The 72,089-nt window shown below is 40.6% G+C and overlaps 1 protein-coding gene across 1 annotated transcript; it reads right to left on the bottom strand.

Annotated features, from left to right (window-relative positions):
* Positions 1-16,519: 16,519 nt before the first annotated feature.
* On the bottom strand, positions 16,520-53,542 carry mpdz (multiple PDZ domain crumbs cell polarity complex component; the record flags this gene model as incomplete). Its single annotated transcript, XM_083680325.1, has 47 exons — positions 16,520-17,676; positions 17,839-17,962; positions 18,096-18,205; positions 18,414-18,518; positions 19,119-19,241; positions 19,413-19,453; positions 19,566-19,662; positions 19,788-19,874; positions 20,156-20,303; positions 21,181-21,374; positions 22,092-22,175; positions 23,022-23,167; positions 23,433-23,583; positions 23,882-23,956; positions 24,064-24,153; positions 24,760-24,840; positions 25,111-25,186; positions 25,878-25,969; positions 26,180-26,376; positions 26,725-26,881; positions 27,696-27,767; positions 28,389-28,451; positions 29,240-29,338; positions 30,837-30,947; positions 31,262-31,439; positions 31,937-32,032; positions 32,403-32,501; positions 33,808-33,849; positions 34,889-35,087; positions 36,128-36,239; positions 36,719-37,060; positions 37,917-38,078; positions 39,475-39,684; positions 40,090-40,263; positions 43,170-43,340; positions 43,690-43,836; positions 44,015-44,094; positions 44,917-44,994; positions 45,628-45,835; positions 46,089-46,177; positions 46,490-46,592; positions 47,052-47,240; positions 49,769-49,897; positions 50,107-50,320; positions 50,569-50,708; positions 51,108-51,245; positions 53,360-53,542. The coding sequence occupies 47 exons, from the start codon at positions 53,540-53,542 to the stop codon at positions 17,530-17,532; spliced, it is 6,153 nt and encodes a 2,050-aa protein (XP_083536451.1). The 3' UTR covers positions 16,520-17,529.
* Positions 53,543-72,089: the final 18,547 nt, after the last annotated feature.

Raw genomic sequence — 72,089 nt, forward strand, 5'->3', positions numbered from 1 at the left:
CCTCTCTTAGCCATCTTTGCATGACAGGATTAGTTACATGATAAGATACTCTCCAATAATAACTGATATTGTTAATGTGTTTTGATTTTCCATCATCATTTTCCAAAATAATTTATAATGGTCTGTATAAAGTGACCTATAATCTTTGCTGTGTTTTCGTCTGTGTTTTTAGTCATATCACATGAAAACAGATGTTATTTGTTTGTGATATAGTTGTTTTTACGTGCCACAAGAGATTTCTCTTTAATCCTCTTACATCTTATAAAAATACCTGTCCTGTGATAGTCCCTCAGATAGGTCTGTTTCTCTTTCTTTCACAGACCTCCAGTTGTTAATGTGTGTTTCAACAGCCTAAACTTGATGACTTGACACCACCAAATAGACAAAGCTCTAGTTGTCTGTCCTCTTGGCCCTGGCATAGTGTAGAGTGCCAAAAATAGGGATTCACTCATCAAATCTGTTGCTGTACTGCATTGAAATACCCATTTAACGCCAGACAGTACTGACGGATGTAAAAGAAAAAAAAACAATCCTCCGCTCCCAAAAGCCTCTAAACAGTGTAACAGACCCTGAAAGATCTCCTCTCAAGTGCTTTGGTTCAAGAGGTACGAGACCTCTAATATCCAGGGAGATTAGTTTCCTTGGCACAGTCTAAAGCCTCTTCATTCAAATCAGGACCTTAATAAGAAACAATAAGATAATTTCTAGATTTAAAGAGTGTCCACCTCCGAAATATAATTTCAGCAGTTTCAAATTACCGCTGTGCTCTGTGGTGTGAGCCTGTGTCTTGGGACTTTTGAGTTGGAGAGTTTCACATTATGTGGCTTGTGTTTTCCCTGAATAACCTCTCAGTCTATTGAGCTACATCCCATATTAATAATTAATATAAGATATATATCATGACACTAGAACCTGATTGATAACTAAGACAATAAATTGACATGAAGGAGGTGATATATGTAAATCTTTAATTTTTAAGTGGTCATTTGTTATTTCCTAGCTGTGTGTAAATCTCTGTTTCCATGCAACTGGCCCCCTTGGAAGGAGGTGTTGGCTTCCTTAACACTCCATCTTGTCGGTAGATATTTTGAACTAGCATGTGTTTATTACTTCTCCTTCCACACTAACCAAAGCCACAGTCCCTTACTACAGTATCTATTGTGGGGTGTTCTTGTGACCCATCCTCGGCAAGCCTTCTGTTAAACAGTTGTTAACCCACACCACCCCGACAACACCATGCTTTTGTCTCAGGATGGTCTCTGATTACCCTAGCAGTCAACCCCCCCAGCCCCCATACACTCCCTGTGGGGATAGCCACCTGTCCCAGTTGACTCTTGGGATCCCCCCTAGCCTAACAGACAGTTCTTTGTGCAGCAGGAGAAAAGCCTCTTAGCAGCCTCTTACTGATGGGACTCGAGGGGCTTCTTCTGGTGAAGAGGAAGAGCAACACTGTATGATAGCTGTGTGATCTGCTGTCTTGTGTGTTTATACCGTTTTGTTGTTTTATTCATGAATAGATGTGGTTGGAGTTTTCTGCTACTATGTTCCACTTAGAGCCAAAGAGCCAAGGGTGAAAACTGCCTTCATTTCTCTCCTGTTAATCCACTTTAATCACCTTGCTACTGTACACTATTCTACCCATAAAGTAGCAGCTTATTGCGAGCTCCACTCTGTGGTTGGCATGGTGGTCCCAATGTCGTACTGTATTTGAAACCTGCATTTTTAATGTATTTTAACAATACATTGTAAAGGTATTTGATTTATTGTTAATCTGCACGTGCTAATGTGTAATTACTTGAGCAATCTGATGAGGCACTACATTCCGTATAGAATGACTTGGGCTCCAAGGCATTCCAGATAGTCATGGAGAATCATTATTGCTTGACCCGGCTGTACAATGCAGTGTCTAACAGGTGAGGTAATTGCAGTCTGGCAATCAGTAGTGACTGTTAATGATTACCTCTATACTAGATAATTATGAGCATCACACTGGTGGGCTTCTTGCTGACAGCTTTTCTGTTTATTGAGATGAATGTTCAACCTTTTCCACGACCTTCTGTTACTATTGTCATTGGATAGATGAACACATTGTACAGATGCTAAGACTAATAAAGACAAACAAGTTGTCAGATATGCAGATGGTCAGTGTGTGAGTTCTATGGGTAGGGCCATGAGTTTTTCCTGACCATGTAACCTGAACAGGAATAACTCCATGGCCCTAGCACTAAACACTGTTCTGCACTCCTCTGAATTCCTAAATTCTTCTCAGACAGAAAGTGATTAAAGTTTACTCTCATGTTAAAATCAATTTCTGGAGAGGAAAATCTGTGACTACACCATTTAACCTTGTAAAAGAGTAAACTGTTTGTAAGAGACCTTTGAAAGACATTTCACGCTGCTTTTTTTATCTCTCAAATCTCCTAGCACATTTGGGGACTGAAGAATAAAGAGAACTGGATGTCACGAAACACAAAAAAATATGCCCTTTGTGTGGGATTGAAAAATAAAAGCATTATTTCACTGTCTAATGAAACAGTGGAGAAATGTATATTATTCTCTCAGGATGTGAAGGTTATTGAAAAAAACACAGTTCAATTTAAAGTAGAGCAGAGCAAGAAATGTGAAATTGAGTGCTTGTATAAAGAAAAGTCACTTTAGCATAAGCACAGAGATAAGTAGCTGGCAGTAACCATTAGCTGATGTTGTGTTATGGAGTGACTGAATACAAAAAGGCATGGGAAATCTCTGAATCTTGGCTAGTGTTGTCACATAGCAGACATTCCACTGCAGCCCACTCGTGAAAACAGTAGGAGGCTAGAATGAAACAGCTTGGACCTGTTTGGTTTTAGAGAATGGCTTTCTTTAAGAAGAAGAAGAAGAAGAAGAAGAAGAAGAAGAAGAAGAAGAAGAAGAAGAAGAAGAAGAAGACTGTTTATTTGGCTAAAATGGTAGCTTTATTGAAAGACATACTATTTGATTTGGAGTGTGTGGAATACAAAGCTATATTTTTAATAATCTAAATGTTTATATTTTGTCATTGATATTTGTCACTTTGAGGAATATCTATTCTGCTCTAATTTGCACAATACAGGGCTATTTGCATAACTCTAACAACAGTGGACATTCAAGTAAATTGTGGTGACTGAAAGCAAAATTGAGACTAAGCTAATTTGAAGTGTTGTTGAGGTATCATAAGCAGACTGAAAAAGATAAATTTTCTCCCATTGTATCGGGCTGTTTCATCCAAATGGATTCAAATTACATCTGAATTACATGCAAAGTGACTTGTTCTCCAAACCTGAATACATTTACATGAGAAAATACAATACAAAAATAACGATCTAAGGGGTTCCATTCATACAAAAACAGCACATTGAAGGATATCCATTTAGTCGATTGTAACCCAGACAAATAGAGCCTATTAATAATGCACTTATTGAGTATTATGAAATGAGTTAAATGAATAGAATGATCCTTAAAATAAGTGAATTAGTACTAAATATTAGACACTAAAAGGAAGAATGATTAAGAGAAGCTAAAATCTATAAAAGATAAGATGATATGGGATATATTAATGGTTAAAAACTGGGAATGGTATTTCATGTAAAAACTTGGAAAGGTGATTTGTGGATGACATCATTATTATTAAGCAGTATTTCATTAGTTTTTGTATAATTGAGAAACTATTCAATCAACCAATTAGAACCCTAGTCTCGTTGTGAGTTAAGTAATAAGTCTACAGAAGTGTAGATCCGCCCGTTGGATCATAGAAAAATTCTATCGCTCTGTCTTTTTCCGTGTGTGAAGAAATGAAGACCTTAGCAAGATCTGCTTAGAACTACTTACTTCCATATTTGAGAATATAAAACACTAGTGTTACTTTGACAAGCGTCGAGTGAACTAGAGTGTGGAGTAGCACAGCTCCGCTAGCAGATAGCCTCATAGCTAACAAAGTTATCTATAGAGTTGTTCAGTTTTCAAAGACATACGAGCCTTCCACGAACCCACAATCTCCGAATCACCCAGCCACAGTTCCAGTTTTAAACTGCTGTAACCTTGGAAAGATTTCTCTTGGTGAGTCAGTATTTTCATTATTTTAGCAGCGCTAGTCACAAACTAACATGACGATAGCTATAGCATTCAATGGTTAGCACCACCAACATATATGCCTTGCTAATGTGAAGTTAAATTAGCTAACTCCAGCGAATAAATTTAAACTAAACTAAGCTAAAGCATTGGAACTAAATGTATATTCGGTTGAGTGAATACTAGTATTCAGTGGAAAGACAATTGACACTTGAATTGATATGGAATTGAAATATCTTTATTGAATAAATTATAAAGGAGATTACAATGAAACAAACATGTTGAAGGTTGAAATTAAGAGGTAAATTAATGTAATTCAGAGAAAGGATATTAATTATTTCTTGTGGCTTTGTTCTGCAAGGCCGGGTTTTTTGGTTGAGTTGAGTTCATTCCCTTTGGATCCTGGATTTCGTCCTCGTCCTGCTACGCTTCTGTTGGAGGAGCTGTGCGGAGCGTGGACTGGCGAGCCATTCCCAACGTCCCTTTTGTTGATTTGATCTGAGCGAAAAAAGGAGAGACACTGTGCAATGTGCCTTCTGGATTTCGCTAGGACAGATCCTTTGCATCCACACACACTTGAACCACTGGCCGGACCCTGGTCCATGGACTGAGACTAAGTAATCACAAATCTCCTCATCCACTCATCGGAGTGTGATACTGTTTTTGTAATGTTACTTATTGAAGTTTATTGATGTTTGAATCCAGAGTATACATGTATTGACACTGATATTTGATTTTGGGATGTGAATGATTTTGGTACTTGTACAATGTTGTGGTTGAATCCATTTCAGAATAAGTTCTGGTTAAAATATGTTCTAGGTTTAATAACTACTAAGAGGTAATTCTAACTAAAAGACCAAAAGACTTACTGGGTAATACCAAAATAGATTAAAGTTTTATTTAAAAAAAATTTAAAGGAAAAAAAAATAAACAATTACTCTCTTAAACTAAAATACTTAGTATTAATACAAAAGCAAGGTGTTAAATAACATAGTAAATCCCTGTTTAGAACCAGGGATCAGGTTCTAAAAGTAACTAACCATATGGGTAAATGAATAATTAGTCATACTTAACTCACAAGACCTGAAAAGCCTTGGGTTGTACTGTTAAAGAAAAATGTGTTGATTATTGGCATTTAAGAGTCACTGATATTCTCATTGAATCATTTTACATTCAAAATGTTATTGTTATGTGTTGGTTTTCTACTATCTATTTTTTTTTAATAATAATTACATTTGAAGGATGTCAGCCCACCACCTCAAGCTCAACCTTAACAAAACGGAGCTGCTCTTCCTCCCAGGGAAAGCCTGCCCTCTCTAAGACTTCTCCATCACAGTAGAGAACTCCCATACAGCCAAGAACCTTATCCTGTGTGGTGAACATTACAGCGACAGCACGCTCCTGTAGATTCTTCCTCTACAACATCAGAAGGATACGTCCATTGCTCACCAGAGAAGCAGTATAACTTTTGGTCCAAACACTTGTGATCTCTCGCCTTGACTACTGCAACGCACTCGTGGCTGGTCTCCCCACCTCCACCATCAGGCCTCTGCAGCTCATCCAGAACGCTGCTGCCCATCTGGTGTTCAATCTCCCTAAATTCTCCCATGTCACTCTTCTGCACCCTTCACTGGCTCCCAGTAGCAGCTTGCATCAGATTCAAGACCCTGGTGCTCGCCTACCGGTCGGCAAAGGGAACAGCACCTCCCTACTTGCAAGCAATGGTCAGCCCCCAAACCCCTGCCCGATCACTCCACTCTTCCACCTCCGCTGGCCGCCTGGCACCGCCGCCTCTACGTGGATGCAGGAGCCGCACTGCTCGGTCACGGCTTTTCACTGTCCTGGCGCCCTGCTGGTGGAATTAGCTTCCCACTGCTGTCATGACTGCAGAGTCACTATCAATCTTCCGCCGTAGATTGAAGACCCATCTCTTCAGGCTACATCTTAACGGTCCCTCCTAAAGACCTCTTCACCCCCACTACCCTCCTTTACAAGTTTCTCTCCTGTTAATATTTTTTTTTTTTACAAAAATTCCTTCTTCAAGCATTGTGACTGCCTATGGCCCCTGGTCTGAGCATTGATTACTTTATCTTATGATGACTGATGGATAGATGATTCACTTACTTAAACAAATGTATTTGTTTTAAGTCGCTTTGGATAAAGGCGTCTGCTAAATGCCATAAATGTAATGTAAATGAAATGAAGAGAAAAGAAAAGAAAACAAGAAGAAAGGAACAAAACATTCTCTTACCTTTTAAATATAACATACGTCTTTGTGTGATTCATTCTTGCTTGTGCATCCCACCTTCTCTCCTGAACGAGTCTTTATCTTCTGATATCTGGTCCATACCCGAATTCAATATACATATTCTAGTCACCAGTGTTCATACCGAAACACGGGTTACACGATCACATCGCAATGAGTAAACAATTACATTACATCATGATTTGAGACTACAGTATATCTGTGTAGTTGGTCTGAACCCTACTCTATCCCACTCAGATCTATGTTGAAGTAGAGCGAAGGTCATGAGAAACTGTTTTACCAACGCCTTGTGTTAGCATAACCCTGCAGCTATGTCTGTTGGACAGTTCATTGTGCATGCCTGTCGACAAACAGAAATGTGTTGACTTTATGACTTTCACAATAACAGGGAAACCTGGCCTATGAAGTCTATACTCGAGAGTACTCAGCCATTTATAAATCATCCACTTATCAACTGTCTAACTGAGTTACACATCTAAAATGGCTATGAAATAGATTTCACCAATGTAATTTTATGGTTGTAAATTATGTTTGCTCTTCCCTTGACATACTGTATATCTGCAGGAAGATAAGCTAGCGTTAGTTCAGATAGGGCACTCTAAGTCAATGGCACAGCTGTGTGTCAGGTGACGGATCAGCTGGTTTACAGGGATGCCCAAATACAGTCAGTTTTCAAGGACAGAGGCTTATAAGCAGCCATGGTATCGCTTCTCCATAGCATCAACGAGGCTATGTGGTTGTACTGACTGTGAGAGCTAGTTTGGTCTAGTCAGCCCACCCACCACCCCCAGCCTCCACCCGATAGGTCGCTCTGTATGTGGCTACCTACAGGACTATGGGCTCCCTGCCATGTTATGTACCTGCAAGTTGCGGTCGTTTAACTCCAGGCAGGGAGTAGCCATCCAAATATGCCAAGATAACTTAATGGCAATCAATGGTTAAACTGATGTGAGTGTCCTGACTGAAACTAGATTAATGTGGTATGAGCACATGTTTGTCAAATCTGTTGTTCCAAGGAGCAGGTTCATACAAGTCTCCTGGAAAAATGCAGTTTCTAGGAATACATTTGTTCAGCAATGTCTGTGCTTGAGTATGAGAGTACTGTCGAAGTGCAATGACTGCTGCAGCTGCAGCATTTTAGACCTGAGTCACTGCAATGAGCAGAAATGGGAGAAAATTCTTTGAAACAGAAGTACTACATGAACCTAAGATCCAATAAGAATGCCCATTTTACGTAAACAACGTTTCAAAACCAGTTTATGCACACTGTGATCTAGAGAATCTTGCACAATTTGAGGCTTGGCCTTACAACCTAAATTATCATTGTGTGCGTGTGTACGTGTGCATGTGCGTGTGTGTGTGTGCGTTGTTCAGGATTCAAGTCATGTCTCATCCATGGCTTTGACATGCAAAACAGGGCATCATGTGGGGTTTATCTCAAGAGCTCGCTCAAACCATTTAGCTCCAGGTACCATGGCATGGTACAAACCAGACTCAAGAATCGACAGGGTGAATATATCTATGCAGTAATTATCACACCAGGACACGCAACCGACCACGCCCAGTGCCATTCCTCTCTCCTCAGTGAAAGCCAGACAGACAGAAATCTGCATCAGCAAGGGGCAGCCATGGATAGTAGTCCAAGGGTGCATCTCAATAGTCTAAAGTGGCTTCCTCTCCTCCTCTTTCTCTCTTTCATCTGTTCATATTACTTTAATATGTCCGTTGTCAGATCAATGCAGAGGGAGAGGAGATGAGGAAAGGAAGCATCTTCAGACTATTGAGATGTGGGCTATTTTTAAACATAACAGCATTATGTACACCTTAAATACTTTTTAATGCACTCAAGGTGAGTGTATTGCCTGTCATGGTCTGTTTTAGGGGCAGGTGGTAGGCCTCATGACTATCCCTGCAGGGTTTACTCGTAAATCATGTGGGAAAACTGGATTTAAAGCACAGCTACCACTATCACACTGGTAGTAAATGTTTTACTAAGACAGAGTACAGAATACTAGACTTGCTAACAAAAGGGTCCTTGTGGTTTGCTATTTCTTAAAACATATCATGTATGGTTTAAGTCACTACTTATTGTGTGGTACTGTATGGTTTAGAATATTAAATATACCTTACAAATGTCTCATGAGCTTAGTTCAACTGCCATGGCCCATCAGAACCCAAAATATAAGTTTGTTTTACTCCATTGTTTGTAAACACTGCAATTGTAAAGAAACCCTGTATGCAACAAAGCATGCTTAAAACTATCATTTTGATCTGATGGATGGTTAGTCCTTGCATCCATAGCTCCGTCTATTAATTTGAGAGTGGTTACATTTCTCCAGCCCCATCCCTCAACTGGCAGGATGACCACTTTGTTGTGGTTTGAATCCCAGATTTTCCCTTTAAATAATTAAATATATTACAGAAATCACTTAAGTTGTTCATGAAATAAATTATGTAATACTGTTAATGTGACCTCTCTATTTGAGCAACAGGTGGTGAATACCCTTCTGAGTGTGGGAACTCAATGTCTGTTGTAGGTGGCTGTTACCTTATTATAGGTCCGAGTACCTAATCTTAAGAATGTCCTGGAATTCCAATGTTCTTGCACATCTTAAAACCATCACTGGAACACTGCTGCTCTGATAAGATAATAATAGCACAGTGCAAACCCTGCAAAAATGCACAAGAGGGCTTTAAGTGGTGGGTCAGGGCATTTTATGACTCTCCATCAAGCCTTTGTTATAAAGGACAGATAAAGGCTGTAGCACATTAAAGGCTATCATCTGGATGTAATTATGGTATGATCCCCATAATCATATACACCTTAAGTGATATACTTGATGAAAGACAATCTTTTTTTTTACAAAAAATAATAACAAAAGCTATATGTTATTATGCCCTTGACATAACTTTGAACAACCACGAGATGTCATTTTCCAGCTTACAGTGCTAGCAAAGTACTCAATGTCTCATTGTTTCTTCTTACCGTTTGTTTCCTCAAAACCCTTTGAGACATAACATTATAATTATTGTCAAATATGTGTTAGTAAAACCTCTTTAAGTTGGATTTGGGGGTCAACATATCGACAATATACCTCAATGTGTGTAGACAGATTGACATTGAAGCAAAGCTTGAGATATCTTTGACATTATGACAAGTAGATGTCTACCCCTGCTCTATTGTATCTTGGGATCCAGTGTGGGTAGGTATCACCTATTGGACCCAATTTTGTTGAAATGCTAGCCAGTCAATGAATGAAGATGAGGGATAATGACCCGCAATAGCGACCCAAGGGCTTTTGATGCATTCAGCAGTGGGAAACTCAGACCAGTGTGATGATACCCAAGTTTACGAGTTGTGATGTATCCACTGTAACCTTTCACCTTCTCGTCGGAAAACAGGTGCTGATTTAGACAGTAAATGATGAAAATGTCAACTGTAATTCATCTTTCTGCACAATTTTCACATAATTAATTGTTAGCAATCACACATGCATGTGTAATGTATGTTTGTAGTTTGTAATCAAGACGTTTGTTTTAGTGTAAGAGTTGTCCCAACTTCAAAGGCACTTGAGCGCATTCATGTTGTTGTTATAACTCCACCAACAGGGAGCTACAAGTTCCCGAGAACCAATCGAACATACCATTAATTCTAGTGCATCATGGGATGTTTTTCCATCACTCCCCACACCCAATCAATGGGCCTGCTTTATTTTTACATCTGTGCTACAGACCAATGTCAGTCAATAATGCTGTCCATTTGCCAGTCAGAACATAATCGCCTCTGAGAATAGAATAGTTGCACTTAACTGGGTCTATGGTGTTGAACAGCTTCTCAAGCAAGTTGGGGATATGTAGGCCCTGTTCATTTTTGTTTTGCATAGTGAGCTTTGACTTCTTTTTTATTGTACAGGCTGGACATTTCCACAATCTTTATGAAAAGTATTGCCTAAACATTATGCTTTAATTACATAATATGAAGTTTAAAGCACTCACACATCAAATGTAATTTGCAGTTGCATTGGATAGAAAATAACCATGAGGAAATTGGGTAGGTCTGATATAATTTGGCAGGACTAATCCAACTAATCAACTAACCCAGGTTGTCCTTCAGGTTAAATATGTTTCCTGAGCCTGTTCAGCCTGGTGGTTTCTCCACTGTCAGCTTGGCAAACATTCCAACTGGCTGTGTCATTGCATCACTTACACAGGGGCCATAAAACGTTGACTAAACGTTGACTTATCAGGTCCCGCTGCTGTGATGTAATGGGTTGGAAGGCTTAGTTACAAAGCAAACATACCAAAAGCAGCACACAATGTGTGTATTTAAAGACGACAACTCCCTTTCAGAGAATAGCTACCTGACAACTACATATCAGCTGGGCAATTAGAGGTACTGTACTGTACATAGGGAGTGGGACACTGAGCTTTACAAACGTTTATCATGATCCGAGCTAACCAAAGCTATGAATTAGTAACTTATGTATGTACATTAGTGGTGCATTCAGAAGTTTGTTGTAGGGTGGAATTGTCTCAAATGTTTTTGTTTTCGTCATGTATTGTTCATTGATCCTCTCTTACAGGGAGAGGAGGGAGAGAGGAGCGCTGCTTTGGTCGTTCTGGTGGTTGGAGGTGTTCTTTGGAAAGAGTGCAATACTTGTAAGGACAAAAAAGGAAGATGATGTGGCCTGTAAACTATGTAGAATAATAGAGAAACAACTTCACTTGGCATGGCAATGAAACCAAACTTTGAGTAGGTTTGAATATGTTTTGACTTGCTTGACTTGCTTTGTCAAATGTTAAGAGATAAATGTTTGGTTACTTGGGCCTGTGGTTACTGTTTAGGCATGTTATCAATATCAACCCACTCTTTGAAAAAACACACCTGCTAAAGTCAGCTGCACATAGAAATCTTACCCATCCATTCCCATTTGTGTATGCTATTTTACTCAGACATCATGCTAAGACTGAACCATCACTGACTGCATGGTTGATTAACTCAGAGACAAGAAGTCTGTGAAATTCCTGTCTGTCCAGATGGATCACTATTGTTGAATGGTGTAAGAAACTTGAAAAGGGAGACTGTATCTTGGGAGTTGGCAAACACACATATGGTCAAAGTTAATATATAAATTATGCATCCTTTGATTATAAAGAACAACAATATATGATGAGTTCCTCTTGTATACTTAACAGGTCTATTAGTTAATTGAGAGCACCTGTATGAATGCTATTTGATGAGGTGGAATAGGTAGTTGAGAAGGCCTGGTTTATGTAATGTCAAACATCTTATCTGTTTGGTGTTCAACTATAATGGATGGGCTTTGTTGTCATACTAAACACATTTTCTCAGACTCCACTTTGTGTAAACACACAGTAGGTAAGGGGCAACCTGATAGTGGATTTGCTTTGTTGACTCCCATCTCCATTTGACAGAAGAACATGAGCCGTACAGAGCTTAAACCGCAACCCAAGGAAGAAGCCTCATTGTAAATCATCTTCCTCCTCCTTGTCAAGTAGGCTAACATAATTCAGAGTTATGGCTAGTGGAAACATCTTGTTTGTTTGTTATGATGCCTTGCTCAGACAAACAAATGTCATGGCTATATACAAAAATGGGGATATAGCTGTATTCTTACTCCAGTCTCTTTCTTTTGCTCTGTCTGGGTTGAAACATGACACCAGAGAGGGCAAACAAGGGAGGATCCTGTGTTACATGGATTGCAACAAGTGCAATCTGCAGTGCATTGGGCTGTATTGTGTTATCTGTCTTCTATTCATTGCTGTGTATGTCAGTGAATGTAAAACTCCCCACCGTGCTGTCGGAAAACGGTTGTGTGACAATAAAAGGAACTTTTGTGTCTTCACATGCAAAATATAAATCACTATCTTGTGAGAAAACACACTCTGAGAGTAGGAATTAGGCTGTTTGAGAGAAGCTTTGAATCCTAAGCAACCTGCCTTGTGGTAAGAACATGTTCTTTGAATTACAGTCAACGTACAATATACAGCACTATAGCAGGTATCAAAGCTGTGTGCTAGAAGACCTTGTTAATGCATTGGTGAAGTTATCAGTGGTGAATTTCCAGTCTTTTGACAAGCCTCTCACTTAAAATGTAGCTTTCGGTCATTAATAAAGAATTGTTCCAAAGGTGTCAGAGAGCCTTGTCATGAAACTAATATTTTGCTTGCAGCAGGAAATCTTCATTGAATATGCAAGTTGTTGGAAACTGCAAATGTGTGCTGTAGGAGACAAAAAAAAGATATGCCTCGAGTACACTTATCTACGCATGTGTACATGATATACAGTCACATGACATTCATGTGTGTACATGATATACAGTCACATGACATTCACATTGTCTAAATAGTGATTAGATTAGATTACATTCATTAATAACACATTTTGAAAAAATAAGGTATGATAACATGCACATCATCAATGGCAGACTGTAGTTTGTCAACTGTCAACCAAAGTGACCAGATTCTTGCATCAGTGTCAACACTCACCACCCAAATTGTTCACAGTAACTCCATTGTGTTGAGTGAGTAAGACCTTTAAGGGTGGCAAATGAATGCTGACTTCAACAATAGAGAGGATTGTGCAAACACGTGCACCCACTAATCTGTCTGACAGTTCTTCATAAAAGCCAGCAAGTAATAAACCCACAGGCAATGCAGTCACTGCTGCGTACTGTAGGAAGGACAAACGGTTGCTTCAACCTTTTTTTCCCTTTTTAATAAAATGTTTTTCCCACCAATAGTAAACTTCCTTCATTTCAAGAGAGACATCTGTTGAAGACATTGTTGTAGGAATTCTCAACTACCTCCTTGGAGGAAATTAAATAATGTTCGCTAATTTATGTGTGCATATATTCGAATGAACCATAGCTTAGTATAATGACCTTTGACCCTTTGCTCTCTAAACCAGGAAGGGGAAACCCGATCAACCAGTTGGAAGACAGTCTCCCTCAGTGTACATAGTAAGGCCTTTCATGTAAAGTAGAAGTCTGATCTATGCAAAAGATAGCAGCCTCCTTTTGCATGAGTGCATCCATTTTGAAATTCCACAAGGGGATTGTATACTTCCTAGACATGATGTTGAGGCATTTGTTCAATCATCCATGCCCACTGTTAGCCCCTGTGTGCAAACATGCACACGTTCCATTTGACAGTCTTGACAAGTTAGGGCAAGTTTGAGATCGAGCATACTGAAATTAGCCACCATAGGCATGGAAATCAATAGAATAGGGAATGATTGTTGGGTCCCACTTTAATCAAATTATTACTTTAAATGCTAAAGGTGATAGGAAAGGGTTTGCGTTTTCCAAGTTTCTTTACGCCTTAGAGACTTTTAAAGGCTTCATACAGTACATAAATGCTTCACAAATAATTTACAAGCAAATGTCTTTCTAATGGGTGACAAAAGGATTATGCCACATTTGACAAAGCACCACGTGTACAGACCTGTTCTAACAATAATAAGTGGCTTATAAAGGCTTCTTTAAGCATTTATGAGTTGTATTTGGTTTAGAGGGATTGATCATTGCAACAAAATAGACAACATAAACTAGCCTACAAGTGAGGAATGCTCACAAAGGGCCAAAGGCATGTCAGAAATAATTATGTTTTATTGTGTTGTTATAGAGCGAAATCTAATTGCAGTTTTGAATCGTTGTGGCAGAACTGGCTTCTTCACTAACTACAGTAGATACTATCAATTAAAACATTGGCTACATCTCAGCAAAGACTGTGCTGAAAGTTGATGTTTGCCTGTGCCTGTTCCAATTCTGCTTGGTTAACCAGACCAAATGTTATGCTGTTATATTGCAGAATGATACATTTTGTACTCAAACCGAGCAAAACAAACATAAATCCTACAGGGAGTTTTGTTGACATTCTACTGATCATGAATGAATATAGTCTCAGCTCACAGCTTGTTTAGTCTCACTAATTCAGAAGACTGTATTGAGACTTGGTAAAGTTTGTCATAACAAATGTAAAAAATGAAAAGTATGATTGAACAATTGTGTTGTGTTATACACCTTCAATATGTGCCGAGCCCCTATATTATAAGACACCAGACAGTATGAAGTCGATGCTCATCATTAGGATGCAGTTACAACTCATGGACAAATTATGGCACACATGACTCAAAGACTTGACTCCCATCCCATCCCATATGGACGGTTATAACAAGGGAAGAGCCTGTTTTCTGTGCTCTGTATTCAAATCCCTCCTTTTGTATGCCTCGCTATTTGCACACTGGTATTTCAGCTATGCAACAAAATAGTCATTAAGAGTATGACAATGGGTATGTCAATGGGCTCAAGTGTCATACCAAGGTGCTGTGACATATCCCATCAGGCATGTAGCTGAGTCATCATGGCCAACTCATTGACTGCGGGTTTCTGTTTGCTTAACCTTCTAATGGCCAACGCTCAGCCACACCATATCGTGATCATGGGATGTTTGAACAACTGTATATAACTTGCTTCAGAGCCAAACATATAAGCCAGGGGTTGAAACATTTGTCATGGAGGCACAATTGTAAGCAGGGAGAGAGAAGTGTATAATAATTAGGGCCAGGAGTTTTTCCCAGTTCATGCCACATGATCAAGAAAAACTCCTGGCCCAAGTCATATCTGGACAACATATCTCTCCAAGTAGTAAGGTCAAAACTAAATCCAATTGCCCTCTCCATTGTAACTGAAATTATATCCTTCTAAGCATGGCCCGGCTGCCACATCCGATCTCACATCTAAAGAACTAGCCCAGACCAGCCTTCTGTAGTCTGTCAGTTGGTGTCTCCGGAGCCTGGAGAGCAGTTAGATAACCCACAACCCCACAGGGCAATTAAAGCAACAGGTGCTTGGGATAGCTTAGCTGTCTCGCATGTGTTGGGTTCCTAGCATGTGGCGCTGGGTTAGCAGCTGTCTGCTAACAAGGCTAGCTCCAAACCACAGTAACGCAGCAAAGAGAGGTTATAATCATGTAGCACTCCCATGTTGTAAATTCACACATTGGCACTGTTGTGTCCGTTGTAAATGCAGTGTTATTCGCACCTTGTATGGTGATGAGAGGTTGTGTGGCCTATTGTTTTTCTGTGGTATCAGCTTTTTTTTTTATGATTCTAAGAAGTAAATGTCAGCAACACATTGAGCAACACGTTAAGTTGAAGAGAGAATAGTCTTATTTGTCTGCACATACACATATACCCTACATCTAACGACTGTTTGAAATATTATTGCTATTTTCAAGGCCAGAATTTTTCCGTGCAATTGATTGCACTTCGCCTGCTTATTGTCATGAATAGACCTCTATTACCACGATTTCACCCACCTAATTCCACCTGTTACCTCCAACACAAATTGCCAATACGCCTGCGTATGGACCTGTGTTAGTTTTGCACTGGCTGAAAATAGAGCCCCAAATGTGTGGTTTGGACCCACTGCCTTTCATCTAAATGTGCCCCCCAGCTCCAGTATATCAGGTGCATAAGCCACAGTCATTCCTCATTTGCTCATAAATTATGCATCCAGATAATGTATGTCACAGATTTGAGGCACTTGTACTGTATGATGCCCCAGGTATCCTTTAACCAGCCCTTTGCTGGTGAGCAGAGGGGAGGATCTCTCCATAGAAATAGAATAAATAGAATAGCCATAACCTTTGAATTTGTGATAGATGTGTAAACTAACTGATGGATTGTGAGGAGTAGGTCATCATAAAGATGTGAAACTTTGTTTAATGATTAATGTTGGTCATTCATGTATGCAGTAGGCTCGTGGATGAGTCAGGGATGCAATTTGTGTGATTCCTTTTGTTCATTTTATCTGTTTTTATGTATATAATGCATGATAGAATACAATCTGAATACATACCCTGCCAAAACATGTCAACATTTTGTTGCAGAGAAAAATTTACAGTAATCATCAAAAAGAATAGAAAGACATTGGTTTCCTAAAAGCTTCCTCAGCAGTTTTAAGATAATATGCGTAGGTGTCTGTGTGGGTCAGTTTTAGGGTTAAGAACACAGAGAGCCCCTATTGCAAGGGACACTAGAATTAGCATAACGCCTCTAGCATTACCATCTATGTACTGTATGTTTGCAGTGAAAGGGAACATGGACACAACATAACAGAACACATGAACCAAATCAATAGCTGGAGTTTGAAGGTCACTTTTATTAATTCAGCTGCTGAACAGCTCTACTGTGTTGAATGGACTAAGAACAAAAATGGATGAAGCCTTATTGAACTAGAACACACAGTAGTGTATCTTTGTGTCTATCCAGGCTTTTCCTTGACCACTTGACCAGGCCAGGAAAAACTGGGACCTTATTATAGGCTCTGGATCAGGTGGTCAGGAAAACCCCCTGAACCAAACCATGAAAGATGACAGGATAAAAGTTAATACTTCAGAATCAAAATACTGTGATAATAACACCTCACATCATCTGCAATAGCAGCACTATATTTCGGTAAGCATCTCATTCACACACTCTCTCCCCCTCTATCCCTGAGTGTGTGCGCGCACACACACACACACGTCTTGGTCTATATCACTTCTGACCAAAAAAACAAATGTTTTAGACAAAACATTTCTTCATAAAACGTGTTCATGGAATAATATTTAAACATTATCTAGACTTACATTATCCGTTGTCTCATGGCTACATCAGCTAGCACAACAGTGACTTCACTATCACAGTTGATCAACAGAAGTAACAGTAGCATTGGCCATAAAGAATGGCCTTTCCTCTATAGAAATAGTCTCTGATGCCTAAGAGTGCTCTTGACGCTAAATCTTCATGGTAATCATAATACAGCCCATACATCTAAGCATCTACAGTATAAAAGGTCTGAGCCACAGTGTCCAGTGAATACTTCAGTCTACCTGTAGTAGGTTAATGTGGATTATACAAATATGGATCACAGTGTTCACTTTATTGCTAAAACGAATAAAAGCTTATAGATGTGTCAGTGTGTGTTATGTTCACATTTCAGTGTGCATACAGGCTTATTAGGAGAAATCAGATATCTCTGAGAAATGTAAGATATTAAAGTGTGGCTTTAATAGCCCGCCTCTGTGTGTGACTACGGAAGTTCAGTGTGTGTGTGTGTGTGTGTGTGTGTGTGTGTGTGTGTGTGTGTGTGTGTGTGTGTGTGTGTGTGTTATGAGAGCACAGTGAGGGTGACTGTTCCTTTGGTCCTCTTCAGAATGCCCACAGCCTCCTCATGGGTGACCCCCTCCAGAGTTTGCCCGTTGACAGCCATGATCTGATCCCCACGCTTCAGACGCCCATCCTCTGATGCTGCCCCCTAGAGAGAGCAGGCACACACACTTTCTCAGTCGGCTAGAAAACTTCCAAAGGAATCCAACTTTCAGAGAACAATCTATTCATCATAAAGAATAGCATGTCATAAAAACTGAAAACGAGTTAGGTGTTATCCATTTATCCAAAAGCCATTGATTTTCCTTACCTTTCCGAAGACAGTTTTCACATATATTGGCAGGTCTCCGTGTGGGCTCCCAAACCCCCCAACAATGCTGAATCCCAGGCCATCTGGGCCTCTGTCCAGGATGATGGTCTTATACTGAGGAGGACTGTAAAACAGGGGGAAAGACTACCATCAGCTATGTAACATACAGTATACAATAATCTAACAGGCAGGACAGGTGTGTGTGTGTGCACGCGCGTTCTTGCATACTGTTTGTGTCTGTACATGTGTGTACACACCCTAGGTCGTCGTGGAATATGCTACTGGCAGTCAGGCCTGAGACGGAGAGTCCAGCAGCTGCCTGCTCCTGAGATGGGCCTGTCACAGTGGCATCCCCCCCCGCTACCACCTGCACAAACATCAGACACAGATAAAAGACACAGAGTGACAGCTGAGCTGTGCTATGCTCTTGTTTAAAACATTTTCTGCCAGGCGCAAGCTTAGTAGCATGACAATAAATAGTTAAATATTGTACATACTCCTTATCTAAAGAGACAGAAGGTGCAATATTACTGTGTGTGTGTGTGTGTGTGTGTGTGCGCACGCACGCAACTGACCTGCAGCTCGATGGTGCCAGTGGCGTTCTTTAGCAGGGTCACAGCCTGTGTGTGGCTCATGCCCTCAGCAGGTGTACCGCAGATACTCACAATCCTGTCACCAATCTGGAGGGGTCAAAGGTCGAAAGGTCAGAGATTACACATGTTTATTACACCTTTTTCAAAATGTTAGTACGACTGAATGTATACTTGAGAGCCGTGTGCAAAACCCCTCTTTGTGATATCTATTCATAGGACCTATATTCAATGCATGAGAACCATTGAGCAAATACCTTAAAAGCAAAAGCCATTCCCTCTTTTAAGAGTTACCAACATAATGATACTATTCAAGGCATCCAAACAGACCCTCTATTCTGTTGGTTTTATGTGCTCTGTGCAATAGAGTGAGATTTATTGTCACAGATGGCTACTACAGCTATTGTCTCCTGCCAGTCTGTCTCCCAGACCGACAATGGTTGGCCTGTCAGTCCTTATACAGAGGGCCATAGGCCATCGCTTCCATCTTTAAGACTCGTGACCCTTACCCTACGTTAGGACTTGAAACCAAATTAAAGCCACAATCTCACTTTCATATCCAGTCAAGAGTGCTGCCCCTTCACGTCAACAGTTTGACTTGACCTGAGTATCTTTAAACCATAACACATTCACGAAAACCTTCCATGTCCTCTTGAACAAGAATCTGTAACTGTTGCCATAAAAACCTACCTTTAGTTTCTGTGTCTGGGCAGCCAGGCCGGTGGGGTTCATCATAGCGATAAAAATGGGCACATCTCCCAGGGGGCTGCCCACTCCGCCCGCTATACTAATACCCAATGAGTCATTGGCACCCTGAAAAGGAAAACACCCAAAGACACCAATCACACAATGTAGTAATTACAGGTAACACCAACAACAATATAAGATACACAATATAATATTGAGATATAAATCTTACATAATAAGAGGTCGAACAGATTCTATATTTCAGAATTTTCGGCTTGTACATTATATACAACTGACCTTTGTAAATTCAACAGTTCTGATCTCCTGACGGTCCAGCGCTATGGAAAAATGGTAAACAACAATTGTCACCCAAATGTCTTGATGACAAACAAAATCACATGATTGGTATCTTTTGGTTTTCAAAATCACCACATTCACAGTGAGACTTACACTCCTGACTTCTGTGTGTGTTGTCTATGTCACCTTGGAGGCTTCCAGATCCTGACAGAGAGTGAGGGGTCACCTTGTAGCTGCCTGTTTCACTCATCTGCCCAAAAAACAACAAACATACCAAGTCATTCAGATCCATTATTTACCCTCTCGTTCACTGGATCTTGAGTATAAATACTAAACATAAACCATAGATAGAGGAAAAACAACTCGGCTGCCCACCTGACTACTTTGAGAGAACCTTCTCTCAGAATGGAACGGCCCAGCTTTAAACCTGCCAACCTCCATATGTATAGGGCCCACACAGCACTAAAACAGAAACATGGAAAGCGTTACCATCCCAAAACATGAAGCTAAACAAATCACTACCTATCACCAACACAGATGCTGGTCATGCTGTTGACACTATTATGTTTGAAAGTATCTAAACAGATCGGTCTGCATACACACCATTTATAATAAATTCCCCATTGGACATTAATAAAGTATCTATCCATTGTTCTGCATCAACAATTGCAGCTTTATTTGAGACATTCAAAACCAACACTGTTATCCCTAAGCAACCTCCCGTGATTCCTCAGAAGATTCACCTTCAGCAGAGCGGCCACAGACTCCTGGGTTGCAGATCTCACATCTTCTCCATTCACAGACAGGATCTGGTCCCCCTGCATCAGCGTCCCATCAGCCTCCACCACACCCCCCTTCACGATGTCTGAGACGAACACCCCTGTGTCATTTCTGTTAAGGATATGAGATCAAATCAAAGAGCGATGCAGCAAGTTGTGCCACAATCAGGAGCATTACACAGTGTGGATGTCACCTTTGCCCCTTCATTTTTGCATTTATAACATAATGGGACCATTGTTTAAAGTGTCTGCACAACTGAAGTGTCAGTCTCCCCTTTAGGTAACTCTAAAATGTGTGTGATTAAGCTTGCTTCCATGTGCCAAAGACACTTGGCTGTTATAACTGTTTACCACTAACTGCTAACCTCCACAAGTGTTTTTATGATATTTTTTTTCTGCTAGATACTATTTTCCCAATCAGTATAGCAAATCAATATGCTGACCGATGTGAGTCACAGAGAAAAAAAAAGGTCAAATGCCTCAACAACCTGAGCCCTAAATCTCACCTCAGAGAGAGAGAGAGAGAGAGAGATGGAGATGGATAGAGAGAAAAGATGGAAAGATGCCACTGTTAGCTGCCAGAGGCTTTGTAGCTAAACCCATTCCTGAGCTGTCTCCACTGTGAGTTGGCCAGAGGTCAGGTCACACACCTCTCTGACACTGGCGGTGAAAAGGCCTGAGGAGCAACAGGACAAACAGTGCCATATCCAGTGGGACAAGATTGGAGGACTGTAGGACAAGATAAGGCTACCTATGGCTGAGCATGGGTGTGTATGTCATGAGTAGGTGTTCGTCTGAGTGCATTTTGTACCAGTTTACCACAATAACTGGACCCTTAAGCACTCCTACATCTCTCCTTTCCTCTAATATAACAATGCCTGCACCTCTTCTGTTTTCCCCCTTCGGCCAAATGACTATCAAACCCTGCCTCCACCAGGCAATGCTGCTAATTCTAATCGTCAGCATCTTGATACTGTAGGATGTAGTACCTTCTCCCTACGATGCTGAGGCCCAGGCCTTGGCCGGGCTTCTTGTTCAGCTCTACAGTGAAGGCGTCCCACAGATCCTCTTCCTTATACTGAGCCTCGTCCCTGTACACGGTCAGACGTACACGTTGAGGGGTCTGACGCAGCACGTTTATGGCCTCGTCGTGAGTGGCCACGCGCAGGTCAATACCATTCACCTGAGGACAGGAGGGAGAGAGGGAGACAGAGAAGAGTCATAAAGGGAGGGATTGCATATTCTAATCCTGACAACTAGTAAACCAAAATGTACTTGACAATGGCTGCTGAAACTGGCTCCTTGCTTTAAACTGTGGTCCGTATCAAAGGGAAATACCCCATTAGTGCTAGCATAGCCATGCATGGCCTTTCCCATAGTGGAGTGAATTGCCTGCTAATGGTATTGGTTCTGCTTGGGTTGCAGAATGGGTGGCAGCTCTCGAACTTCTCTCCTGACCCTTTCCTTGAACACTCTGGCTTGGATAGGGACCAAAAGTGAATTGCAGGGGGCAATTAAGTCATAAGGGTGTGTGTGTGTGTGTGTGTGTGTGTGTGTGTGTGTGCGCGTAGTTAGTGAGGCATTACCAGGCCCATTGAACATGCTACCATGACTAACTGCCCCAGTCCCACCCCTACCCTGCCTCCATAAAAAGCATGGGTTCAAAGAGAGAGTTTAGCCAACGACTTGAGATGTCATTCTATACATCATATGAGATTACCTGCAATGAAGGTGTATACGTGGCCTTGACTATGTTAGAAGCTCTCCCATTTAACATGAATTCATGGTTCACATGAAATCCAAGATCGCAAGTTATGATTCTGATATTAGATATTGTTTATGTATCTTATGAGGATAGCATGCAGTAAGGTTTATGAGTCCTGTTGTAATATCACAATACCTCTAGGACCTGGTCTCCAGCCCAGAGCCTCCCATCCTTGGAGGCAGCTCCCTCCTCATAGACCTCATGGATAATAATGGCCCCCTTGAAAAAGAAAGACCAAATGAAAGATTTAGGAGAGAGAGGGAGGGCAGGGGATGACACGTGGTGAAAGAGGGAGAGGTGTGTGACAACCAGTAGAGAAGGAGCAAAAGAGAGACAGCTGAAAATGGATGATAGGAGATCACTATGAAGAGTAAAGTAGTCACAAGGGAGAGAAAATGACACAAGGTGAAGGAGAGGGAGAGATAAAGACAGAGTTGAACAGGTTGACAAGCTGTGTGGGTGTGCGTGGGTGTGGGTGTGTTTAATTCTAAGGTCAAGGGTCACATTCCAGGCCTGGATATTGTCTCGTGTGGCTGGGCCAGACAAAGAGCTATTCCTTAGGCCCGAGTGAGCAGACAGAATGGAGGGGTGAGGAGGGGAAGGGGGGCTGACAACATCATTTCCTACATGCCATTGCCTTCACAACTATTTCAGAACTGGGATAGTACTGTCACACACATACTGCCGTCACACACCTGTAGTATGTAAACAATGTCAATTGGTCTACACGTCAGTGGTGTTTTCTTATGCAGTATTAAAAAGAATATGACTGAATACAACTAGGCTATGGCATTTAAACAATTATACAAAAGTATAGATTCTAAGAAGATATTGGTTTGCCATACTGTGTGCTATCCTTTAGCAACCCTCAGAGAAAACGTATTTGATAATTGAAGATGAGACAAGGACGCTTGCTATATTTGAATGGCATAAACAATTTCTTTTCAATACGCCTGCGCTTGGACTTGCGTCCGTTTTGCGCTGGCTGAAAATAGAGCCCTAAGTTCAAAGTACCAGTGTTTCTTTGATGTAGCGAAATGACAAAAGGAGTAGTTTTGTCCCTACCAGTAGAGTATCACAGCCCCCCACGATGCTGAGGCCCAGGCCTGTACGGCCCTTGGAGATGTCTATGGTGGTCTCACAGCCGGGGATGATGGGACAGGTCACTGGGTCGGAGGCCAGGGTAGCAGGGGTGGATGGGCGACTTGAGCCTATGAGATCATGAGTTGTGATGAAAGGATCAAAGTAGGCAGAACCCCTTCACACGAGAATCTACAAGGACACTGTGGAAGCCACCAAGCTTCAGATATCTGATTCACTTTTCTCATGTGAATGAATAGCTACTTTAAAGTCTATGGTCAAAGACGAATTACTGTAACAAAGCTGGGTAAAACTCTAACCATATAATTCTGATCAAACACATGCTGAAACTCTTGTCTGGCTAGATCAAAGAGATGACGCAGGCTGCCAACTTACCCTTGATTGGCTCTGACTCTGACTGGCCCAGGGTGGCCGTGGATATGCTAGAGATGCTTGGTAGGCTGGTGACGGTTCCGTCCGTAACTGATTCATCTGTACAGATGGTCAGCTTCACCGAGCCTTTAGCCCGCCTCAGTAGAGAGTGGACCTGAGATGTACCGAATATTATTCATTTAATTTGTTCATATTCAATTAGGCAAGTCCATTAAAATCCATTTAGAAAGGGAGACTTGGCTCAGAGGTAGCATTACAAATGTTTGCTTGATTACCTTACAAGTCAGGATCATGCTTTTAACATTAGACAATAACATTACATACCATAGACTTTACATTTAAGGTACACGTTTCTTCCTCTTACAGAGTGGTAGAAAATGCTCTGGTGTTACATGAGAGTGCAACCCCATGAGTAATACAGTAAGAAGGCGGTCTTCAGAGACAGATGGTACCTTCTCTACAGGGTATCCCACCACTGGCTCATCGTCCACTGCCAGGAGTTTGTCCCCAGCCTTTATGCAGCCATCCTGCATTATAATGCAGAGCTGCTGTTAGAAAATGTTCACTGTCACCATGCAATCAACACTGAATATCATATCCAGTATCATTTACAGAAGTGTTACTGGGTACATACTTTTCCTGCTGGCCCTTGTTCAGTTATTCTCTCAATCACAACTCCATTCTTGGTGTCCTCACTGAAGGTGATGCCTAATCCACCATCCTCCTGATGGCAGAAATGAATACATTCATTCCAAGCCTTCCCCATCAACCACAATTGAACAGTAGTGTGTTGCAAAAAGCATGGGAAACTTTAGTTTGACTTGTCATAGTTCAGGAATGCGCTCATTTGAAAACCACAAATTGAATCTTTGTTGACGTTTTGAAGCAAGGACCAAGAATGCCTTTGTCAGCTAGTATCACATTTACTCAGCAAACTCTACCCAGCATTTTGTTCCAGTGAGAGGAAGTTACAGACAGACATGTCTCTGGATCCACAGCCCCACCAGATGTTGCCTTCATACCCTCAACATCTATTACATAATAAAACATGTGGATAGACAGAGGCTGGCACTCCCATCCAGGTGTTTTACCTTCTCAGCACTCCATTAAACGTGTTCCTGTCCCCCCCCCCCCATCTCTCTATCACCCCCCATCTATCGTTCTCTCTCTTTCAAACTATGCTCCTCTCATCCCTCTCCCATTCTCTCTCCCTATCTCCTTTGCCTTTATTGTGTGATCTCATCAATAACAGACCCTCAGCCTTTGCTAGAGTGTGCTGCAGTTATGTAACTCATAGCTCAGCGGGGCAGTGGAGTGTCTTGTGTCTCACCTTCAGCAGTATGACGTGCTGCACATATTTGAACATGTCGACATCAATCGCCGAGGGTGGAATGGAAGCACATGTTTCCAGCTGTGAAAGAATCAATTATACAACAGTGCAATGACAGTAGAAAATGAGAGCACATTCAGTCATTGTATAGCTACAAACTAGAAACATTTTCAATAAGAGACGGTGTTTATGCACACAAAGGATAAACAGAGACAATAAATAGACAGCAGAGACAATAAATAGACAATAAATAGGCAGCTACAGTATCAATCCCTCACTACAACATGAGGACTTCAAAAACAATTGACCAGCTGTGTCTGTGTGTGTGTGTGTGTCTGTCTGTGTGTTTACCTCTGTCTGGGGCTCCAGTGTGTCTCCATGCTCCCATACTGGTCCCACAGCCATCTGGTTGAGAGCGTCTGTGTTCCTGTCCAACAGTCATAACTCAAGTAAATCACTACTCACTGCTTCATGACACCCTGGTCTCTGTCTGAAAACCATAACTCATATGAATCATATGTCTGTGAACTATAGTCTAATTCAGGGTGTCAGTAGAGTGTTCCTGTTCAGGGTCACGACTCAGATGAATAGCTGAGGGCATTGTGTCTGTCTTTGAATCATCAAGACAATATAGTTGAAGGAATCAGTGGGAATGTTAGTGAATTTGTCTTCAGATGTGTTTCTAGAGACTGTGCTGTCTGAGGGGCTCAGTGAATATCAATGTGACTAAATGCATGAATGTGATTTTGTGGGCCTGATTATATGTGCTTCAGCCAGATGATACTATTGGTGCATCTCAATAGTCTAATGTGTCTCCTCTCCTCATCTCCCTTTGCTCTGTAAACACAGGACCAGTGTTTTGGGAATTTACTTTCAATCACATTGGCTTAGATATAGTAAATGAGACAAAGGGAGGAAGCCACTTTGGACCGATGTTCCCTGAGTCTTAACGTGTGTCAGTTTGGATATAATGATGGTCTTTGGAAACTGAACAGCTCCCTCTACTGGGCTTTTAATAGCAATGCATCAGGTTGAAATATTCGAGATATATGGCTCTCTAGAGGGGGGACGGGCAGTACTGGTATAGAGGGAGAATCTCTATTTTTTTTACCATGTACCTGATAAAGATGATCTTGACCTTCGATGGGACACTTTTGATGATGGAGGAGGCATTTTGGTGACTCCGGCCATAAAGAATCTGCCCATTGATCTAATGGAGAACAGAAAATCATCTTAACATTATGTTCACATGATATTTCATTCAACCCAACCCCAGATAACATTGGTGATTTAAAACACACAACATAAAGCTCAATATCAAATCAGAGAGGAAAAACAAATCAAGTTATGTTTCTCTGATCAGCAAAGTGAAATGAAACAGGTATCAACTCCTCAGTGTTGATCACCCAAATCACCTCACCTCGAGCAGTTCATCCCCAACCACAATGCGACCGTCCTTGCCAGCAGCCCCACTGGGGTCGATCCCGACCACAAACACACTCATACGGGAGCGGTCACGGTTGCCTGCCAGACTGAGACCTAGGCCAGTCTTGCCCTTCTCCAACTCAATCATGTGTAGAACCCCCGGGAGGCTACCATAGCGCTGGATGATTTTCTCTGGAGACAACAAAGTCATTATAATAGAGTGAGAATAGATGCTAGACAATAGAGTTAGAATAGAGTTAGAATAGATACCAGTCATATCTACAGTATGAATGTACAAATCAGGCCACTCAAAACTGCAATGTGGAGGCCCTCTATTGGCAGCTAGGTGGTAGGTACAACATAGTAGAAGGCAAGCCAAGAGGAAGTACTGTTACTCATTGTGACCTGAGAAGACAGACAGAAAAATGATCTGATCTAAGGCCAGTTCTTCTTATTTTCCCCCAAATCATTAGTGTGAGAATTGGGGGTGGGTAAGCTGATCATAGATCTGTGCTCATAGAGGTAAAGGGTTGGACTCACTCCAGCTGTAACCGAACTCATCCTCCTCTTCCATCTCAGCTGGTCTGTCTGGAATCTCTGTCAGGGTATCCGTGTCCGTTTCCCCCACATGGGGCACCATAGGGAGGGAGAGGACAAGGGTGGTGGGGGAAACCTTTCCTGCCTCCTTTTTAGGTGGCTGTCCCACATCATTGGCATCCAGAAAATAGGTGATGTGGTGTCAAACAAAGGCATATAGCCTATTAGGTTTTGAATAGGGGTTTAAGTTAAACCTGAGCTGTTATGTTGCATGGCACAATACTTTAGAAGTTTACTCTCTTCTCTTGATGCTGTATGAGCAATGTTTACTTTTATCAAAGCATTTTAATGCATGTCATGAGTTCCGAGAGCAGTCATTGACACAATTACTTTAAGTTTCACTGAAGTCAAATGATCCAACAGTCCATCTGATAACATTCAAATGGACACTTACCTTTAGAACCAAGTGCAACAGCATCAATCGAAAGCATGCTTTTGATTATCTTATTAATAATAACAATAATCATAATAATCGTAATAATAACTATAAAACAGAAATCTCCAGATTCAATTGCATAGATTTTTCTTTCTTTTTAAAGCCAAGAATCAAAAATGTGACATTTTCATGAGGAATTAAAATGGGTAATTTTCATATTTTGCGAAGCAATTAGCAAAATTCCAACTTTGGTGTTGATGATGCTACCAGTAAGCAAGGATAAGCAGAAAGGATTCAGAGAAGTACAGCGGGAAAGGTGTTAGGAAAGGTATTAGGAAAGGTGTTAGGAAAGCATGTATGCATGTATGGCATATACAAAACACAGTATATGGAAGACATGGAGTACATGTGGACATCGTTATGTTAACACATATGGAAAATACTGTACTGTTGTCAAACAGTATATTCTGTAGCACAGCAGCACAACTGTACATGGAAATAAAGGGTGAAAAGCACAACAACACAAAGACCCACAAACCTTAAACGGTGTAGGAGTGAAAGGGTTAGTTGGGGAGAGGCGTAGGAAAAGTCTACTGTGACTCTCAACCTCCTACAGAGAATAGAGAAACATCAGTGACATTCAGTGAGACACTACAGGGTTACGACGGGACATCATAATGGTCGATCTACTGCTTCACTCAGACCCTTTCTCACCATTGCTACTTTACACCATGTCATACAGTAGGTATGACAGGCCTATTTCAAATATGTGGCATGAATATTTCATGATTTTCCATAAGCTACTGCAATGTCATGTTTACTCCTATGACAACATAGAGACTGTTATATGATAGAGAATGAGTGAATTGTCTCATATACAGTTCTACAAATAGTATGATTTATGCTAAGTATTTAAATCTCTATTCTTGAAGGGCTGTCTGCATGAGGAGTTTGATCTCATGTGTTCATCTTGAGAGCTAGTAGTAGTATTATTTTGTTCTTCTTTTTTTTATGTTCTACAATTTTCCTTTCCTCAGTAACTGTAGTATTGTTTACTGGGCAACAAAGGTGACACATTTGTATAGAGGGAACCTATTAATAGAGTCGAAGCACTGGAGGAAAAAGTGCTGTGTCGTTTACAGAGCCCTCCAGTAATAGAGCATTATACTTCTATAGCAATACAACAACATGTTACAGAGGTCATGGGTGGAAGTTATATAGAAATACTGACCTTGTCACTATGGGCCCTCGCGATGGCTGCTGCTCTCTCCTCCTTGGTGTCCGTGGTTGATGACTGCCATGTACAAGAGGGATGGCAGTCTTCAAATATTCATATCAGCAGAGCCTCAATGTCATAAAGTATCTTGAAATGTGTGAATATAGCTTGGAAGTCTAACATCATAACATAACAGCTTTGAGCCGTATGTAGTCAAATGGTATCATTTGCATGCTAAATGGTATCAAATGGTATCATTTGCATCAGGTTGGTTTGACTGGAAAAGCAGAAGAATTTCCCCAAAAAACTTTAGTTGGGCTTTTCATGACTTGTGGTTCTAAAGGCTTGGCTACACCAGAGTATGGATGAACTGTCCTTGGTTACAGTGGTCATGCAGATTGGGGACCAATAATGATGCAGTGGTCAGTGACATGGGCAGCCTCATATTCCACTTGTCACCCAGGAGCAGACCTAAAATATTCCGCCTGCCAGCCTGCAACCACATTGGCGGTATGCAGTAGATCTTGTTGTTTATGGTGCTGGACATAATTACTTTAGTTTGCTTTCAGTTTCTCCTCTTCTTTAACTTTCCCTTGAGCTCAAATTGATGAATAGAGTCAATGAGCATTGCTAATTTAAAAAAGCAAACCTTGGGCACTGCAGGTGGGAAGAGGAGGACAAGGAAAGCACAAAACACTGTAAAGCCTCATGCACAGATAAACACACTGAGATACGCACACATTCACAGCACTCATAGGAAAAAAACCTTGAAAGGCATATACAAACCTCCCCCCAGGCACAGACATTCAGATAGACATACATAGACACACACACACACACACACACAAAGGTGCAGGAACTCTAACCTGGAGCTGAGAAGGTAATAAGCAGGATGAGGTGTGATTAGTGGAGCAGGGAGCTGACCCGGGTTGGGTGTTTAGCTGCAGAAAGGGCAGGAGCGGCTTCTAAAAGCAAGACAGGGTCAAAAGCTGACAATTTGAAGGATATTAAACACGATGGTAGAGCCTTGACAAAATTTAATCTGAGGTTGGTCAGGAAAAAATAGGAAAAGGGAGGACAGAAAAACCTCCGGAATTATTCAAATGAGCAACTCGTAATGAAAGTCCTTGAGGACACACATTCCTAAATAATCAAAGCAGAGCTCTTTCTCTGAAAAAGTCAAATTAAATGTTTCAAAGAATCCCCAAGACTACATTTAGATTATTTACCTCTCTCAAGAAAAGAGATGATGGCATTAAAGGGGAAACAGCAAGGATGTATCATTATAGTGGGTAGGTGGGCCCCAGTGGCTCAATTTAAAAGGGCATTACAGACCTGCCCTGAGCACTTGATCTTTGGAACAATTAAACAATGTGGCCACTGTTTCCCAGTCGTACTCCGATTCCACATTGCCTGCATCTCTTTCTGTGCACACTGTGCATGTGTTCTGGACAACGTGTGTATTCTAGACTCTACTGATGTGCAAAGAGTTAGAGAAAGAGAGAGAAAGAGAGAGAGAGATTACCTGGCACATATGATGAGGAAAGCGTGTTAAAGTGATGCTGTATTTCTCTATGACTGGTGATGAAGCAGGGCTATAGATTGAGTCAGGCTGAGAGATGGAAGGGAAGAGGTGGATGCTTGAATGGTTAGTGGAAGGTTGTGGAAAGGTTGCAGGAGAGCATAGCATGCCTAAAATGGTTGTAAATATTTCAAGACCTATTGCAAAGCCAGCAGCAGCTTCAGCAGGGTACGAGTTAGTCATGCTCTTGAAGCCTAAGGGCGCTTTAAAACCAGAGAAAATGATTCATCAAAAAACACAGCCAATAGAATGATTTATATGATAATGAGATCTATGCAGAGGTGTAACTCAGCCACAAGTAAATGCAATTGAATGCTTATCTAGGTGTCCTTCAATCAACAACATGTAAGCAACACTGTTTCTCTCAGCCTAGTGCCCTCCACCACGCTCTGTGGACAACTATTGGCAAGGAAAGTAGTACTTTTTTTTTTACTATCCTTGTCATCTGTGCTTTGTATCCATTTTAGTTTGAAAGCACCCTAATAGCTTGTCATACTTTTGGAGATTTGTAGCTTGTTATGCACTTTAACTACAGAACTCTTTCCTATAAACAGGATGTGTTTGCAGCCTAACAACTGAAAAAAAAGCCTTGACATTATTAAATTAGTCTTATGTTTACTGTGATAACAGCACTGTTCAGAAACTACCCCTTGACTTCACTCTCAAGACACAAATGCATATACCTATAAAAGGACAAGGTGGAACTACAATCATCTTACTTATCAAATCGATTCAGATCTGCACAAGTATTTATGGCAAAGGGACTAGGGGCTGTTTCTGTGTAGGGACAGCTTAGCTTGAGAGTAGGGATTCAAGACATTTTGTCAAAGACTTTAGTCACTCCTCTAACATGCTAACACATGGAGGTAAACTAGGCTCACCCTGGGCCTGTGGACGATACTCTGGACCAGGAAGCCGACAGGGTTTCCAGCCCTGCGGATGGCCTCAACGGCCTGCTCATGACTGGCATCTCTCAAGTCCACACCGTCCACCTGGAAGATACGCAGACACAATTGAAAAGGTCCAAAAGGGTAACAGTAGCAAAATAACATTAAGCATCTACATAAAGCTATATCATCTCACAGGCTGAATGTTGTATCCTTTTGCTGTAAACCGTATTTTGGCAGAGTTTCAGGCACTTGGTGATAGTGTAGGCACTATTGTGATCTAGCTCCACTGTCTCGCTCCACTGTCTAAACCAGCCACTGCACCTACAATCAGTGATATGCCCCTGTGCAGGTTCACTAATATCTGCATAATATGATAGGCTAGTAGTAGTTGAATTGGGGCCTGCAAAATGCTGTACCTCTACGATCCTGTCGCCAGTCTTCAGAGTGCCGTCGCGACCGGCAGGGCTGTCCTCCAGGATGTGCTTGATGAAGATGCCCCTCATCACCTCTCCATTACTGAGGCGGCTGCCCATCCCTCTGCCCCCAACGATGCTGATGCCAAGAGACTTGCCTGCTTCTCTTTGGAGCTCAACTCTGCAGGTGGCACCAATGATTTTTTAAAGATTTAAAAGGATGAATCCAGTTCCACTACCTAGCCCATTTTATTTCAGTCAGAGAAAGTAGTGCTGGGCTAGAAAAGACAGCCTGCACACCCTGGGGGTCTCTAGGACTAAAGCAGCACACTCCTGTAGAGTAACGAATTACAAAACTGCACTCAGTGTGCCCAATCATATTCAACAGTGAACGCTGCGCCTAAAGAGCCCAATTAAATTAAACTGTACACAAAATCTGAACGATGGACAGTCATAAGATTTAATTTGATGATGAAATCCAACGCAAATTACTTTTCCTTGAGTACTTTTTATTAAACTACTTTTTTACACTTACTTAAGTTTTTTACTTGAGTAAAATGTCACTGAAGTAACAGTACTTCTACTTGAGTAGGATATTTCAGTACTCTTTCCACCACTGGATGTAGTACACACTTCCTAGATTTGTATTACCCATTTCCTATCTCACTTCCTACTCACTTCCTGGGCTGATTCCAGTTACTGTAGGTGGTGCTCTGGAGCTCGCTCTCCTCTCCCTCTCCATCCTCACGCTCCGGGAGTTCGGGGACTCCTCTTCTAAAGTAACAAAAGCAAAAACAACAGCAGACTTTGTCAAACTAATTCATTTTATTAGTTTGTTTTGACTGTGTTGACACTTTTTCATATTGTCATTGACGGCCATTTCATTTCCACACAACAAGGTTGTATGACCACGCTTAAAGTCTAAACCTTGTGTAAGTTTAGCAAGGACATATACAGTAGTATGTAAAAGCAACCCAAAAAGAGTATTGACATGCTTCGCCCTGTTGACAAAGTCTGGGGCCCAGAGTTAACCACATAACTAGACTACTCTAGGCCCTTAGACAAATATAAAATAGCACAATGTACTCTAATTATAGCTAATTTTCTTTAGGGAAGGATGTAGAACGGACCAGGTTAGACTTACTTTGGAGCTGAGGACACGTTAGAAAAGATGTCATCCTTGACCTGCTGCCCAAGGCTAACCTTGTACTCTTCCAGATACTCGGCAGGGATATAGGTGATGCTGTGAACACACGCACACACACAGGCATACACATAGAGACCACCAATGAGTCTCCACACACTTCTCCTGACAACACTTTGGCCATAAGATTTGTCATCATCACTGCAAACAGACTGTATACCCAAAATATTGATATACTATCAATTAATATATAAAAAATTAGTTGTGTGCCAGCATGTCAGTATTCATCATTAGTAACAGCAAGACCGTTTAACAAAGTATCAGCGTTGGGGCTGTAACCAGATATGACAGAGAAGGGTCTTTTACAAAGAGCCGTTTATTTATTCATAGCTGTCTAATCTACATGCAGGAGCTCGACTGTCTTTCTGCTCCTCATCCAATTGTGTCCACAAGATTGCAGGAGAATTGAACTCAGTATATTTTCCAGGCAATGCATTCTGCCTATCAAGAGCCCAAGGTGAGTCGTCAATGAATAATGTATAGATCTTTCTGTATAACTATTAAAACACAGATGCGTCGTTCATAAATGTCTGAGCCAGTAAAGTTTGCTCGAATCGAATGAGTGGTGAATATTTCCCAAAATATGTCATTGGATTTGAGGGAACATTCATTCTTAATTCTTTGGAGTAGTGTGACGTTCCAAAAATATTAAGAATTAAATTGAAGGAAAGTAGAAATGAGCAGAGGTCCAGTTTAGGAGGCCCTATTTCAAGCAAATATATATTTGAGTGAAGATGACAGATCTAATGGTGATGAATCCATTCTTATTTGAACATTATGACATGCAGACACAGACAAACTTGATTCACAATAACTTGATTCAAATACCTTAAAGACAGACAAGGAGAGAATAAGTGAATTAGTGAGTGATGGGATGGGTACCAAACAAAACAACATGGACCTGCAAGCCACGTAGTCACAGAAAAGTATGTCAGAAGAGTTAAACACATGTAGAAGACCATGGTTAGTGATGCATTAGTGCAGTCCAGTGAGAGCTTTATCCAGATATACTATATATAATGTGTGTGTTGACTACCTTTGCACATAAATACACTTTGGAAATTGTGATACCACCATACCAATGAATCGATGTGACAGCTGGATTTATGGGGTTCACTCCATTTTGATCACATGAAAAGAACAAAATAACTTAAATGTGTCCGATCCGACTCGGGATGGTGATGTACATGTACATATGTGTTGGAACTGGTATGTATTGATCTGGATAAACCCACTACAAAAGACTGGCAATGGGGCCTGGATGCACACACAATGTGGACAGAGATGAAAGAATAATGGCAGATTTTGGTTGCACACCATCAGCGTGGGAGTTAGCAATACTCACACATAAAAGGGGCACAGATCGTCCTCTGGTGCACAAGCAGATCTAGAACGTGAAGAGTATTTTATGCACTGTGGCTAATATACTGACAATTTTGCGTCGCAAGCAGTCCTTATGAGATACCAGATTAAATGTCACACCAGCCTTTAATGTAGCTTCCCTCAAATGTATAGAAAGATGGAAATGTATAAAATCAAAGGCATTAGTGAGATGTTCAAATGTCACTATTGGCTGTCTGCTAGTTCAGTCCACTTTGAGGACACATTATAGTAAAAACAAAGTATGGAGAATTATTTTGATTATGACTTATCAAATAAACTCATGTTTTCATGCATATTCAGTTGGTGTATATAAACAGCACTGTAATACAAACTGCTTGCTTTTGATGGCACAACCTATGAAGTGACATTATGTTGCACTAAAACTCACATCATTTCAGTGACATTTTTACACTATTGATGATTTTGTTAAAAGAAAACTGTGAGTTCAATTAAAAGTATTCTACAACATTACAACATTTACTACATGATGTATTACCATGTGTTGTTTGTGAGGCTTGTTAATTAGTGACCTCAGTTCAGTTCAACTAAAAGTATATTGATGAGACAGGTGACAAAAGAGAGGAGAATTAAATGTTTCTGTGAGAGGTGCAGATCTAATAGCTTTGAGCAATTTACTCAAATACTACAGTATACAGTGGGAAGCTTATTGCTTCACTTGATCATAGGTTTACACCAATAGAAAAGGCTGCCACATCATTCACATTTCATAAAAGCAAGAAACCACCATTGATCAAGATACGCCTACTTTTAGTGTGTAGAGAGCTAAATGTTTATACTTGTGTGTATGGTGAGTTTTTTTATAACATTTTGAATTTTAGTCCCTTCAAGTTCAGCCTCATCTTCTCTGAGTGTGGATTGGGCTTTGGGTAGGTATAAATAATATTATATGTGTTTGGTGTGGTCTGTATGTCTGTGACAATATGCACAGTACATTATAGTCAGTGGGTTTCATGTAGGCATGGAATGGATCAAATGTATGATACGGTCAGGGATCAAATTATTGTGTGGTCCTGATCTCTTACCCCAGATCTGGCCCAATGAGGGAGTGTCTCCGCAGCATGGCACGGGCCTGGGCGTTGGACAGGCTGGCAGTGGGCTCCCCATTGATGGCCAGGATCAGGTCCCCAACTCCCAGACGGCCGTCACGGCTAATAGAGCCACCATGGATGATGCTACGGATGTGCATCCCCAAACCGTCCTTGATAGCACTTACTGTCATCCCTGCAGGGTCGACACACAGATTTTCTTAAACTCTCAAAAAGGTCAATAATAGTTCATATAATAGTCACCCATAATTACTATGTATTAAATGTTTCAAGCAATGATTTATACAAATAGTATGTGTAGGCTTGACCATATTAAATAAAGTTGTGATCTATACTGTGTTTTAGCTGGGTGGTTCCTTCACAGGAGATGGGACAGGAGTGGTATCAGACAGAATTGTTACGTAATACTCTCTAGCTCTCATCTTCATACTGAATCTCAATGATCATATCTATCTATAAAGAATGATGCTCTTGGCTAGTCAGCTAGCAAGTAACTTCAGTACAGTCAGCTCTTGGTTAACAGCTAGGTCCGTCTGCGGCGATAGTTCAGTGTGTGGCGCTACTGTTGAGGTGGGCGTCCTGGCGAAAGCATGCATATTGTGAAAGCTCGCTGGCATGTTGCAGCCCTTGTGTAATATGTGATGACATCAACACATTATGGTATTCAGTCAAGCTTGTTAGCTGGTTAAAGGGGACTACTGCACTGTGATCACATCAAAATGTACGTTACATGTATCCCCCATGCCACATACCCGACAAAATCAACTAAACTGTGTGGGAAAGAGATGCTAAATCGTGGAAATATATTGGTTAATTTGAGAGAATGGATTAATAAATCGAGGGAACAAATTAATAAATCAAGGGAACAATTTACTAATTTGAGGGAAATATGTTTAAAATTGAGGGAACAATATATAAAATTGGGGGCACAATTTATTTAATTGAGGGAACATAATAGTAAACCGAGGGAACAGAATAAAGCGTGGCTGATGTTGTTTTCTTTGCCATGCGCTCTAAGGGGCTCCGTACATACACAACATATTCAGGATAAACATAATAAGTTAATGCAGTATCTATCTAATGCATTTCTATCTCAGCAAACACTGAGTTTTAAAGATGACAGAATGATAAAAAGCCAAGGCTGTTCATTCCTTAAGCTTCTCATTATAATATACATTTATGAGAAAGACATTAAATAAATAAATAAACACAAACCGAGGCTGGAGTTGCCCTTGACAACCGTGATAGTTCTTTCAAAATTGCTCCCAGAGGTAATCTGCTCCTTGTCACCATCCTCTGTCGACTCTTTTATACCAAGCTCCTCATCCTTGGGAATAAGGATTTTGATACAAATGTATTCATAAAAAGAAAACATTACACACATGAACACATACAAATCAAAATAATTATTGTGATTGTCTGAGGGTGAGGGTGAGGGCCTCTAAACTACCTTGAAGGTTAGGAGGAAAGGACTGATTAGAGCCAGGGAATCAAACAGTCAAGGACGGGATTCTCCCATCTCAAACTCATTACTTTGTGTTAAGTCATTAGCTTGGTAGAGATCAGACTACTCCCGGAATTTGATTGAAATAAAAAGTAATGCATTGTGAAACTTTTGTGAGCACCATAATGTTTCTCGAATTTATGTCCAATTTATCATTTGTATTTCAATCTGGATGTCTGTTATTTTCTAAATTGTTGTCTTACTTTTGTGACGATTGAAACCTGATTTGCTCATGCTTGTTTAATTATAAATCTCATTTTCATCATGCTGAGGGTATAGCTATTGAGATCAAGCCTCTTTACCTTTAATAAGCCTTCTATCTCCCCAATGTCACCAGCGGCCATGTTGGGCTCCACCTGTAGATGGAGAGATGGCACTGGCTCCCCATTAACTTCTGATCCCAACCCAGTTTCACAATATGACATGTATAAATTCAACAGATCTGATGGCTCAGTCTGAATCGAGTGATGCTCTAGGTACAGACCAGAGCTGGCTGTGTCAATTTCAAGCGTGTGACCCCCAATACTTCTTGGTGGAGGGAAAGAGATGGGTTTCTCCTCTGGGGAGAAGGGTTCGGTGTCATCGGCTAGGCTGGACACCGTTGCAAAGGGACGTTCATCCAACAAGTCCAGACGAGCTGTGCGCTAGGTAAAACAAACCACAGCAGCCAAATGGAGGTTACGCTCCATTAGATTCACAATCACCCAACTGGGGGGGATTTCATCTGGCTCAGTCGCCATTTTGAACTCCTTGTAATGAGCCATAGAAAAGCCATCACCGGTCAACTGGGAATAGCAATTATTACCGATGATCCTGTTTTAGAGTGTGTGATGCACAACATCTAGCTTTATTATCGCCCTGGAATAATTCATGAGGCTAGGACTGTGTGGCAATGAATCTCTTTAGCTATTTCCTAAGCATCCAAGATGAAACTATAAAACTTGAAAGATGAAATCAGTAGCAAAGGGACCTATGGCACTGTAAACACTGAGGATGGAGAACTACTGGGAAATGCCCTGAAACATGCAATGGACCATTTCACTTGAAATATTCAAACACTCAAACCATTCATACATAAGGAGGGGGCGGGGAGAGGGGAGAGGGGAGAGGGGAGAGGGGTTGCAGGTAACATTTGGGTAGTGAAAAATGTGAAAGATATAAACAGACAATCATAGAGATAGAACTGTATCTATCTAGCTATGCAGGCAACACTGGTCAGTACAAATAAGTTAACAACATAACATTATATCATGTGAGTACAGTTTTAAGAAAACTCATTCAGTCATAACAATGGAATATTAAACACTTAACAATGTTATTACATTGCACATGCGTTTTTGACCTTCTAAAACACACAATTAAATGTTTATGATAATGGTGGTGAAAAAGGTCAGCAACTGCTTTGATTTACAAATTAGTGGGCCATACTTGCACAGGGTTTCCTGTGTTATCAAAATGCTTTCTGTAAAGGTTGTATATTTCTCAGCTTCCCATAATTACCTTGGGTGTAGAGGAGTGCAGGGTCATCTGATAGTCCAGGTCAGCACTGCAGGTGCTGCCATGGAGGGCAAGCATGGACACCTGGAAAGTGTCATCCTCCTCTCCAGAGGAGCGATGCTCCAACACCCTCTCATCGGACAACTCTGTTTCATTGGAATCAATCTGTGCCAAAGGATGTAGATGTCATCAATTGGATGTCAAAGATGCCCCACTACATCATGGTCGTGAGCTACCCAATCACAGGCAGCTAACTAAGGTTCCTCTTACACCTACTCAGGTATTAGACAATCTTGCTCATTTCTATTGTCGTTACTTTTCCCCCCCTCATTTTCATTGGTTGGTTTCACTTGTCCCAGAATGTGACTAACCAATGCAGGCTCTGCCCGGAATAGGAGGCACTCCACTGGCTCCTCTCTCTCTTTAACCAGCAGAGTGGTGAAGATAAAAGGACAGATTCCTGAGGATGATGACGGACTGCCCTCTTCATCATACGGCTGTGGAGACAGGGCTGTAAGACGGGTATATCCCAAAATTCCCTAGAATACTGGGAAATTCCTTCATGTCTCCATGTTTTTAATTTCTGTCCAATTTGATTGAATTTTAATTGTTAAAAATTTGAGTTGAGAATATAGTTGTGAAAGGCGTGTGAAGTTGTGAGATTGATTGTCGATAGTTTGATCTGTAGTTACTATATGAATCACTGGCTGAGGAATCTTAAACCACATGAGTCACAAATAAATATTTCAATGACTAGGTCTTGGTAATAAATAAAAAAATAGACAGCTGAAAGAGAATCTCTTGCGAGTGTTGCCACATATTTAAAAGGACCTTTTGATTTTGATTTTGTCTAATACGCTGCCCAGAGAAAGGTAGAAAGAGAGAGAGAGATTGTAGAGTATTGCAGGATTATGGCAGATTCAATTTTGAGAAGCAATACAATAAAACTGTCTCAAAAAAGACATTTCAAAACCAGCAGGAGACCTAGATAACTCCACTGAGGCTTCCCAAAACTATGTAATCCACCTGAACAGCAGTGACCTTGACATCCAAGAGGCAAGCACTGTACTTATGTTCCAATAGAGGATAAATGTTTTTCGAAACCTGAAAGAATGTTAGCAATTTTTACAAAAAACACACACTAAGAGTACAGATGCTGTGGGCTTTGAATAAGTTGTTGGACAAACCCGTACTTTGACAGTTGCCTCGAGTCCAAGTGCTTCAAAATTCAATAATAAAGTAATACCAAACAAAGGGCATGGTTGTTTATGTTGCTTATGCTGTTTTCAGAGAGTTGAATGTGTCAGCATGTAGCCTAACTCCACTATCTTTCCAGCATTAACAATTCAGGCCATGTAAGATGAGCCCTCATTATTGGATACTAGGCCACACACTGGAGAAGAAGCACGCTCACACATGCATACACACACACACACACACACACACACACACACACACACACTCAGAATCACGTATGCATTCACACACACACACACACACACACACACACTAAACTACTATAAATCTCTTTATAGAAAATAGTCGAGATAGGGATCCTTACAGGCAATGGTTTAGCCACTCCTATCCGGACCTTTCCGATGTTGGCCCCTTTCAGTGCCTGGACAGCATCCTCCAGACTGGCATTCTCCAGGTTGGTGGTGTTGACGAACATGAGCCGGTCTCCCGGCAACAGTCTTCCATCCTGCTCCGCCTCTCCGCCAGGCACCAAAGAGCGGATCACAATCACCGTCTTGGCAGGATCCATTGGGTCCTATAGCAGATCAGTGTCAATGAAGTCAATCCACTGAACAAATTCACTTCCATTTGGTTGAAAAAAATGATTCTGAATAGACTGTATATTACAATTATTTTAATTGTGTAAATTCAACAGATTTAAAAGGCAGCTATCAAATGCAAATCTATAAAAATAATTACACAATGATGTGATTTTATGAACTGCATTTCCCACAGGTCAACAGACAAGCTCACGTGACTGCCTCTCCCTCCCACAACAAGGAGACAGGAACAACCAATAACATCATTTGAAGTTACTAATAAGTAAGTTAACCTATGAGTAAACATGCAACGAAGTATCTGGCTCCATATACAACATCAACAAACGCCTGACTACTGGGCCTATGTTTCATTAGAATTCCAGCTGAAGATCCTACAGTACCTGGTAGTCCAGGATACTGAATCCCAGTCCACCCTCTCCCTTCTCCAGCTCGATGTTCTGTATCTCCGTCTCCCACATGGCCAAAGGAGATCCCAGCGGCTCATCCGTCACATTTTCCCTCACCACCTCCTCCAAGTCTCTAGGAACCAGGAAACTGTCGAGGTCTCCCTGTGTCTGCAAAGTTATACCCCCAATGTCATCACTGCGCATGCATTCCTCACTTACTTGGAGCCCATAGGCTGGTTTGCCACTAGTTCTGTTTCATACATTTTTGGCAGCATATAAAAAGGAATCTTGGGATGCTAGGCACTGCATGTGTTATGCTTCTTCTGAACTCAGGCAGCTGGGAGTAGGTTTCTTCACAAGGTTAACTACTGTATGTACTATCTCTGGGATTGTTACTGCATCTGAGGTATTACTTGAGATGGATAGGTGTTAATAAACTGTCCCCCTCCCTGCTTATCCTAAATTTAATCTGTCATCATTGACAACCTGGACAGCATTGGACAGACTGCCTGAGCTAAATACGGTTGATAGATAAAGTAGGAGGGCTTAGATGTGTCTTAGCCTACTCATTAAATCATGGAACCGTGCATGTCTTTGATAGTGTATAACAACAAATAGGAGAATATCTTAAACATTGTATTATGTAGATTATAGGAAAATATGCATAGCCTACCTACTTTATAGAAAATATAAGATATTGGAAGAATACAGATATAGATTATATAGATAAGAATACAGAATACAGATTACTGGAACTGTGCTCATTGTTGTCTTAACAGGTTCAAACAATGCGCTCCATTGATTCTGCGATGTATTTATTTTTACATATTTACATATAATTTAATAATAATATTATCCTAAAGTGGGCCTACAGTAGGCCACAGTATGCATACAGTACAGTACAATACAGTAACGTGGCAGGTAATTATGGTCATGACTGGGGGATGCAAGAGATAGAAAATTGGCTATTTTTTTTAGATTATGCAAATTATAAAAAATATGAGAAAAGACAGGTTAATTAAACTGTTATAGCATCTGGAGACTCGCAGCAGGTTGAATTTGGCGCACCAGTGTAGGCTTGTTGAGTTGTATAATTGTTACGGTCCCTCCTCCTAACCAACCCTCTGGCACCACCTCGAGGTCACAGCGATCATCGCTGGAGCGTCCAGCGTCCAGTCAACAGCACACCTGTTCCCTATCTCCAATCAGCACACCTGCGACCCATTCCCAATCACCCGCCTATAAGAACCCTGCCCGGTCATCACTCCAGTGCCAGAACGTACTGTAACCACACAGTAATCTTTGCCCCTCCAGAACCCTCGTCTTCCCCTCCTCTACCCATCCACAGACCTAGCCCCTACCCCCTCTTCGCTACTGGACCTCCCTGCTACCGACCCCTGGACCGAATCCCGACTACTCCCCACGGATTACCCCACGGCGCCTTTCCCCTCTCCCGAACACTGGACATCCCGCTATCGACCCCGGACTGGACCCCGACGACCCCCCTCGGATTATCCTTCTCTCCACCACCCCTCTCCCTATATTATTATTATTATTAAATACGCCTTCGGGCTAAACCCTACCCTCTCTGTGTGCCGTCATTTGGTTCCGCAGACGTTCCTGTGTAACAATAATAATATAATATATATATATATGTAATTTAGCTGACACTTTTTGACTACTTCTCTTATGTGTCCAACAATCGTCACTGTCCAACTGTCTCACTTATCTTGTACTATGTCACTTATTGCCGTATTTCATTGCACTACTGCATATTTGTATTATTTGTATTTTGTATACTACATTGTCATGGAACCGAGCCCAAGAATTTTACTCCCTGCACTCATGTATGAGACGAACTTGAAACTTGAAACTTTTATCCAAAGCGACTTTCATTGCAGTGAGTACATACATTTTTCAGTATATATGGTCCCAGCAGGAACCATCTATATCAGGGGTGGCCAACACGCGGCTCGCGAGCCGCATGCGGCTCTTTGCTCATTAATGTGCGGCTCTTCTTTTTAAAAATGATTTTCTATTTAAAAACATAAATAATAATAAAATAAAAATAAAAAATGGAATACACATTACATCTTACATTAACTTGTATTTGTCATATTTTTACTCATTTTAATTTGGGAGTTATACGTTTAAATCTGCATCCTACTGCCGAATGTGTGAATTAGTTGAGTAACGTTAACTTATTGCTGTAGCAGCGGAACCAATCCACTGAACTAGCGAACCAATCACATACCTTGAAATTGAAAAAAAAAAAGTGCTTCACCGCGGGTTCATGATTTTGCTGGTGAGGTCTTTGCATGACATGTCTGAATTGTTTGGCTAGTTCTGTTCTGAGGGAAGGAGCCATTGAGTTCTGGAAAAATGTGCCGATGGAGAAATACCCCAATGTCAAAAGGGCTGCGCTCAGACTACTGTCAATGTTTGGCTCAACTTACGTGTGTGAGTCGTTTTTTTCTACCCTGAATCTAGTGAAGTCGAAGCATCGATCTGTTCTAACTGACACACACGTGAAGGAACTACTTCGAGTGGCCACAACCGACTACAAGCCAGATTTGAGGAGGATTGTTGAAGGCAAGATTTTGCCAAAAAAAATATTTTCTCATTGTTATTGTAGTGTTGAGCCATTTTTATTACATTTATAGGGGGGGGGGGAACATTATAATTATGAAAAAGTTATTTAATTGCAAGGTGTGTGTGTGTGTGTGTGTGCGCGCGCGCGTACGCACTATGTGGCTCTTTGCAGTAGCCATGGCAATTTTTTTGGCTCATAGTCTCTGACTGGTTGGCCACCCCTGATCTATATCATAGACACCTCCGCTTGTGGTTACATTTGTTGCCTACAACTGTAAGTATAGTCATTTTATTTGTCTAAAAAAAATGAATAATTATCCATTCCAACATTCGCAGTGGAATCCTGATTGGCAAGGGAAATGTACATCTTTATGTCATATTAAATTATCCCCACCCACTCCAGACCTGCCCTCCTCTCCTTCGTCAACTGAAACTTTGCCAGACGAATTAGATATGTTGTGTATAAATGCTAAAAAAATTACCTTCATATCAGGCTCTGTGACCAATGTCTCCAACCCTGGTGGGCCAGAATCTCTATCACTCTCAATCAGGGGGGCAGGCCTACAGCAGGCCATGTGCACACGGATAGGCAGCTCCTTCAGAATGCTCACCACCTCCTTGTGCGTCTCACCGATGAGGGATATGCCATTGACCTAGGGGGAGAGAGGTGGTCACATTTGAGTTCAAGGCTAAACACTAATGTACGGTTCCACAATGTTGTAAAGAAGAGGAGCAACTGTGCCCGAGTAATGTTTTCAATGCTTCTAACTCATTTGTTTGGGGGAAAAGCTCCATGGACTGAAACACACAGTATTGTTATAGATTGGTTTATAACTCCTCTTACTATTACATTGACCAATCAGCTATTACAGTACATCTAGGTAACTTATAAGATATCTAATATGATATACTGAGCACAATTGAAATCTGACAGATATTCTAGTATATTCAGCTCTGCTTATTTTGGTTTACCTGTGTCTCTCTAGTTGAGGTGTCCCTTACCTCAAGAAGTTCGTCCCCACTGAAGAGTTTACCACAGCGGCCCACAGGACCCTCTGGCAGGACAGAACGGATGTAGTGGTGCCCAATGCTGGCCTCCAGACTGATGCCCAGACCACTGCTCTCACTAAACTTCTCCACCTGGGCAACCTGACATGGACGAAAGGGGGGCACAACTCAATTAGCATGAATAAATAAATGTCACTCAATTTAGCCCCACTACTCTCCCTCTCCTCACCACCACCACATCTCATACACATTTAGTCTTTTCAAATAGTAACACTTTTATACATAGAATTTCAGTTTTTCATGTTCTAAGTTGACTCACCACTACTTCATTGCTGGGGCCGAGATTCTCCTGCCACTTCCTCATCAGCTCCTCCTCTTCACTACCTGTAAGTATGACTCCTTAAAAAGGACAACAATACATCATCAACTGACTTAAAACTCAACCATAAAATAACACAAAATAACACCAATAATACAATTCAAAAAATGGCCATATGCAGTACAGTCTCAAACAGAGTAAATGATTACAGTAACTGCAAGGAGTACAGCTTGACAAACACAATACTTTCTGAGAGTTGATGGATACAGAAACACCTCAAAAGATTCTTGTATACACCTTTTTTTGTGCTAGATGTTTTTCTATATGCTCTTGAAGGGGGAGACACCAAATCTGCCACCCTTCTTGAGATTTCTTCCTGGAATCCTTCCAAATGGCAATTGTGAATTCTCACGTTGAAGTCGTTAAAAAGGAAGGTTTAGGAACATATCTTCCTCTTTGTTTTCTGGTTTGTGGTCCCAGCTGTATGCGATTACAATATACAGAGTGTGTCTCTCTCTCTCTATCGCTCTCTCTCTCTCTCTCTCTCTCTCTCTCTCTCTCTCTCGATCTGTCATTTACCATTAGGGTAGAATGTAACATTTCTTTATGATGTATTTGCCTTGTAATAGATGTATATGTTTACAATGTTATTAAAGCAATGTTACAATGTTCGATCTATTCTTACTTGACCATTCTTGCTCTATTCAACGCAAACTCAACAGTTCTCTGCACATAGTGTTAATCAAATTACAGGGAGTCAGATTATTAATATTAAGATATGCTTTGTTATTAACAGTACATAGCTAAATTTCCTTTCCAATCCTTCATACTGCAACTGCCAACCTATAAGGCTCTACACTCTGACGCACATTGACTACACACAACAGGGATAGCTCTCTTACCGTCTCTGCCCTCAGACAATTGATCCTTGGCCTCTGCAACATCAGATCCTCCACTCACCGCCCGGTACTGCCTCTCACCTACACCGGAGAACACAATAACCACACATCAATACAGAAACAACACACACACACACACACACACACACACACACACACACACACACACACACACACACACACACACACACACACACACACACACACACACACACAGCACAGCAGCACACACTTATCACCCAACAAATACACACGTGTAGAGCTCTGCTACAATCCAGCCTGATCCAAACTCTTGTTTATTGTGTTTGCTACACTTACTACAATGTTCTCTACTATTCTTGTGAAGCTGGCTCAATTACAGGCTGAGAGACTTCAAGGTTCCCAAAGCAGGGCGGAGGGCTCTGGGTTCTAAATATGGAGGCTGTGGCTGTGGTGAGAGGGGCTAAGCAGAAGGGAACCACCCTGATCCAGGCACTTTCCCATCCATGTGTACTGTAGACTAGGAGGATTAAAGTCATGACAGTGTTGTGACCCCACTGTGTACTATATATCAAGTGGGTAGTCCTGACTAACTTCATAGCCCTCCAGTATTAACATCTGAGTATTCAAAAAAATGTGCATTAAATTACAGACTCAACAGCTAATTATGAATCTATTAAGGGAGAAAGCTTTTCCTTACGGTTAACTATGTCTATTGCATCTCGTCATAGGTACCTTGAAAAGTCTCCACATCCACTCTCTCCGGTGTGAGTTCCTTGGCCGTGGTGGGTGGCAGGACCACGGCAGTGGGTGCGATGGCGGGTGGGATCTCCTCTGGGCGGAAGCCTCGTCTGACCAGCTTCAGGTGCACCGTCTGACCTGTGTGTCTCAGCACCTCCACGGCCTGCTGGTTAGTGTAGCCCTGGATGTTCATCCCATCCACCTGCAGGGGGCAATCATTCATATGGGCACATTATGTTACATGCAGGCCCGTACACACACGCACACAGGCACATATACACACACAGACAAGGGGGCAGACAGTCACACGCACACCACCACTCCATATCTTTGATGAAAGTTGCTATGTTTTCACAGGTGTGATGTCATATCCCAGAGTCTACCTTTAACCTAATACATTGGCATGGGGAACTGTTATATTTGTTCAACAATTTAAGAATAATTGAAACACTCACAGCTATAATCTGGTCTCCAACATGGATTCGGCCATCTTGCTCTACAGCACTGTCTTTAGTTATACTCTTCACAAAAATACCAGAGGGTTCTGAAATGACAAAATACAGTACATACTGTACAATGACAAAGTACATACAATCTCAATGAGTGAGATAAAAAAAATCGAACAAGGTCCCTTTTACACAGTCAAAACACACTGCAACCGTCATGTCTGTAAGATATACATTAACTACTGTAAATTGAAGAGTGCCACTATCTAGGTCAGTATTGACATTCTATCATGGGGCTCTATATACAGTCCATTAAAATACTACATGCCAAATGGGTTCTGAATCAATTAATAAAAAATATAACAATAAATATTTTCCATGAGTCAAGCAAGTAATGCTGAAGGTTTTACCTGAATTTTTGTCTCCCACATAGCCAGCTATGGTGATACCCAAACCCTGGGCGTTTTTGGTCAGCTCCACGTCAAACGCTTCAGCCTCCTCTTCCTCGTAACCCTGGGAAGAGAGACAAGGGTAGGGTGTATAAACGTCAGTCTGGAAAATGTCCGACAGCAAAGACAGTGGAAGAGGCAAGGTGTACGGGGCAAATTCTTCAAATTCAACACTTGAATGATACTAACAACCATTCCTCACCTACTGTATGTACTGTATCATCACTGTCAACCAAAGAGTTAGTTGATTAATGTGCCCTAAAATACAATAAAGGTTACTAGGACTGTGTGTGTATAGATAAGAATAGGTTGGGTATCTCTGATAATGAGTCATGAAAGTCAGATATCTGACAGAGGGTTAATATTAGACCGCAAATCAAAGTTGTGAGCATTTGGAAAATGTGAGTGATAGATGATGTAACATGCCACATGCTATTTCAACGAGGCCTTTACTATCCCAGATATCTATTCTAGGAAGAAGGGGGAGATATAATGAAAGATACTGTACATGTGCATATCTAACCTGTTGCTCTGTGACAGTGGGCAGCACCACGGGGCCAGTGGAGGTCTCGTCTGTGGGGCCTCTGGTGATGACCAGCTTCACCCTGTTCCCACACTGCCTCAGGACCTGGGCCACCTGCTCACTGCCCATGCCGTACAGGTCAGTGTCCCCAATCTTCAGGATGTGGTCCCCGCTATGCAGACGTCCGTCCTGGGGGCAAGGTAAGAAAAGTCACCAGCACTCTTTATCAACAGTAATTATCCGCATCTAATCCATGCATTACTCTACTGGTGTGTAGGTGGTTGACTGAAATGTGATTACTGGGTGTCTGCATCTTCTAATATCAGCAACTCTAAGATACTATTTCGGAAACCATACAAAGGTGATCTACACTGTTAACTACACACTTACTACACATGGTGCATTACTACACTTACTACACTGCATGGTCATTATTCTTAACTGGCCCAATTCTTCGTGGCATTGATTCCACAAGATGTTGGAAACATTCCTTAGAGATTTTGGTCCATATTGACATCATAGCATCACGCAGTTGCTATGATGTTCCACCACATCCCAAAGGTGCACTATTGGATTGAGATCTGGTGACTGTGGAGGCCACAGAAAATATCCAAGAAAATATCCCACACACCATTACATCACCACCACCTGCCTGAACCGTTGATACAAGGCAGGATGGATCCATGCTTTCATGTTGTTTACGCCAAATTCTGACCCTACCATCTGAATGTCGCAGCAGAAATCAAGACTCATCAGACCAGGCAACGTTTTTCCAATTTTCTATTGTCCAATTTTGGTGAGCCCGTGCAAATTGTAGCCTCAGTTTCCTGTTCTTAGCTGACAGGGGTGGCACCCGGTGTGGTCTTCTGCTGCTGTAGCCCATCTGCTTCAAGGTTCGACGTGTTGTGCGTTCAGAGATGGTCTTCTGCATACCTTGGTTGTAACAAGTGGTTATTTGAGTCACTGTTGCGATCATCTCGAACCAGTCTGGCCATTCTCCTCTAACCTCTGGCATCAACAAGGCATTTTCGCCCAGAGAACTGCCGCTCACTGGATATTTTCTCTTTCGGACCATTCTCTGTAAACCCTAGAGATGGTTGTGTGTGAAAATCCCAGTAGATCAGCAGTTTCTGAAATACTCACACCAGCCAGTCTGGCACCAACAACCATGCCATGTTCAAAGTCACTTAAATCACCTTTCTTCCCCATTCTGATGCTCGGTATGAACTTCAGCAGGTCGTCTTGACCATGTCTACATGCCTAAATGCATTGAGTTGCTGCCATGTGATTGGCTGATTAGATATTTGCGTTCACAAGCAGTTGAACAGGTGTACCTAATAAAGTGGCCAGTGAGTGTGTGTGTGTGTGTGTGTGTGTGTGTGTGTGTGTGTGTGTATATATATATATATATATATATATATATATATACGGATTTGTTTCTTCAGCACACTCCACATGTTCTCGATGGGGTTTAAGTCAGGACTTTGTGAAAGCCATTCTAAGACCTTAATTCTCGCCTGACTTAGCCATTCCTTTACCACGTTTGATGTGTTTGGGGTCATTGTCTTGTTGGAACACCCAACTACGTCCAAGACCCAACCTTCTGGCTGATCATTTTAGGTCTTCCTGAAGAATTTGGAGGTAATCCTCCTTCTTCATTATTCCATTTACTTTCTGTAAAGCACCAGTTCCACTGGCAGCAAAACAGGCCCAGAGCATAATACTACCACCACCATGCTTGACGGTAGGTATGGTGTTCTTGGGGTGAAAGGCCTCACCTTCTCTCCTCCAAACATATTTCTGGTCATTGTGGCCAAATAGCTAAATTTTTGTTTCATCTGACCACAGAACTTTCCTCCAGGAGTCCTTTTCTTTGTCCATGTGATCAGCAGCAAACTTCAGTCGAGCCTTAAGGTGCCGCTTCTGGAGCAACGGCTTCCTTCTTGCACGGCAGCCTCTCAGCCCCTGGCGATGTAAAACACGCTTGACTATGGACACTGACACCTGTGTTCCAGCAGCTTCTAATTCATGGCAGACCTGCTTTCTGGTGGTTCTTGGTTGACTCTTGACCATCCTGACCAATTTTCTCTCAGCAGCAGGTGATAGCTTGCGTTTTCTTCCTGATCGTGGCAGTGACACAACTGTGCCATGCATTTTATACTTACAAACAATTGTTTGCACAGTTGATCTTGGGACCTGTAGCTGCTTTGAAATGGCTCCAAGTGACTTTCCTGACTTGTTCAAGTCAATGATGTGCTTTTTCAGATCCGTGCTGAGCTCCTTAGACTTTCCCATTGTAGCGTTTCTGGCTGAATGTAATGAGTGTATTAAACGAGCCCTATTTAAATGAGCTGAAATAAGTCACCAGCTGTAGTCAATCATAATCACTAAGATAGAAGTTAAGAGGCCATGCCACAAAGCAAATTTGATTGACACAACTTTCTACATCACCAAAATTCATAATTCAAGATGCTGTATGTATATTTTTGACCCAGCAGATTTTGTCACATTTTCAGAAGACCCATAATAAATTCATAAAAGAACCAAACTTCATGAATGTTTTTTGTGACAAAGAAGTATGTGCTCCAATCAATCCATCACAGAAAAATAGGAGTTGTAGAAATGATTGGAAACTCAAGACTGCCATGACATACATGTTCCTTACAAGTGTATGTAAACTTCTGACCACAACTGTATATATGGCTCCTTTGGCTCACCTGATCAGCAATTCCTCCTGGGAGGATGGTCTTCACTATGACACCAGTGGTCTTTCCTCCTACAATGCCAAAGCCCAGGCCGGTTCCATCGTTGACCAGCTCAATGGTCTCCACATGCTGCCAGTGGGTCTACAGAGAGACACAGCACAGGATGAGTGAGTGAGTGAGTGAGTGAGTGAGTGAGTGAGTGCGTGAGTGTGTGCGTGCGTGCGTGCGTGCGTGTATGCCTGTGTGCGTTTGTGTGTGTGTAGGTAGGTGTGTGTCTGCCTACGCGCCTGCATGTTTTCTTGCTGCCTGTGTCTCTTTGTAGACAGCAGATGTCTGGGTATATTCCTTACCACGCTGGAGTTGGCAGACAGTGTACTGGCTGCAGAGGGCGTCCGGGACACCACAGGGCTGGCTAGCTGTGGTATAGGTCCCCTGGCCACAGTAAGCTGTACACATTCAGAGGCTCTCTGCAGGATGCCAATGGCCTGTTGGTGGGTCACTGTCTGGTCCAGGGGCTGGCCATTTATGGCTAGGATCTGGTCTGCTTCCTTCAGCTTCCCATCGCTATGAGGAAAGGAGGGTTCTCTCAGTCAGAAAGACAAGAAAAGTTGCTTACAAAGCCAAACTCTGTGGTTCACTTAGAGGAGTTGAATGAAATCTCAATGGCCATACTACACTGTATGATCTTTGTTAGTATTGTGGCAAAGATTTTCCAGCACACTGCAGTACAACAGCCTTACAATGCCCACAGATATTAAACTTTAGAATCAGCCCAACACTTTCAAAGGGTAACTTTCTCCATCCTTACATACCAGTGGGCCACGCTTCCTGGCTGGATTTCCTGCACGAAGATGCCCAGCTCACCCCGGTTCTCACTCCTCAGGCCCACTACACTGAAGCCCAAGCCCCCAGAGACAGGCTTCAGCAGCTCCATGTGTGTCACGTAACGCCCCTGCCAAACACACAGAGCCAAAGTCAGCCCTTTACCACTCACATCGGCAGCTTCAAAGACACAGGCGACCTGCAAAGTCTATTTGAAGTCACTCAAGAGAGTAGAGTACACAGTGTAGTGTGCACTACTTGTCTTTGAATGTCTTTGCATATTTAGCTTGAGTTTAACCAGAGTAGTTAAGGGTAATCAGAAGTTGTTTTTGGAGATATTGAATTTTACAGTAAGGAGATAAAAAAAACAAATTTTGCAACTATTGCCCTGTTGATTTAAATATGTAAATGTTTATGTGATATGTAAATATGTGCACTTGATGTCATGATGTGAAGCTATTTTGACACTGAATTTGAACGTGTATCAATTATTTTTGTTTCAGCCAAGCAAGTCTGTGATTGGTCATACCTGAGCCATAGAGCGAATGATGTGCTCAAATTCCTCAGGAGACGGTTTGCCGTTGATCTGTGGCACAGTGATCTCTGGGTAGATAACATGGCCCCCGTTTGGCTGGGCTGCAGTGTAGGGTTCACTCAGGTCACATCCCTGGAACCAGCAGAGAAACACAGTCAACCAAGGTCATTCACAGCTGCAGAGATTTTTAATTTATCGATACAGATCTTAACTTTTTATATGTGCTGCTTAGAAAAGATGTTGACTTATTTTGTGGGCTCTGCATGCAAAGTGTGGCAGCTGTGATGAGTAAGACAAACATCATATTCAATGCAATTATAGTAATATTACTCTGAAATATGACAACATGTTATCTTGACATTGTTTTACAAGATATCCTTTTATCAACTTTATATAGTTTACATGCCAAAAACTATCTGAATACAATCTGAGGCCTTAAATTAAAATTGGACCCTTATGATTGTGCTACATTCATAACATCGAGGATCACTAGAGATGATGCAACACAGTCTAAACAGCTGATCAAATGAAATACATTTTTAAACAAAAACTTTACGATAGCAGCTATCACTTCTGTGAAAGACTAATTTTGTGATTTCCTGAAATTTTGCATAAGTCTAAGAGCCTAAAAGCGTTGGAGGCAGGATAGCTCATTATTCAACAGCGATTATCTGGAAGCCATGATATGATACTCATTAAATTACTACAATGCCTCTGTTTGTGTGACTAATGAATTACATGAATTAGACACTGCAAGACCTTGTTTTTGGATGGATTCCATTTGCTTATGGACACAATGTTTATGATTATCTTGAAAGTGATCCAAAAGGACAGGCAATGCATAACTAACATTTCATAAACACTTGAAAATTTAAAATTGTGCTTTATTTGAAATAAAGCATCCGCGGCTTATGCTGTCCTTCTGTACTTGTATGACTAGCATATTGCTAAGCCTTACAAGTTCAATAGTAGTAACACATTATCATACATATCATCTAGTCAGAATATGGCATGGTTTAACCTTTGTAAACATCAAGTCTGTGGGCTAGGCTAAGTTAGCGTAGAATTCAAGTTACTGCCCATACATGAGCTTTGTTAGCCAGGCTGGCTAAGAGGATTAAAGTTCCAGTTTGGTTCTTGCACATTTAAGAAATTGTTTCTGCCCCACTTCACACAGCCATGCGGCCTCTCTGCTGAGCTCTGGCCCTGTCGCCATAGCGACAACAACTGTGCTAGGTCCAACTGGAGGGAGTAAACAGACTAACTGGGTGTTTAGTGTCTCAGTCTTGTCTGACAGCAAAAGCACAAAACTGCATATTTTTCAGCCCGCAAGAGTTTAGTATTGTATGCATTAACCTAGTTCCACAAAATTGAACTTTAATTATTGTATATTTGTTTAGTTATCATTAATTTGATGTTTACTGGAGTTGGATAAGTGGAGGAAACAAGAACATAAGATAAGTATGCCACACACACACACACACACACACACACACACACACACACACACACACACACACACACACACACACACACACACACACACACACACACACACACACACACACACACACCCTTCACCTTTAGCCACACTATACTTTAGACTGTTACATTGTGCATAAGAATGTAACGCTACTGAAATAAGCTACAGTGCCAGTGCACAAAAATGCCAGTGGGGATTTTATAATCGGAATTCCACCAGGGGTGCATCCCTGCCTCCCACTGCATAGCTCACATACTTTCCCTCAGTGTCTCAAGCAGTCAAGCACCCTGGCCCCTTCGTACATAGTCACAGTGAGCCATGAGCTCTTTCTTGGGGAAAAGAATGCTCAATTTCTCATGGGCCAGAGATAAGCTGAGGAGACTTCTGGCTTTGGCTGACTGTGGCTGCTTATATAACCTTTTTTATCTGCTGAGATGAACCCTGACTGCAATATGACCACAATAACACATGATTTAAGAAGAAAAAAAGCTAGGATTGTCTGGAAGGGAGACCAAACAAGGAATAATTTAATAACGTTGAGCAGAGACGAAAATAAGTAGCAGCAATTTCCTTTAACTTCCATTAGAACTTCCACTATAAAATCTTAGACAATAATGTTGCAAGAGACAATACATTGACAGCAATGTTTACACTCATTGCATCATACTGTGTGTATGTCTCATGACTCTTATCCGTATTGAAAACAACATAATTCAAAAATAAATTGTGAGTATGGGAGCAGCAGAGACCTGATTTAGCCCACCTGGTCTTTGAGGTGCTGGACTGACTTCTGCAGGGCCAGTATCTGGTGGAACAGGGGACTCTGGAGCACCGACTTGAGCAGGCTCAGCTTCTCCTCAGTGGGTACCTCCCCCCGCTCCTTGAGCTTGGCCTGGAGACGCTCCACCGCCTGCAAGGCACGCTGGGTATCTGTAAATCGTTGCATATTTTAGTGACAGCATTAGGCAGCCACATGGAGAGAGAGAGGGCAGGGGAATATCAGTACGGGCAGGGGCAGTGAGAAAGAGGGGTTTTGGAAATGTATAAAACAGAGTTGCCTGATGAGATGCCCCCATTCACTTATGCAATAATTACGTTTCTTATTTGTGCTTAAGGACATTCTACAGTTAACCTGCAGAGTTCTTTGCAGGACATTATCTGAGTTGCCTATCCTCCCTTTGACACACAAAACATAGTTGCGAATGTGTGAAGCAGCATGTGAATGATTCATGGGGAGGGAGAGAGAGAGAGAGAGAGAGAGAGAGAGAGAGTAAACCACACGTTGACGGCCCGGAGGCTTAGCTAAGGTCGACCACTGTTCAACAGAGCTTAGAATATCAGAATCATGTAGCTCTGGGCTTTGCTCCAGAAAAAAAAGGAGAAAAAACTCTATTCAACGTGATGTTCTCTTCCAGAATAACAATGATTCCTGCTTTTGGGTCCACTGAGAGACGCACAGGGCCGGAATGGGCACCCTGAGAAAAAAGGGCCCTCCAGTTTGCTTGCTCAACCCTGTGTAAGCTCCACAATCGAGCAACTCAAGCCTGCCCGCCTCCTCAGAGCGGCTTGTTAGCGGGGATGGTTCCAACGTCCTCTGGACGAGGACGAGGCAATTTCCGAGGCCTGCGGACTGTGACTAACACCTAATAGGGCGTACACAACATCCAAACCTCTTTTCGCTCTGAGAGGCCCTGTCTTTGAACAGAGTAAACAAGCCAATAACATGGGAGTCTCTGCAGACAGATTTGTCTGTTAGTAGCCAGGTACTGTGCCTTTTGGGCAACTCTGTTGTTGTTTTTTGTTGATGTTTATTAAGTGTGCATGATGATAATGAATCCCATCAGGGTCTTTGTTTTTAAGAGATATATTGGTTCTGTTCTGATAGAGGCCTGGTCATGATAACTGTGTGCCTATCAAGGCAAGGGGTAACATCATCAGGTAAATAATAATCACAGTTGTGAGATTACATTATTGAGACATTGTCACCTCAGAGCACTTTTTATATGTTTAACACATTTTTATTGAATAACAAATGTACAGAAAATCTATAGTGATGCAATTGATGCTTCCTTAGGGAAACTGTTTTGAAGTATCACAAATTGACAGATCACTTACCCATTGTCTCAATCATGTCGTAAATTCCTGGAAGATGCAATAGCTGCCCATAAAGCAGGGAGTGTTACTCTTTCCTTTGTCACGGCCTGCAAATATACAGAATAACTGTGTAACCTCCTCCCCAAACTGATACAACTGATACATTTTAACTCTAAGAATACTTCAAGAAAGTATCACAGAGGAGAGCTGCAGGACTGGAGAAATAGGCTTAACTGTTAATGACAATACTAAAATGTACTTCAACAAGATGGCTATTACCAGGCACACGTCAATGTTGTTGAGCTCTTTGTATTTGACTAATGCTTTTATTGAAGGAATAACCTCTGCCAATTGCCATTCCTGGGAACATCATTAATTGACTTTGGCACTGGCTTTGTGACATGTATGTCACTGTCAGAAATATGTGTGCTTGGATAAGCTACTGTTTGTAATAATAACATGTTCTGTTTCTATGCACAAAATTCATTAGGCATAGCCATAGAAGCATCCTACAATAGGCATAGCATCCTTCAATTAGCTCACATATATGACACATAATTTGTTTGTTTCATTGTACTATATAGGACAAATTGGGAAATATATCATAATCTAGCTAGAAAAGGTTTAGGAGGAGGATTTATGCACATTGGAAAAAGGCCTATAGTACAGTAAGTCATTTTACACACTTCTCTGTACAATCACATCCAGTCCATGAAATTACAACAAATAGACCTAAATCCCAGAGTTAAGTATTTGCTTGAGGGCTATGAAGGTATACTGCAGGATATATTTCATTGCATTCATTTATGAACAATACATCCCAGCCTTGGAAGAGATCACTCCTAACAATTTGCTTAGGCTATGATTTCAGAAACCATAGTTTTTTCCCCCAAAAATGATATTGTTCAAAGCCAAAATTCATAGGACATCAATAACTATATCCCCAGTAGTTTCGCTGGGAATCCACAAGAATCCTTTCCGATCGGCAACTTAATTCACCCACCTTCCAAAGTAATGTGACACAATTAGCCTAAAAGTAATTGTATAGATAGGCTAATGGTTATTACCGATAACGGTTTCTTAAAGTGGGCTATGCAATTGACTTGTCTTCCTAACGATAGGCTACGCGAGCAAATTAGGCTACCCTTCACCAAAATGCATAAAGTAATATATTACAAACGAAAATATGTTTGTAATACCCATAGAATCGACCCAGCCTGTTTATAAACACTGTATCATTTTGGAGCTAGCCTACAGAAGGCAAGGGATACAATCCGCTTTTCTCAACTCCTCCTCCTTCTCCATCTCATCTACGGGACACTGAAGCAACAGGCTTCCGAGGTTGACAGAGACGACAAAGAAGTTTGATAATGTTGAGCACTTTGAATAGGTGCTCTAAACAAATGCACATTCAAACGCAAGAGAAAACTATTAAAACAGATAAGAAATATATTCAGCTATTTGTACACATGTAATGAATGACCGACCATTACTGGCGGCTGAGAATAGCCTCTACATTAGCAACATTGTAGCTCACAAATCCACACTCGAAAACGCATACAGTGTTACATTTGTATCCAAAACACATGTCAACATTTAGTTAGTAATGCGCAATAGCGCAAATAAAATATAGGGCTTTGAACGGTAGGCAACTTACATAGGCGTTGAACCTGACTTCACGGTTGACACAGGACGTATCCTATCCCGTTGTCCTCCGGCTAACGGCGCATAGACTGTGGCTTAAAGATGGGGCGTAGTGTAACTCGATCTTCTATAGACATTTTCAGCAATAGCGGCACCGAGAGTTGAGTTGAGACCGCCTATGGGAGACGGTGGGGGTTTATTGGGAGGTCACAAGCGCCGCTTGGTGGATACCATGACAACTAGGCCTGAAGTGCAGCCTGATTTTCAACTCGATCAAGTATTGCACTCAGTAGAGGGATTTTAGTATCTTTATTTATTTATACAAGGAGAAAATTCACAATCAATGACATTGCAAAGACATGATTGGTTGCACACAGAACGTCTACATGTGTTATGTACATATACAATATTGAAATTCTTTTGTACACTATTCAATTAACAATTTGTCATTTTTGCACAGGTTTTCAAAATGCTGTGGGTAACATCAATGCTGGAGGAAGTTGTAATTGACAAGTATGTTTAACCAGTAAATCTTATCTACTTGTTAAAACAAAGATAACACCTCTTTATCTTCTGTCTGGGCTGCATAGCGTTGTGAAGTGCTGATCTCTTGGGCTGGTCAGATTAGTGGTAATAAATAGGTAGCGGTAATAGGTGCTCGGAAGCTGGGTGAAGATCAGTCTTACAATAGAAATGTAACTACACTAGAAGAGGATATAAAGACGTATGAACTTATACATAGACATCATTGTCTTCATAGGCTCCATTGAAAAGCCCAATTGAATAAAGACTTCCATTAGGTTACTCAACATTTACACGAAATATGTGTGCATTCAACCACTTCACTTTACCATAACATAGATATAGTATAACAGCTGTATAGTGACATTTCTGCATTGTCACAGCACCTAAACCCAACTATTATCAGTCACTTTTTAAAGAGATTCTCTCTCTCTCTCTTTCTTTCTCTCTCTCCCTCACACACACACACACACACACACACAAACCTCAATCCAGCGATGTTAGGCCCAAACACTGCATGCATCAGTCAAGTGCAGATGAGCATGAAAATGCATGATGGGGAATGAAAGATAGCATTTTGGCTGAGGAGAAAGAGAAACACCTTGAAAAGGACACAGTGTGCTGTTAAAATTAAGATCTTCTGTCTGTGTCCTGTTTATAGGATTATGCGCTCCATCTCAGTCCCTGATGTGCCAAGTTGATCACATTTGATATGAGTGAGAGCTGTTACTCAAAGTCAAATGTATCAAATGCCCGTAGGGGCAGACTCTAATTTTACCTGTTAAATTGTGACTCTGCAGCAGATCTGACATGGGCAACTTACCAATGTAAGTCGGCCATGTTTTTTTTTTGTCTTTTTACTTACCATGATGTACATACTTGTGATTTGTCGAGAGAGTATGTCTCTGGAAGATCCTCCCTGGAAGATTTTTTCCTCCTTCTCAAAAAAAATTGATTATTTTTTTCTAGACATACCACATTAGCTGGTGCGGATGGCTTGAGACTATTCATTCATTCCTTTTACCACATGTCATCTAACCCAACATCCATGCCCAACAATGGTTAGACTTCATGGAGATACACCTACTGACATACAGTATATCGTTGTAGATATTACATGCATATGCTAAATGTACTCTGATAAAGCTCTGCAACTTCTGGGTGTTTTTGGAGGCATTTACTGGGAGACACATTGATCAGGCCATTAACTTTATTAGGTCTGGGTATGATTGGTGTCCACCCAATTGACATTGGTTGATGTAGCCTGCTTAATGCTTGCCTATTATCATGACATGGAATTTCAATTATCATTTAAAATATGGACTCTAATTGCTGAGACAATAACTGCCTTGTCATGTAACTGGGTGGACAGGAAACTGTCTCTTGTCAAGGCACTTGAACTCATCCAATGATTCTCCAGCTCTCCTTGGCCTCCCACTGGTTGGCACAATAAACTGTCGCAGCATCTGATAGGCATGACTGAAGAAGCACTTCCACTTTAAAGTGAATAGATGTACACAATTGTATTTTGTATTTGGTCTTCTTTTGTGCACCATGCACTCACAATGCAAAAACAACACTTATTTCAGTGTAAAACATGTTCAATTACAATTTCAATGTATTGTGTAACCTATATACATATAGTAGAAATGCACTCTACCATCATCGAAATGCCACAATGATATCCTTATTTTCTACAAAATGTAATTGTAGTCTACACAATGTATTTCTAGTCTACCTGGGGTAGAGGAGCTATTAAACTTTAAAACAATGCTAAATTTCAATGTACTTATGAAACTTCATCTCAACTTCACAGTACAAAATATATTAGAAGTATATAAATAACTGATGTTGTTTACCTGCTGACTGAAGTGAGAGTGCCCTTTCCGTTCTGGGTTTCATGAAATGACTGTTGTACACAAATCAAAACAAGGCCATGCCAATTGGAGTGAGACAACACGCTGTTGATCATGACTCACAGTGAGCACAGGTGTACATTGGTCCGTCCATATTTTGAGGTGAGGATTATTATTTTATGTTTTTGCTTTGATTAGTTTAGAGTCACAGCCTTTATCAGTTTTGATTGATTTTTGAAAGAGGTGTGATGCTCATAGTATGCCTATACTGAAGTTGCTTGATATCAGTGTAACTTGCTATGTGTTTGCCTTAAAGTGGATCCATGTTGCATTTACAGCACATGAGGCCATGGTCAGCTGCTATATTAGGGAAAGAATCAGAGGTCAAGATAGAATGTATGTATGCAATTACTATTCTAACACTATCAATGGCAATGCACTTGGCTTGTTTCATGATGGTGAGACACTATGGTTGAGATATAAGAATCATACTCATATGTATCTATACAGACACACATGACAGTGATTGATACTATTTCTCAAATACATGGACTGCCTTCAAATAGATGCAAAGCTGTAAGAAGCAAGACTGATAATGAATCAAATAAGCACTACACGTTTCAGTAACTTTTCAGTCATATGTTTGAATAATTGTCACCGATTCACACAAGGAGGGGCGCTACATCATTCGAGTGGGACAACATGTTTACAATTGTATTGTTTACAAACAATGGGGTAAAACAAGCTTATATTTTGAGTTCTGATGGGGTAAGACAGTTGAACTAATCCCACGAGGCATTTCTAAGTTCTATTCTTCAAGAATCAATGGCTATATAATTAATTTAAAAGTAAAAAAAAACGATGGACCAATCTAAGATTGCCCCTTCAAACCTTAATTTTCTGAAACAGCTTTACACAGTGCCCTGCATAAGTAATGGGACCGTGAAGCATTATTTTATTTATTTTGCTCTACACTTCAAAAGTTTGGATGAATCAAATAATTACTATGAGTTCAAAGTAACCATTCAGAAATTCTCCAAAAATGTATGCATACCCCCTATTTCAGGGTACCCAAAAGTAATGGGACAGATTCATCAAATGTCCAAATTAAGCAGTCATGTTGAGTATTTGGTCAACAATCCTCTGCATGCAATAACTGCTTGACGTCTGCAACCCATTGGTCCCACCAAACGCTGGGTATCTTCTCTGGTGATGCTCTGCCAGGCCTGTATTGCAGGCATTTTCAGTTGTTGTTTGTTTTGAGGTCTTTTTGCCTAAAATCTTATCTTCAGGAAATTAAATGTATGTTCAAATCTGAAGATTGATTTAGGCCAGTTAAGACCTTTCCACTTGTTGGCCCTGTAAAACTCCCTAGCTGCTATGGCAGTATGTTTTGGGTCATTTTCTTACTGTGTGACGAAGCGCCATCCAATGAATTGGGAGGCATTTGCTTGCACTCGAGCAGACAAGTTTCTGTACACTTCAGAATACATTCTACTGCTACCGTCAGCAGCTACAATCATCAATTAAAAAAGTTAGAAAGTTCTCGTGGCAGCTATACATGCCCAAACCTAACACCCCCTGCACCATGTTTCACAGATGAGGTGGTATCCTGTAAATCCTGGGCAGATCCTTTTTTCTCCAAACTTTCTTCTTGCAATCAAATGATAATGGTACATGATAATATTCATCTCATCTGCCCACAAGACCTTTTCTCCAGACCTCTGAAGGCTTTTAGGTACTTTTTTAGCAAACTGTAATCTGACTGTCCAGTTTTTTTTCTTTACTTTTTTTTACGAAGTTAATGCCTAAACCTGTCTAGACTATAGACTACTTTCAATACAAGGAACTATCTGATTATAAGGCGCAAAATAGTGAAGTATCCCTTTAATGTAAATTACCATACTCTTACAGTTTATTTTTGTGATTTTGGATCAACATCTGTGAAATAACAGCTAATATACTGTATTTATCTGTTATTCTACATTCGGTTTCATTATACTGTTTTGAAACAGTTTGACATTCAATAAATCCAAATTCAAAATGTAATTTCTATGTGAAATAAATGTCAATGTCTGGAAAACAACGGCAATTACTGATGTTTGACATAGTGTAATAAATATAAATATGTTTTTGCGGTATATCGTTGTGAACAAGGTATCAATATCTGTGAAATAACATGAAATATCTTTGATTTTACATTCATTTGCATGGCTTTATAGCATAACAATGTGCCTACTTTAACATTAAATACATATTAATTGAATTGATAAAAGTAAATGTAAAATAACAGATATTAACTTTGTTGTAGGTGGTGTAAATGAGCATACTTTTACAGTTTATCTTTGTGATTTAGAAATAAATATATGTTAAATAACAGCAAATATATTTTATTTTGCATTCGGTTTTATTGAATTATACTGTTTTTAAATGTAAAAAGTGATTTATTTTCACTTTCAATTAATCTTATTTAAAATAGAATTTAAATGTAAAATAAAGGTCAATGTCTGTGAAAAAAAAAGGTAATTAAGATTGTTTGAGATAATGTAATAAACTGTATTTTACAGCTTATCATTGTGAACAGGCTTCTCAATTCAACATTCTTGTAAAAAAAACTGGAATTATTTGGATTATTCCAGTTTTTTTACAAGAAGAATGTTCAATTGAGATTTATTTCTACGATTTTACCTGCATGATTCCATTATTCAATAAAACAGAAGAAAAAAAAGGTACGATATTACATCACTGTTAAGATAAAAACAAAAATTACAGTGTGAGTTAAAGAGATAATTTAAAATCTGTTGACATTTCAATAAGTGATGTGCCATTCACATATTATACGTATGCCAAACATATTTGCTCTACATTTGCTAGTATGTAATATTGGAGGCTGTTGTTATGTAATGTTTCCTGGAGCCAAGATGGCAGAAGTACATTATACTGTATAGCCTATCCAAGCTACCAGGGTTGGCAAGCAGCACAGAGTAATGACATGCAACTTTGGTCAGTGTGCTACCTGCAGAAATCCATTTGCATTGGGGGTGCATGACAAGCAGTGCTGAAGAGAGATAACACTTGCATCTTCTCAAATGCAAGCCCTGTTGAAAAGTAAACCACTGCCTGCCAAGTTCAAGGTGTACAAGGAATGAGTTCAAGGTGTACAAGGAATGTGTTCCCCAATCAAGATCTACTCTCAACAACATTTGATCTTCATAGAGGGGGTATTGATATTCAATGATCTATTATATATAGAACAGGTTTTTCACTTATTGATTAATGAATGAATGAATGAATTAATAATGTATTTATTTATTCATCAACGAGTTGGGGTATATATATGTGGGCCAGTTGATAGTTTGCATGTTAACTACGAACTTGAAATGACAAAACTGAAATGTAACATATTTAATAAAAAAAAGGGGTTGTTAATATGAGTGATAAATTGGTGTTCCTCAGGCCCACAACCAACTCTAATATTCGAACGTTCTATTTAAAATTATTCTATTCAATTTACCATTAGAGGCACACACGTATTGCCCAGTCTTGTAATAGTGACTGTAAGCTATAGAATTATATTCAATAGGAATACAGTGTTGTTCGTGTAATTGCAGTCTAATTACATCGTCACTACACAGGTAAAGTGTTACATGACTTTCACTTCATAGTCAACACAGCATTGTAGCCTACAGGTAGAGGCTGAGGGAGTTAGTAGAATTTATCCCATGTTTACTGCTAGGTGGAGCTCGAGTATATGGTCTGAGCGGCAATCCAGATCCGAGTTTTTCCTCTCACCTCTCTCGCCTTCTACATTGAGTCTTAAGACCGCATTTCTCCTAGGCAGTGGTTCGAAATTGGTTTGTCATATTCGCCGAGAGCTCAGTTTTGGAAACAAATGCGCGAGTTCTTTGCTGTGGAGCTTTTCAAACAAGAGCCCAAATACTTATGTGTTGTATGTGATACTCTATTTTTGTCCATTGCGTTTCTCCTTTTAGCTTCTTTAGGACGTAATGTAGCTACTGCACAAGAGGACGCGTTGTGCCACTGTTGGGGGACAGTATTCTGGATACATAACAAGAAACCCGTTCTTTCTCCTGCAATATCGTCAGCATTCACGGATTCCAGACATTTACAGCTCAAAATCGTAGCGTCTTTTCAGAGACAGTAAGAGGACTTATTCGAGATAATTGTAAGGAATAGCCGTTATTTCCCCAGATCCTGTGAGAAGATTAAAATCTGCATGCCGCTCTGTGCGCAAGGACGATATCCATTGGGAAAAGACAATTGTTCGAGCATTTGTATCACTGATACTTTCAATGGCAGGGTATCACCGTCTCATCAGTATCTTCTAAAGACTAGGTAAGAGCATCGTACAAAAAAAGGAAAATACATGGAAAATACATGTATACTCTTCACGATTTTGCCTCTTAATTCATCTTTATTTTCTGCATACATGCACTCCATGTACCTGCATCTTCACTAACGCAATATTTGATTTTGATGTTGCGGAGTTTTCAATGAAATGTGTACGCCTTATGAAATGTAACGCTTTATTTTTCCTGTGTTTTAAAAATGAGTAGAATGTGGTGAGGCGGCTTGCAAAGGCTATGTAGTTTGCAATTAATTGCCGCGTCAAGATATCAATACTTTCTGGTGCCACAGTCAGTTGCGGTGATTAACGAGAGTCACTTAGTGAAAGACAATTGGAATTGTTCAATGAGCCCACACGTGCTCTCTATCTAAATGAGCGAATCGATGGATTTCATGTGCAGGAGTGGTTCATCATATAATAAATTATTGAAACTATGCATATGAAAAGGTAGGACGAAAGGTGCGCTTGTTCGTTCTCCAATTCAACCGCGGATAGAGGATGCTGAATTGATGCGCACCGATTTAACACTGACTTTGCACAATGAGAAGTTCGTATATTAATGCATTGCAACGGAGATTGTTGGGCTTTTACAAAACCATCCAGTCCCCCTGTACTCTTGTGGTTTCATAGCAGCCGAATAAAAATCTAAAATCATATTTTAACTTAGATGAGAACAGTGAGAATTAGAAATTCTTCCCGCATATAGGCTACTGTATGCCACTGTCATTATGAATTGAATGACACCGGCGCGCAAGTTAAAGAGGATAGAGAGGATAAACTGACGCAGTAACGAAGGGCATATAGCCTACCTCTCACGAGAAAACAGAAGACAATTATCTGGAGAAATCTGAGATGTTGTGTGTTGTCTAAAATACCACATTTGCTAACTTTTGCGTTATCTTCTTAATTTTTTGCACACTAGACTGTCATGGTGAGTGCTACACCCCTGTGGCTGCTGACCTAGGCCTATCACACTTAATCTATTCATGTGTAGGCCTACAATAGTCTATCTATCTTGCGATCCACTGAGATTGTATTGCATGAATGTCAGGTTTTCATATTACAACATGGATTATATATATATATATATATATATAATATATAATATAATATATAGATATAGATATATAGATACATATAGATATATAGATAGATATTTCAATACTGGCATCCCCAGCCCTTCTGTATTACTAACAGCCTACACATATGAGACACACTTTGATTTGGAGATGTCAAAGTGTCATGTCTCATAATATATTTAAAAACTGGAAGAGTTAAGCATATCAATTTGATCAGTTGCTATTTATCCTCAATGTCATTTTGAATTGGAAAATAAAGGAACTATCAAGACTCATTCTTTAGATGTAGATCGACAGGATTCAAGCAGAGTTCAAGGGAGTGGATTGTCATGTAGAACTTTAATGAAGGCATCCCTGCCAAAATATTAGGGAGATGAAAATACACTGCAAATATGATTGTAGTGTGATACTTTCTTTTACATGTATTTAGAGTTAACAAGTTTTTAATATTTTCCTTCTGTCAGTACCTGTGTTTATTTGTTTCCTGTTATTCTACCAAGGTCCAAGGTCTAGTGGTCTTTGTTCTCTGTGGTGAGGTTTCCCCCAGGCAATTATCTAGGATCAGCCCACCCTACCAAAATCCAAACCTTCGCCATTTGGGGGAACTGACCCAAGATCAGCATCTAGGGGCACCTTCCCTCTATTCCACCTCTTGTTTGTTTCTGTCATATTCGGTGAAGGGAAGCACTCTGAATGTCGTCAAGGCTCTGAAGCCAATGACACATGATAAGGGAAGTGCTCTGAAGCCAATGATGCATAATTCCACCAATATCGTCAATGCAGTCAGTGTTTGTTAAAATGCCCACACAGATATCTGTATATAACAGAGCTGTCTACCTCTGACAGTGTAGACCTTGACAATCTCCCCTAGAGGAAAAGCAAGGGGACAGTTGATGCTCTATGTTTAATTGGTTGTCAACATGTACTTTGTTTTCAATGTATCTTGTCGGTCCTGATCCAATGTCATGTCGTTCTTTATAAAATATTGTTCCACAGCTGTGGACAAAGTTGATTGTGACAAAAATTGCTTTTGACAATATCGAAAGACAGTTGGCCTCACCTTACCTCATTTTAGTGTGTGTGTTTTTGGGATTGTTAATGTTTTCGATGTTTGTTCAGTATCTCTAAACCATGTTGTGTAGCCCACCGAGTTGCAGCATGAAATTCATTTAAATCAAACTTTGAAGTAAACAATTGCATACAAATCACATTGTTTTTAGTCCATAAATAGCACATTTCAAGTAGGTATACTGCAATTACAAATGAAGCAGACGGTATACAGGATAATACACTACAGCAACATTCCCTAAACTCCGGTCTATCTTGAAGCAAAGTGAAAAGAAAGTATTGTTTATTGCACTGTTTGTTTTTACCTTGTTGCAGTGTCAATCTGCAAAGTGAATGCGCCCAGAACCGTGTTCCCTACCTTGCCCTGCTGAAGGTGTCAGAAAGGCTGCTTTTTCATCTTTGTGTCTTTATTTGATAACTTTTTTTGTCAACAAAGATGTTTTTCCAAGATATTTCGAACAAGACACATCAGCTGATTATACCTCTTAAACCTTTTGACATATATGGGTTTAATCTAGGACTGGGCGATATACCTTAAAATTCGATAGATAAATATCTTGATATTTTTGGACATTGGCGCGATACACAATATATGTCTCGATATTCCGTATTTGTTTCCTAATAGCCTGTATGAGGCTTAACATTTAAAATACACTTCTTATTCAAAGAAACAGTCTACATGCAAATTTTGACCTGAAATAAGAAACAAATATACAATTCCAGTTTATTTCTGTGAGAGGCCCTAACAACGTACAGGAGATAGCTGAAGTAAACACACAGAGTTTTTTTTTTAGAAACTCCCATTTTCTATTAAAGTAAAGACAGTTACATGTATGTGTCAGTATGTTACATGTATGTGTTACATGTCAGTTATGTCTAGGTCTTTATTACTAACAGAAAACAAACAAAATCCTGACAGCAGACTCTATGCAAAAGCTGCAACAAGACCACATATCAATTTGAAATAGGTTTTTGTGCAGAGAAGATCTGCAAGTTTTCTCTGTGCACATTTGCTTTTCTCTGCTATTCTTCTTTGTTATCTGATTTTCCTCCAACTAACACCAGTCCGTTGCACTCCTCTGAAACATGAATTGTCGGTGGTGCTTGGCCATGGCTCCAGTAGCCTATGCACAAGGAGAAAATAAATCTCTCTCTCTCTCTCTCTCTCCCTCTCTCTCTCTTGCTTTTCATATGTCCTGCCTCTGTTTTCTTTTGCTCTTTGTCAGATTTCAGCAGAGGTGGGACGAATGACGCAAAATGAACTTTATCGCGATAACAGTCATTACGTCTTTATCATTATCGTGTCAAAAAATAATTTGTTTTATCACCCAGCCCTAGTTCAAACGGCTCTTGCCATCTGCACTTCAGACTGGAAGATGGAGTTCTATATTCTGCATTGTCTCTCTAGAGGGCCCCTGTCTGTGTTTATATTACTCTCATGATTTAAAACCCGCTCTACACTGCCCCACATTTCCCACTAATGGCGTCCATTTATAATCATATGGGTTAATTTGGTGCTCAATGAAAACAATGTTTTTGACCGATCTTGACTACTTCCATATAGGCCTTTGAATTATGCTGCTGAAACAATCATTCATTGTGTGTTTTTTTTTAAAAACATTTTTTTTTATTGTAGTTCTCCATATGTGTATTTTCTTAAAATGTCACATTTCTTAAATGTGTATTCCTTAAAGCCAGTTCCATTTAATCATTAGATATTCCCTTTTGGACATTATTACAAAGCAGGTGGAATCAAATTTGCCATAAGGGTATGAATCGAGACATGAGCTCTTACATTTTCTTCATCAGGTTAACTTTATTGGATATCACTTGATAGCCCCTCTGATGTAAGTGAACACTTTTACTGGAGATACTGGCCTTATTCATTTGCACAGCCTAACTGCAAACTGTAGTAGTGTGTCAAGTAATCATTCAGAGCCTGCTAGTAGGAATACAGTATTTTATTGAAATCAAAAAAACTAAATGAAAATTGGCAGGTCATGGGCACACTCCTATTCTTTATTTCAAACTTGCAGATGATAATGAAGACAACTACTTGAATCATGTTGTCTTTGTCATTGTTGAACACACACACACACACACACACACACACACACACACACACACACACACACACACACACACACAGTGCCTGCCACAGTGTGAACATAGCAATATAGTAGGCTCCTAGGCTTATTGCTCAGGTGCAAATACAAATTGGATTCAGTGGTGAAAGTTATATCCATTTTAACGCTTGCATGTAGGATCATCTGTTCTGGAAATCAAAACCCATTTGTTCATTGTGGCTTTGCCACAATGCCTTCTGCCTCCGTGTACTTTTTGTTTAATGAGGGAAATTAATTTCTTTATCGAAGCCAGACAAACAATTACAGGAAGAGCGGCGAAGCCAGCAGCACTTGGTAATTGTGTTTTTTCTCCCTTTCACTGCTATCCTGACAACCCAAAATAACACTTAGGTCACACCAAATTGTTGCCAAAGTTTTTGTTGGAATTGATATTCTGGTTGCTGGTGGTTTAAGGGAGCTAGATTTATGATTGGCGGCTGGGACTGGTCAGAATTGGCCTTGATTAGATTCAGACTTCAGTGTGTGGCTTTTTTGCAGGATGTTCATTAGATTGTAGATTGTAAATAGAATTAAAAGGCAATTGGTATTGTACTGTTGTTTATAGGTAAAGGCAAATGTCTTTGTAGAACGTTAGGCCTGCTTGAATTCAGGTTGAATATGACACAATTACTGGTGCCAAGGAAACAACAGATACCTGCGTTGGCATACACACACACACACACACACACACACACACACACACACACACACACACACACACACACACACACACACACACACACACACACGTACATGCCAAACAGCCCCTGCTGCCACAGTGACGTTGTGACTCTCCAGGGTCCCAAAGACAGGAGTGATCATGCTGTTAAGGTGAGACAGGCTCTCTCTGGCATGAATGTGTCAGAGGAAGAAAAAAAAAGAAAATGAAAAGAAAAAATCTGGAAGAGGAAAGGTCCTTGAGGTACACACCACTCTCAACACTTCTGGTGTCCTGTATTACAAAGAGCTTCGGAAGAGGGGTTATGCCGCAGGCTTTCACAAACCAGTCAACAAAGACGTCCAGCCAAAAATGGGCTGTATTGAGGTGTCGAGAGCAGAGGCTGTGGTGGATGGGTCATAGACTGACATGTTTGAAAGAGAGGGCAGACAATTGGATATCTAACGCTATCGCTCTGAAAAGGGTGACCTAGAAGTGTTTGAGTGTTTTCAAAGAACAGGCATAGAAAGAATTGTGAACACTGCGATACAAATAGAGAGCCATTAAGGCTGTGGTTTGCGTTCAGGAAATAACATGGTTTGCACAGCAAATGTGGATTGTGAGAGGGTTGGAGCTGGTGGTTTGCCTTTCAGCAGGATGGAATTATTGGGGTGTATTTTGGTCCCATCTAATGAGTCTATGGTGTTTAGATGCTGAAATAATAGAAATATCATTGTTGTGTCTTCGGCATGTCATCCCCATGTTGTGCTAAAAAAGTCTGGGTCAAGTCACAGAGAATACCCCACTATCCCCCGCCCCTTCACTCTAGAAAAGTAGGGAATGTGAGTTCATCAGTGACCATAAATAACATTAAATCAACTTGGGTCCATTGATTAGATGACTCCACAATGAGATGGTTACTGTTGCAGTCCTGTAAGACGGGAAACAATACACATAAAAGAGCCGAGAGGCCATGTTTCCTGAGTTCCGGTGCAACGTCACATTAATTCTAGTAATTTATGCATTCAATTTGAATAAAAGCCTGCAAGGGTGCCACGTTTGAGAGGGTGTAGAGCTAAACTGTGCACCAGCATGACCAATGACACTTTTCCCTACTAGTGACATTTTTGCTCATAGACTTTCCCTTAGTCTACACTTTTGATAATCTGCTACCTCCCCTCCACCCTCAATTTGCCACTTAGTTAACTTGTCCCTGGGGGGGGCAAAACACTTAGACAGAGCAGTGTTACAATTTACAACTCAATATGCAGGCTGATACAGTACTTCAAAGGGTGTCTAAATGAAATGTTTTCTATTTGCTTTCTTGTATTCTATACAGCCAAGTTCAGAAATTGATTAACTTTATTCATAATTTTTGGATGAAGAAGCAATGAAATTCAGAAGTGTCCTTCTATCTATAATAGTGTTTATAATAGTTTAAATAGCAGATATGGAAAGTATTTCTAGTGGATAACAGCAGCCTTTTTACTAACATCAATTGTGGAGAGTTTTATGGTAACTATAAATCAATTCCTCAATACTTCTACCCATTGTCTTAGATAAGGACCTTCGATTGATCTCCTATTCAATCATGGTTGATTAAGTCTAGTCTTGTTAGACATACATGTTACTTATTCAGAGTCATTGAATCCTAATTCCTAAAGAGTCATCCTTTTGATATTGAAATTAGGGTTGGGCAGTATAACAGTAATACGGTACAAGCCTCTAGAAGTTAGCAACTCATTTTGTGTCTGGGAGGGGATGTTGGCGATAAGGCACAACCAGATTGGGAAGATGAATAATGATAGGCGGATTTCCTGAGCGTGCATCTCCTTCCCCATCCGTCTATAGAACATGGAAGACAATAAGCCACCAGACAGTATGCCAGGAACATATGCAATTTGTGGGCAACACGTCTGGCCCTGTGAGACTAATCTCTACCACACCAAATATTTTTTTAGGAGCTACAGTATACAGTCATGAGAAAAAGTTAGGACACCCTATGAAAACCTTTGTCTTTTTCAACATATTCAAACATATGGACATTTGATATTCATTTGAACAATATTGAAAAATTTAGGTAATATAACTAAACAAATACAACTCAAACATATTATTTAAAAAATGATTGGTGAAATGTAATTAATAGAAATGCAATCTTCTTGTGAGGAAAAAGTTAGGACACCCCCACATTTAGTTCCACTTAAAATGCCTAAAATTATAATCAAGAGCACCACATCAGGTGCAAATGATTAGAACATCGTTACAGAGGATTTTGGAGGAGCCTGTCCTATTTAAACCTCAGACATTTAGTTTGGTTTGCTCTTGATTGTTTAAGTGAGTTGCATCACCATGGCGAGATCAAAAGAGCTCTCTGAGGCCTTCAGAAGAAAAATTGTAGATGCATATGAGTCTGGGAAGGGATATAAAAAGATCTCCAAACAATTCGAAATTAGCCATTCCACTGTCCGGAAAATAATTTACAAGTGGAGAACATTTAAAACCACCACCAACATGGCCAGGTCAGGCCTCCCAAGCAAGTTCAGCCGAAGAGCTGGCCGAAAGATGCTTAAAGAAGTCTCCAACAATCCCAGAATGTCATCACGGGACCTACAGGTATCTCTTGCCACAATTGATGTCAAAGTACATGCATCCACCATAAGAAAGAGACTGAACAAGTTTGCATTACATGGGAGGTGTGCAAGGAGGAAACCCCTGCTGTCAAAAAAACCCATCAGGGCAAGACTAAAGTTTGCCAGAGAACACCTAGAGAAAGACCAGAACTTCTGGAACAATGTGCTTTGGACAGATGAATCCAAAGTTGAACTATTTGGGCACAGTAAGAGTAGACATGTTTGGCGCAAAACCAAGACAGCATTTGAGAACAAGAACCTCATACCAAACTGTGAAGCATGGGGGTGGAAATGTCATGGTTTGGGGCTGCTTTTCTGCAGCAGGGCCTGGTCAGCTCACCATCATAGAATCCACTATGAATTCTGTATTGTATCAGAGGGTGCTTGAGGAAAATGTGAGACCATGTGTTCGAAAGTTGAAGCTGAAGCGGATGTGGACCATGCAACATGACAATGACCCAAAACATTCCAGTAAATCTACCAAGGAATGGCTCAAGAAAAAGAAATTGAGAGTTCTGGAATGGCCAAGTCAAAGCCCGGATCTTAATCCTATTGAGATGCTGTGGATTGATTTGAAACTGGCTGTGCATGCAAGACACCCCTCGAACATCACACAGCTGAAAGAATTCTGCAAGGAGGAGTGGGAAAAGCTTTCTCCCAATCAATGTCAGAGACTTGTAGACAGTTATAAGAAACGTCTAATTGAGGTTATTTCAGCCAAGGGGGGCAATACTAGCTATTAGGGCATAGGGTGTCCTAACTTTTTCCTCAGTAGGAATTGGCATTATTGTTAATTTTTCGTTAAATAAATGATTACAAAGTTACATTTTCATAGTTATTTTGTTCAATTACATCCCCTTTATCTATAGATATTGTTAGAAAGAAGATAAAATATTGATATGTCCATATTTTTAAGAGAATAACTTAATATTTTGGGGGGTGTCCTAACTTTTTCTCATGACTGTAGGTTATGTGAAACTTGACCCAATGAATGTGTTAACATAAAATCATTGAAATACTGGCTAGATATTGACTGAAATGACGATTTAGCATTTTAAGGAATCCCAGCTTCTCTTATGACCCTTCTGGTGTTGTTAAAAGACATCCAAAAGCTATTAAACTGACAGAGCTGGACCAAGCCCTAGTACATCAACGTCTTTACTACCTCTGTAAAGTGTGATGCATTTGTCTACATGTATTTTACAATGTGACACTAGCTTTTCAAGGGAAGATTGATGTTAAGGCTTTACTGCATTTTGAGGTTTTTCCTAACTGTGCAGAGTAAGGGGCTCAAACAAAGACACAGTGTTTTCCTGAATTGGAGGCACTAGTTCACACTGGTAGTTTGAAGTGACTCAAATCCCTATTTCTTCCTGATTATATATCTGATTATTCAAACCACATTCAAAGATGGTGTGAAATCAGATACAAATAAAAAAAAAAA

Source organism: Argentina silus (assembly GCF_951799395.1).
Source record: "Argentina silus genome assembly, chromosome: 1".
In the NCBI taxonomy this organism is placed as follows: Eukaryota; Metazoa; Chordata; class Actinopteri; order Argentiniformes; family Argentinidae; genus Argentina; species Argentina silus.